The 72,089-nt window shown below is 42.3% G+C and overlaps 4 protein-coding genes and 1 long non-coding RNA gene across 5 annotated transcripts; all 5 read right to left on the bottom strand.

Annotated features, from left to right (window-relative positions):
• Positions 1 to 2,975: 2,975 nt before the first annotated feature.
• On the bottom strand, positions 2,976 to 4,091 carry LOC135502032 (uncharacterized). Its single transcript, XR_010449725.1, has 3 exons — positions 3,849 to 4,091; positions 3,430 to 3,519; positions 2,976 to 3,088 (listed from the first exon to the last, which is right to left on the bottom strand). It is a non-coding gene; the product is annotated as an uncharacterized LOC135502032 (long non-coding RNA).
• A 737-nt stretch (positions 4,092 to 4,828) lies between these two features.
• LOC135502609 (uncharacterized) lies at positions 4,829 to 6,909 on the bottom strand. The gene is made up of 3 exons (XM_064795559.1): positions 6,756 to 6,909; positions 5,563 to 5,722; positions 4,829 to 5,450 (listed from the first exon to the last, which is right to left on the bottom strand). The coding sequence occupies exons 1-3, from the start codon at positions 6,907 to 6,909 to the stop codon at positions 4,829 to 4,831; spliced, it is 936 nt and encodes a 311-aa protein (XP_064651629.1).
• A 7,642-nt stretch (positions 6,910 to 14,551) lies between these two features.
• On the bottom strand, positions 14,552 to 16,921 carry LOC135502608 (uncharacterized). The gene is made up of 2 exons (XM_064795558.1): positions 16,405 to 16,921; positions 14,552 to 16,290 (listed from the first exon to the last, which is right to left on the bottom strand). The coding sequence occupies exons 1-2, from the start codon at positions 16,919 to 16,921 to the stop codon at positions 14,552 to 14,554; spliced, it is 2,256 nt and encodes a 751-aa protein (XP_064651628.1).
• Positions 16,922 to 40,082: 23,161 nt separating this feature from the next.
• On the bottom strand, positions 40,083 to 41,079 carry LOC135502657 (uncharacterized). Its single transcript, XM_064795613.1, has 2 exons — positions 40,766 to 41,079; positions 40,083 to 40,533 (listed from the first exon to the last, which is right to left on the bottom strand). Exons 1-2 carry the CDS (start codon positions 41,003 to 41,005, stop codon positions 40,315 to 40,317), a joined length of 459 nt encoding a protein of 152 aa, XP_064651683.1. The 5' UTR covers positions 41,006 to 41,079; the 3' UTR covers positions 40,083 to 40,314.
• Positions 41,080 to 48,935: 7,856 nt separating this feature from the next.
• Positions 48,936 to 54,607, bottom strand: LOC135502607 (uncharacterized). The gene is made up of 2 exons (XM_064795557.1): positions 54,384 to 54,607; positions 48,936 to 54,076 (listed from the first exon to the last, which is right to left on the bottom strand). The coding sequence occupies exon 2, from the start codon at positions 53,376 to 53,378 to the stop codon at positions 48,936 to 48,938; it is 4,443 nt and encodes a 1,480-aa protein (XP_064651627.1). The 5' UTR covers positions 53,379 to 54,076; positions 54,384 to 54,607.
• Between the last annotated feature and the right edge of the window lie 17,482 nt (positions 54,608 to 72,089).

Genomic DNA, 72,089 nt, shown 5'->3' with positions numbered 1-72,089 from the left:
TGATGATGTCATTCAGAAGAGTTGGGTTTACCTACATGTACGATATAATGTCACTTCTAACCAAAATACTGCAGCTGCATATGGTATGTAATTCAGAATGATGGTTTACTTAATGAGACAATGTCACATCCAACCAGAATACACCTACCGCATACTGAAGTACGGTCTTTGAAGATGTCATTCAGAGTAGTTTGATTTTTCTCAGTAATCCAACAGCCCGCTACATGTATACATGTACATGCAGGACAATACAATGGTCAGTCACTTCAAAGCGTGGCCTTCAGGGGATGGCACAAGGACAAGGGCAACTTGAATACACAACCTTTCTCAGTCAAGATGAGGCAGATGCTACTTGACCATACACATCTTTGACACCTGTCTGCTCATTTCCGGCAAAAATTGATGTTTCTTTATACATGTAGGCAGCCTGATAGTATCAGCTGTGTTCACCCAAGGTGAGCAACAATGAAAACAAGTGCATGTATTTTGTTGCAAGAATCATTTTATTGCTGCTGAAATTCACATTCAGCCAGTAATACAAATCTGCTTATACATAATTGGTGGATTCACAATATATCAGATTACACAAAAGGCATTTTCCAAGGTCCCTAGTGGTCCGGCAATAATTCTAAGTCGTTTTGGGAGTTGCAGGACATCAGCCTAGCCCCCTGCGGTCAGATAAAAAAATTAACCAGCAGCAAGTACCCCCCTCATGGTTAAGTTCGTCCCGAGGGCCGGAACATCGCTGCATCGTCGAACAGTTGGCAGATTCCTGAGCGCCAGACGAGCAAAAAAAAAACTCTCACTAAACAGTTTTGCCTCAGTTGACACTTTTTGCCATATGACGTCATTTTAGGGTCGTCACAACACCTGATTTGTGGCGTAGTTTCCCAATAAACTGCATTGGAAGTTCGAACTTTCACTAGAAAAAGTCACCTTATTCACAAACATGCTTCTTGAGAACCTCTGCAAGGGCCTTAAGAGATGCCACAGAGTTCCGAAAACGTTAGCATCTCGTGGCATACTTTGTTAGCTTCGAGTGACATTTGGGGACACTATACCCTTTTAGGCAAACTTAGACCAAATCAAGTCGAAAAAGATCGGGATTTTTGAAATAAATCCGGCTTCAAAGGGTTAATTACACGTACTCAATGCCAATGTCATCACAATCCTCCTCCTCAGAGCTAGACGCATCCTCCTCCGAATTTAATTCTTCACCACCAGGTTGCACCTCCCCTTCCTCAAAATCCACCACGATCTCTATGTCAGTGTCTATACATTCAAATACATCTGTTGCTTCTAGGAGAAGGTCTGTGTAGAATTCCTTTTATTCCAGCAGCAACATCACCAATCCATGGTTTTCTTAAATAGAAGGAGAGCTGGACATTAAAATTCTGAAGTCATCAACAAAGGTAATGCACATACATCTGCAAACCAATAGTTTATGTCTGTCCAGTTAGATTAATGAAAGGCATTCGGTTTGAATTAATTCAAAGCAGGGCGTAGTACATGTATTAGTAAACTGAACCTGGGTTGGGAAAGAACGAAGTTGCAATCAGATCCAGATCTGCATCCACAGCCCAGGTTAATTCAGAGGTAGTGCCACAGCAAGACAACTACATGTATGCATCAACCTCCACAAATGTTGGGTAAAAATAATTGCATGGCCACTACATTGGTTTTTGATGGCCTCATTGTTCACGGTGTTGATTCTGTCTTCCAAGGTGTTGAATTCTTACTTGAAGAAAAGAACAGTTGATACCATCTCTTGAATGAGCACAGGCAATTCCTCGATGTACCTGGTCATGTGTTCATGCATATCAACTATTTTCTTCTTCAAAGCAAATGTTTCTCCCTTGTTCCCTGAATTGAAGAAACAAATATTAGGACTACAGGCTAAAAGTTTCTTGCTCCATCCCTCCTACATGTACATACGAAACGCTGGTAAAAATACATGCTGGATATGTCAGAAATGTGACGATAAGATTGAGGCGCAACTTAACATTTTACTTGCAACCAATGCTACATTGCAACCAAATTGTGTTAAATGTACAAGGTAGAATGTACTTTACATCACTTGAAGACCAATGTACCAGTAAGCCTAGAGCAAAATGCCGACCCAGGCTTTAAACCTCAAATTGCTTGCTAAACAACAGCTGGATCAATTTCTCTGAACAATCGAAAATGACTGCAGGACATTACCACTTGGAGTTATTTGTGTCCTGGACTTTGTGTTACATTTACTAAGTGAAGTTTGTGGGTAAATGAATATGAAGTGAATGCCAACGTGCAGGATTATGCCAAGGCAACAAATAGTCCTCTTGCGTGACTTCGTCCACAGAAACATGACAGCAGACTAACACAATGCTGAAGTTGCTTTCTCTCCTTTTCAAGGCGCTTTCGTAGAGAAGCCCGACTCTTTGAAGCATCTGAAATGAAAATGATAAACTTTTAAACTGATCGATATAGCAGTGAACTCGACATGCATCGTAACTGCACAAACTGCTAATATGAAGAAAGTCCCTTTAATACTGTCGTGTTAATTGCTATCTTTCAAATCATGTCATGTTATTTAAACCAATGAACTTTATAAGAATCTGAAAAGAATGAAAGTGTGTATATAATTAAATTGAAAAACTCCCGAAGATAGGGCAGAAGGCTGGAAAACCTGGTCAACAAACTGGGTTGACCATGGCACAAGGGAAAACCGTGGTGTTCTTGCAGCTTCTATCTTCAGCTCCAGACTCTGAATCACATTCTAGAGAACAAATTCTGTTTTGATCAAAGAGCTGTGTTCCTTCAGTTATTTTTAGTGCCTGTTACATGTACACTTTGAAAACAAATTTATCTCCTATAAATATGTCATACCTGATAACAGCTGACGACGCACATGAGACACAAACTGCACATGATGAACTGTGTTTTCCCATTTTCCTAAGTATTGACCTCAATACTGGCTCCTCTTGTCTTTGCTTCCGGTCAGCATGCGCAACAAAATGCCTTTTTTTCCATTCAGATTCAGTGCCTGGCACTTCAGTACTATTGGAAGCCCGAATCCCATTCAGAAGCTCCATAAGTTCAGCTCTCACTGTAAATTAAAAGTGCATTGATAAATACTACCGGGAAAGAAAAAAAAGTTCCTAAGTGTTCATTCGAAAATACCATTATTTGCCTTAATCAGCAGCCAGTGTTGCCCAATTAACCTTTAAAAAAGAATAAATCATTTGCAAACTATAACCTGACTTGTGATCAACACAAAATTCAAAATTTAGATGAATCAGTTCACGTCGTTTGACCTCTGCAGCCGTAAAAAGTATGGTAGGTCAAATCGGAAACTTACTCCTTATAAAATACACAACTTGATTTGTGTCTTGGAATAGAGCCAACTAGCTGATGAATAAAAAGACCTTAAAAAGACAAATCACAAACCTTGCTGGAACACTTGAAAATCGAAAGGTGCATCGATTTCTACTTCATGATTACTTGGTTGCAATTCCTCAGGAAAGTCCTTTAGTTTCTCTTGAAAAACAAGCAATTTTGAAATTACGGCCAAATGCAGATTACGCCAGAAAAGATGCAATTTCTTCCATGGAATTTCTTACATAAAAAGGGTGGAAAAGACTAATTTTTCTGGTTTGATTTTAAAGATTGGTGAGAAATTTTAAAGAGGTATAGCAGTGATAGGGTTGGATTTGTAGGCATAAACCATTTGTCCAGAACATGAAATTATCAGTTAATTGCATTAATGTAAGCCTAGTCTAGCAGCAATATTTTTCCATGTATAAAGCCTAATTGAATATTGATGGCTCAGACGAGGTGAAGGCATTTGTCAACCAAAAACAATCTACCTGTCGTTGAGGTTTTCTTCCCTTTTCTTTCTCTTCTGGGAACTGATGGACCATCTATAGCACCATTGATGTCCCTGGATGGAGCCTTCACATATGGCTTTAAGTTCTTTTTAGGATAGGTTTTCCTCTTTCTCCTGCGATAGGAGGCAGCCAACTCTTTGATTCGTGCATAATGCCCTGCATTCTCACCAGAAGGATTGTCATCATTACCATTGGATGATGCTGAAAAACAAACACATAAAGTGACAAATACTAATAATAGTCAAAACTTTGACTTAGCCTAGACAAAATACAGCCTCCATACAGGCTACACTCGATTTATGATTTTAACGAACACGAAGCTTTAGAAGGCCTTAAGACAACTTCAGACAATGCCAATAGTTAAAGGGGAGGCGCCTGATTGGCCACATCCTTGCCAATGAACCTACATGTGGTGGCTAAACAGGAAGACACGAGGTTGGCCTCGGGATGAGCAGAGCCTAATCAACGATAGCCCATTTGAATACTCTCGATGTTCTACGCTCCAATCCGCCATTGAGTCGAGTATCTGCGCCACGCTGTACATTCAACGCCCGCGAAGCCGATGTACCTCGTGATCAGACAGTGAACATGGCCGATTCGGACAGCGATGTCGAAATGCTCGCTCTATATTTGTACGTGAAACGTCGAAAATCGAGAAAGAGACGCCATGACTTTTGGGTGCACGATATAAACAAGTCTCGCCGTCAATATGGTGAATATCACCATTTGGTGCGAGAGCTGTTCTCCTATGAAGACAAGTTCTTCATTTACTTCCGTATGGTGCCCGCAACATTTCATGAAATTCATGCCCTTATTAAGGATGATATACAGAAAGAATATACCTTTTGGCGAATGGCCATTGGCACAGAAGAGAGACCAGCCATATGTCTAAGGTAAGACATTTATTTTCAATCTTCTTACATGTACAAAATAGTGTACCTTTTTAGATCAGGACTTCTTTAAAGCAATGACCATTGCTGCTGAGACTCGTCGGTGGTCATGGGCCTGCTCACTGTGCAAGATGGATATGGCTGATTGCTTCCGAAACATTGGCCAAATTGTTGGGAAGTGTTTTGACCACTCTGAAAAGCAGGTACAGGGTTAGATGCACTCCTCTGATGCCTATTGAAATGAACCTCATCAACAGGAAACACATGCCTCATTTGAGCCTCGTGGACAATTCCATGAATCTTGAACTTGATGTCGGCTACAGCTCGTGCTGGCAGCGTACGAACAATGTCGCCCATTGACTTCATAAATCTATCGATGTCATCAAGTTCCTCCTTCGGCTGTGCAAGAGGTACATTACGGTTTTGTTGGAGTTGCTTCTTTTTCTCCGAAAAAAAATCGGAAACTACTTCGTCGAATTCATCCTTTGACTTCCGCTTCTTACTTGACGATGCCGATGGATTGCGAAAGGGCGTGGGAGTGCTTGAACGGGAAACACTACTCGCTGATGCCACAGAGACAGAGACGTCCTCATTCTCACCATCAGATGATCTGGCATCCTCTTCCGCTGCGATACCATCGTCATCAACCTCATCTAGTTCTTGGGTATCTTGACCAAGGTTGCTTGTTGTTCTGTAATAAAAGATTCAATGACATCAATGTTTGGCAAACACACGAACGCTGATACATTCAAGATATTTTATTTGTCGTGGGCGGTCGTTTGATGTCGATTATTTGTACGTACTCACGATCATCCAAGGAAGGCTTGAGGAACTCTAGGAGCCCAGCAAACTTGTACTGGGTCACTGCCTTTGCTGCTTGTCTGCTCTTTGTCTTCGTGGCATTTAGATATCTCCTGTAGTTATCCCGTACTGTCTTCCATTTTTGTTTCACTTCCTTGACACCTAAAAAAAAAAAAGTTTATATTTGTCTACGTTTGTCTTTTCAGGTTCCTGGCAACCGGTGACTCGTATTCCACCGAATTGGCATAGCCACGGTTTCTAAAGTAGTCGTCGAAACATGCCAAGCCATATGGAACCGACTGCAACCTCTCTTTATGGCAACACCAACGAATCAACTATGGTCAGAAATCGCGGAAGGATTTCAAGACAACTGGCAATTTCCTAACTGCTTGGGGGCGCTAGATGGGAAACACGTGGTCATATTTGCTCCTAAGAAATCTGGAACTATGTTCTTTAATTATAAGAAGACATTTTCTGTAGTGCTTCTCGCATTGGTGGACTATAGATACTGTTTTGTGGTGGTTGACATTGGCTCGTATGGTTCCAACAGCGACGGTGGAATTCTGAAGAAAAGTGAACTGGGGAAAAAATTGGCAGACAACAGGCTTCAGATCCCAGAGGACAGGCCCCTGCCAGGATTCCCTGATACAGATAAAGGTCCCTATGTTATCGCCTTCCCGTCCGGGGAACACCTCATACGTCCGGTACCTGGCAACCACCTAGCTCATGATGAACGAATTTACAACTATCGGCTGTCGCGGGCTAGACGAATATCAGAAAACTGTTTTGGTATTCTTGTCGCACGATGGAGGCTGTACCATCGGAAGATTCCCTTGCAAACAAATAACGTGGATCATGTAGTCAAGGCCACCTGCATTCTGCACAACATGCTGCAAATGAAAGGGATCCCAGCTCCACCAGCCCCTCAAGATCCAGCATTGCAAACCAGCCAAAAAGACAACCAGAACGCCACGATTATGAGAGATCAAGACGGGATCGGGGGCAGGCCACCAGTTGAAGCACTTGCTGTACGAGAAAAATACAAGCGCTATTTCGTGTCTGCTGTAGGATCTGTGCCTTGGCAAGATACCTATTGCTTTGGTCATGCAAACTAGATCGGACAAACTCTTCTGACATATGCCTATCTGTAGTAAATATGTGAATAACTGATTTTCATCATGTTTTATATACTTACTATTAAATCCAACTCTATCTAAAATTGTTCTCCAGATGTCATCCTTTTTGAGAGCGTCTTTGAAAAATTCTGAACTCTTGTCATATAGACCAGGATTTTTCTCCACCTCCACAATCAATTTTTCAATTTTCCTGTCCACTTCGCTCCTTCCCATGTTGACGGTTTGGAAGTTTTCGGCAAGATGACCAAGCCATTGATGATCACATGACATAATTCATTGAAATAGCAATAGGTTTATCAATACTCCGCTGAATTCGCTTGGTAAATCACGCTGCGCTACAACGCTCGAATGCCCAAAGGTGCATATAGGCGTTCCGCGCTGCGTGGTCAAAGCGTCGCTTTGTTAGCGCAACGCTCATGTGGAAAGGGCTCTATGGAAATTCATTGGAAGGATTTTAAAGCGCATTACGCAGCGCAATGCGCGGCGTTATAACGCTAGCGCTGACGCTCATGTGGAAACAGCCCTTTAAGGTAGGGAATTCCTGCGCAACGAGTTTAAGCTTACTACTATGCAGATACGGTCTATCGCAGTGCTATTTTTAGGAATGTCTAACGTCAGGGATGTAGCCGGGGGGGATCAGGGGGGTTCGAACCAACCCCAGCTTGAGAAAAGGATCCGCTGAGGACAGTCAAAAATACTTTTCTACTGAGTTTTGTAACACCATGATTCTATCCAAATGGGCCATTGTACGATAGAGTGACAGGCCTTTCAATTACGTGGAGACCTCTACACCCTGTATATTTTTAGCCTATTTTGGGGGACATGTTTTTTTGCTTTTTGGCTTAATTTGGAGACATTTCATCGCGCCAATTTGCCTGAACAGCGATGTCATAAATCAAAGTTAGTGACTGATATCACCACATACACCTGAAAAATCATAATTTTAGGGGAAAACTTTAAAATGAGGCTATTTGGATGAGATTTGGTTATGTTAGGGGTCAAAAAACGCTTCAGGGGGGTCATATTTTAAAAAAAAAGAAAAAACCCACCTAATTTGGGGGCATCCTCTACGGTGTAGGAATCATGTTATTGAGAGGCCTGAGTGACCTTATAGAGTCCTTCGTAACTGGGAGTGCTGACCTGCCAGATTTCGGTCTCATGTTCACGGGCTTAGCGCCTTCGTTGCTCAAGAAATAGGCGAAGACACGCCGGTCTAAGTCAATGAATGTGAAATTTTGAATTTATGGTTAGGGCCAGGGGGGCGGCCTGCCCGCCCGGCAAGCGCGGCCACACAGGGTAGGCTAGGCCTAGGGGGTGGGCATGTTGGGGGGGGGGGGACTAGGCCTACCATTACATCAATGTGATATGTCAATGATGACAAATAATGATGAAGATGTCCACGCATCGAGCATTTACATACATTTACGGCAGCAGCATGGGGATGCATCTCATTTATCAATACAGGTGGTAGGCCTAGCTAGGCACGTGCCCTGCTGGGCCTGGGCCGGGGCTGGGCGACGGCCATGCTTTTTTCTCAGATCGATTTAGGACAATTAGGTGACCAAAAAAAAACACCTTTGGCGACCATCTGGTATGGCATGATATATGTTGCAATATTCAATAAAAATATTTTTCATGCAATATTGATTTTTGTTCATTTATCGTTTCATTTTTGATGCAATGTTACACTTTTTTATGCAATGTTAAAATTTCCATTCAATGTGTGTTCATATTTGATGCAATGTAACATTTCTTTATGCAATGTTTACTCGATAATTGTTCATTCAATATTTCATATTTGATGCAATAATTCACTTGTTTCATGCAATAATGCTCAAATTTTCATTCGATAGTTGCCCTGATAATTGATCATTCAATGTTTCGTATTCGATTCAATGTTTCACTTTTTTATGCAATAACGATTTCTAAATTTCATAAAATGATCATGTAATATTTGGCAATTATTCATTCAATGTTGGCGGAAACTTTTTCATTCAATATTTTGCGAAAATATTTATGCGAAAACTGCATTGTGGGTAATATTAGAAACGCGGACGCTGATTGGCTAATCTCGTGACGGGGAATAAGACAGACGTATCAAAACCTCCATTGTTGTGTACATGATGTCAATGGCTGTATAATGAATGAGACCAAACCATACAATTGTGATTGTCGTGACAGCCTCCCTCCAAGCTCGTATCAAACGACTTTGGAAAAAGTTTGGTACAATGTGCTAGTGGTATTGTAATCCTTATGAAAATAACTGAAAGAACACAGCTCTTAGATAAAAACACAACTCCTGGACTCTGAATCCTTGAAATGACGCAAGTCACAAATCACAACAAACCCACATGTTTGATTGTTGACAAATACCATATTTGGGTAATGACATCACCAATCTAATTATAATATTGTAAACTGGCTTCTGATTGGTTGCTAAGGTCGCTAGGCAAATACCACATTGCATTATCTAAGATGGTTGCTCTTTAGCAGACAACCAAAATGACCAAGGTAAACATCATCAAAACCTGCATTTTCTAATAGAATCCAATCAGTTAAAGACTTAATTACTAGTTTAACTGATAAATAAACACATATAGCTCATATATATTACAGTATATCGCTCCTATTCCACTACACGAGATTAGCCAATCAGCGTTTTCGTTTCTAAGATTACCCACAATGCAGTTTTCGTATGAATATTTTCACAGATTATTGAAAGAAAAAGGTTGCGCCAACATTGAATGAATAATTGCCAAATATTGCATGAAAATTTAATCGTAATTGCATGAAGAAAATTGAAAACATTGCATCAAATATGAAACTTTGAATGCATATTATCGAATGAACATTTGAACATTGCATGAAAAAAAGTGTAACATTGCATCAAAAATAAAACGATGAATGAACAATTATCAGGGCAATTATCAAATGAAAATTTGAATATTGAATGAAAAAAGTGGAACATAGCATCAAATATGAAACATTGAATGACAATTATCGAGTAAACATTGCATAAAAGAGTGTAACATTGCATCAAAAATGAAACGATGAATGAACAAAAATCAATATTGCATGAAAAATATTTTTATTGAATATTGCAACATATATCATGCCATAATCTGGCTATACTTACCACCAAATTCCATGGTCGGTGTCGGTGTAGTCGGGGTTTGTTGTCAGTCAAGGGGGCAACCGAACGGGGGGGGGGTCTCTAAGTTTCACGTGCCTGTGCTGCTGTTTTAGTAGCGGCAGAGGCAGTGGCTAAAAAAGTAGCACGAGAAACGAGGATGAGCTGATGTAGTTCCCCAGTAAAATGGGTTGCCGCAAATATTGACAACTTTAAAACCGTCGAAAACTTGCGTGAAGATTAATCAGAATAATTGAAGAGTCATGAAACTATATGATTACTACAAACCTAATGCAAATCTAAAACATTCATACGGGCTGGTTTTGCGAATAGATGGATACCTTTGTTTACAAAATGACGTCACTCTGACGTCACGCACAACTTAAAAGATACTTCGTTGCTATAGTTCATCATTATCCCACTGTAGCGCAATGTCTGTTTAGTTCCACCCCTAGCTGAAAGGTGGGGCAGCCTGATTTGGATCGTGGGATATGTACGTTATAAGCCACTAATAGCAATCGTAGATATACCACTATTGTTTGCGGAGAATGCACTGCCCAATGCCATGCGAATGCCGTTTCTTACCGACCTTAGAATGGAGAATTTGATTCCTACTGCATTCCTGGCACTAACGAGTTTGGAGAAAAACTACAACATGCTCGTTATGATACTGGGTGGGCCAAGAATGGATAAAAAATTGTCAGAAAAACTGACAAAACTGATTTCGTTCATCCACATGATATAATGACGCAGGAAATTTTAAGATTCGTTAGCAATATTTTCAAAACAACCTGTACAGCAGCGGCTTTCAAACCATTCGCCCCTTAATTTCACCAACCAACAAAGAATTACGTCGGGTCTATTGTCAATATCCGGCGTCCAGTAGCCAGTATAGTAATTTATATTACCACGCTGTTTCAGGGTAATTCAAGTGATAAAAGGATCGACTATAGATGGCAAAAACGAAGAAGAAATGAATGAAATATAAACTTTGCAGTGGCAACTCGGGCAGAGGTTCAACTCGTGGAGAGTTTGCCGTCACTGCAGCGAGCATGTTTGGATTCAGTTTGTGCGTTCGTACGGCAGTCTCCCATTCAGTTCAGTCCTCTTCCTTTCGGTAATGTTCGCTTATCCTAATCAAGCTCGGAAATACCCAGATCAATTGTCTGGCCGAACGATCAGTGCCAATATGTTGCTTACAAATGGGAAATTCAATAAAAGTATACAAGGTGTTGTCACGGTGTGTTTCATTGTAATTCTTGTACATTTATAGCCGGTGTAAAAGTAAAAAGTGTCCCCCCTAGAAAAAGTGTCCGGGCCTATTGTATTCTGACAGATTATGGCATATGGTTATATAGAGGCAATGACCGTCAATAGCTCAGCGCATAAAAGAATCCTGTCCTAGGACATTTTAAACTTCTACACCGGCATTAACGCTTGTTATAAAATTGCATTATTTGTAAAATATCCGCACTATTTCGGCTTCACAGAAATAGTTCTGATGCTCTCTCATGTTGAAATGTTGTCGTTTGAATAAGCCAATCAGATATTTGATTGAATTAGGTCAAGATGTTGAATAAATTAATGCAACGTTTATTAATACTGCCCAGTGGTCATGATCATACCTTGTGTTTCATATAGTGGTCTCGTACATTTTCGGCAGTAACTGACAATGGTCTCAACCCAAAGCAGGATTTACAAGAAGGTTACACATGATCGAGAAATAATTCAGCCAAGTTTTGCTGATAAAAACATGCGGTCGAGGTGTCAGTGCGCAATTGTTTGCGTTTTGGTGCTAAGTTGCAAAACTATTAATACCCGAGGGCATGATGGCGGCCATGTTTGCCGACTGCACAGTGAAAAGGCAACATGTTTGGAGAGGGAGGATGTAACGATTACTACAGGATGGCTTATGTATCAACTAGAGGTAAGGTTTTATCACATGCCAAAACCCGATCGTGGTTAGGCTAAAATCCGTCTCAAAGTCAAATATGATACAAATTGTGGTAGTAAATCATACCATTAGGTATTCCGTCAAGAAGTTTCTGGGTCCCTGGTTAAAGGCTCACTGTACTGTGGTAACAAGAATGAAAAGCAGTGCAGCGCTCATCTACTAACACGTTAACAACTGCTCTTTCAGGAAAAAAAGAACCCAAACGTACAGAGTTTCTGAACCAGTTGTTTTCAAACCCCCCGTATCAGTCATTTTGAATAAACATGAAGCCAGGCTGTTTATGTTTGACGACTATTCTAATTCGATACTATTTGTTCATCGAGATGGTAGAGGACATGTTCATGCCTTAAGAAATATACTTGTCTACCAACCTGAACAAAGGAATGTTTACGCACTCGTTCATAATGTGTCTGTTTCCTCTCGTTTTACGAAAATGTTCAGTGATATTCTCAACGGGAAATTATGGCTGCTCTACTACGTGCGCCAGGAAAGTGGAAACAGACCGGTTGTACTTAAGTTGTTTGATATATCAACTCGTCATTTTCACACAATAATCCTACCTCGTCATCACCCATGTTCAACTAAACATTGTATTATTTGCTTGCCAATTGGCTTAAAAAACATCTTTGTAATATCTGGCGCTGTCATAGGAAGCTATCGTCGTCCATTTCTTTCCATATTTAATATAACTTGGATACGCGGCCAGAATGCGCCTTTTGAACTGAATAATTGGCAGAGTTTCGAACGCAATGCTCAAGGACGTTATTTCGTCAGTCGACGAGGTCATATCATATTCTATAAAAGGATAAAGAATGGATTCTCTGCATTCTATCGTGTCTTCCCTAAACCGAGAATGCGGTTGGAAGTTTTGTCGGTCCCGTATAAATATTTTTTCCGCTTTTCGAACTATCGAAAGGCATCAACGCTTTTATTTTTACATAAAAACAAAAACTTATTTTCCAGTGTAACATTTATCAGAGACATATGCTCTCCTCTGGCCCCTTTGAAATTTTTTACAAAGATTAATAAGGTGACCAATGTTTCGGTCAGAAATTGGCATATTGGGATACCGCGGAAACGAAGTAAATATCGAAAAGAACGCAGAATAGTAATGCTACCTAATAGCGTTCTATTATCACCCGTACGGACAATTAAAGATATGGGTAAAGGACAGAGCAAGGAGACAATAAAATACGCTAGGCGGTTTACGCCAGTTAGTTAGCAAAACACTTCGAGAGGTTTCTTCCGGGGAGACTGGTGTGGGCGAACTGGTATGAGTTGGTCTTGATAGTGGCAACTGAAAGCAAAAGATGCCAACTGCGCCATGGGGAATTGGAGGTGGCACATGATAGATTGAGGTATTGGGGCTGTTGGTCATAATGGAAAGTCTATAAATATTCATCCAACTTTGTGATTTCAGTTTACTTTTGCTATATTGCATTCTTAGACTCTTTCACCAGTCTCCTCCATTCACTCATCACAGAGACGAGTACTTGACTGCAATGAACTCGTCATCAACTCTATTTGGGGGCGTAAGATTCCGAGGTCCGGTCATGTGTTTTTCTGTAGGATGGTTAACCTCGATCCAAGTGAATAATCTGCAATACCAGAGCGCTTGGTATGACAGTGCATCCACTGTATGCACTGAAAATGCATTGTTCACCTCGGGTAAACCAACGAGGCTTCCTCTATCCTCCGCTCTGCGGCGGATAGGGTCTTGGTTACCTGGACTAGATTATTCTTTAGGTCTAGCCTAGTTGTCTTCAGAGTCACAGACAGTCACATAAAGCACATCGTGTCATTATTTTTACACACCCAATGGAACATTTTATATGAAGTCTCATGAAATCGTCTTGTACTGCAGGAAACCATTGTATCTCGTATTTTAAGTGCTTGCTTTCGGATGTAGGGAAGATTTGGAATGCATTCATTACTTATTCAGCCTATTTGCTTATTTAGAGTCATTCAAATGACCATGGTTTCGCCCGAATCAAATGCAAACAATGTGGTCTCTATTGTTTCTACGATTCCCTAGGCCCGCTACTTCGGCAACATAACACAAATGAATATCGAAAATAACACTTTTATTTCGCAGCAACTTCCAACGATTACAAAACGTTGTCTCTCGTCACAGCCTCCATCATTACAGCCTATTCCAAAATCAATCGCCACAACATATTCTCCCCCTCATGAACAGACAGTGGTAACGAAATGTTCATCACTAACGTTAAGAGTCCAAAACACATACAAATTGTCTCATTGAAGACCGAAAAAAGAACGAAGTTGTCCCGTTATCGACCGAAGTATGAGTCCGGTTAATCCGGGCCCGGTGAGCGCTCAACGATCTGCGAAGTTAACAACAAGCAATCCTTATGCAAGATGTCCGAAATTAATGTGGATCTGCTGAATCCCGAAAGAACTTATATAAGTGATATACATTAATTCCGCGGTGATAAAAATACTAGTGCACACGTCTAACGAATAAAGTCCAAATTAACTGGTAACACGAGAAAAGAGCAAATTAAAATAGTTAAGAAACTCAGCCTGGGCAGCGCACGGCGTGCACCCAACAATTGGGAAGCATTATTCTGGCTTGGAACCCAATTGCTGCGATGATTCTAACCATCCAAATTTCCTCAAAACAACCACACTATGTCGAGTTATTATAATGTCCAAATAACCAAACGCAAGTTATCATCACAAAAGTTCAAGCGTAGGATGCTAGCGGAGCATCACCTAGCGCAATGTTCAAAGTCTGATTGTCTATTTCTTCACAACGAGTGGGCACAATCTAGTAATCGGACGGATATACTCCTGGCCATGACGTTGGCTAGACGCACTCCTGTAACTGCAGCCATCAGCTCGAGCCGGGGAATGCTAACGTTCTTCAGTGGAGCAACTTTAAACTTTGCAGCTACCATGCTGATCCCAATTTCTCCATCTGTATACTGGTACCTAAGATAGGCTACTGCCCAGTAGGCGAGTCTCGAGGCATCTGTAAATGTATGTAGGGCCATCTTCACGATATCTTCAACTGGCCTGTTGCGATAACACCGAGGGATGTGAATCTCGTTCAACCGCTGTAGCTCTCCTATCCACTGGTCAAGTCTAGTTTGGATATCATCTGGTAGGTCATCGTCCCATCCGATTCCACGTAACCAGCATTCTTGCAGAGCTATCTTGCCCCGGATGACAACAGGGGCCAAGAATTGGAACGGATCAAAGATGGTTGCATTACGACTCAGAATCTGTCTCTTCGTGGTAATCGTCTGCTCGGTACTGCTTAAGATGAAGGTAAACGTGTCCGAAGCTGCATCCCATTCAACACCAAGGGTCTTCACACTGGGAAGTACCGACTCTTCCAGATTAACTCCAGATGCTTGCTCCGACTCGTCCAACCCTTCTAGAACAGCAAGTCTATTGCTGCACCAACGGCGGATTGTAAAACCAGCTGGTTTCAAAACGGCTTGTAGATCCTGGCGCATACGCCTGGCTTCATCATCATCTTCAAGGCTGTCGATTACGTCATCAATGTATATTGCTTTGAGAACAACCTCTGCTGCCTCCGGATACTGCTCTCGCATTGCCTCGGCTTGATGTTTTGTTACAAACTGCGCCAAAAACGGAGATGCTGCATCACCAAACACCAATCTGGTTGCTTCATAAACTTCAATGGGTGCTGTTGGATCGAGATGCCGCCACAACAGCCGGTGAAACTTCCTGTCCTTCTCCGCCATACTGACTTGATTAAACATCTCCTTTATATCTCCGATTAAGGCAACAGGCTTCAAGCGAAACTTCAGCAGGATCTCCAAGATATCTCGTTGCAGCTTCGGACCTGGGAACATCTTCTGGTTCAGACTTGTTCCTTCGTAGGCTGCTGCAGCATCATAAACGATGCGCACCTTCGTAGTTTGCTTATCATCCCGGATCACGGCAAAATGCGGCAGGTACCATCCTGGTTCTTGCGCTTTTTCCGATGATATCTTGGTGATGTATCCTTTCTCGACAGTCGCCTCAAATGCTTCTTTGTATCTTTTGGCTACTTCCGGTCTCCTCACCAGACTGGCTTCAAGTGATCTAAGTCTTCTTTCAGCCACTATTCTGTTATCTTTTAAATCCGGAGGGTCTTCACGCCAAGGAATCCCAACTTCGAACCGGTCTGGTAACTTCCTTATCGAACTCTTAGTTTTCTCAATCACCATCTTGTCTTCTGGAGTATGGATGTCCTCATGAACTTCTCCAATGACGTCCTGGTCCCACAACTTTTGCAACTGCTGATCGGTTGACTCGTGTGTGGCATGAAAGCTCATCGTGAAGTTGGTGGTGGTCTGATGTACATTGATCAAAGGTAGAGGACCAACACACGTCCAACCAAGCGGTGTTCTCCTTGCGACTGGCTCGCCGGGTTTTCCAATACGCTCCTCAAGGGCGATACCTAACTCTGGGTAGTCAGATCCTATCAAAACATCAACAGTCTTCCTACCCGATGCTGTAGGAAACTCCAAATCTGCAATATGGTCAAACTTAGTCTTGTGGTGGTTCCAATTCTATATCGGTAGCTTTCTGCACATGTCACTCATCGTCCATATCTTCATCTTCCGAACCGTGCTGCCATCTATACTCTCAAGCTGAACTTCTACTTTCTGGCTGTCCAGTGACACACAGTCAGCAATTGAAGCAATCTTCAAATTCTCCTCAGTTCCACTTATTCCCAGAGCTGTTACGACATCCGCTCGAACATAAGACGTGTCAGATCCTTCATCCAATAGGGCATTTATCAGCACTCTCTTTCCTCCTGGACCAACTAACCACACTGGAACCGTCCGCAGCACAACCTGTATGGGTACATTAGGCTGAAAATCACTGGTACCAAAGGAACTGTTGGCATTATTGGCAGGGTCGGCTTTTGACTTTGGTGACGGTCGGTCTTCATGAAGATGGAAATGGTGACTTTTACCACAGCCATTGACATTGCATGTGTTCCCGCGGGGGCAGTTTTTACCCATATGATTTCCCGCCAAAGATCTGTAACATAACCTCTTTTCCTTTGCTAGGCTCCATCGCCTTGGCACGGCCGCCGACTTCCAAACAGGACAGTCCAACAATCTGTGTGTGGATTCACAGATGTAGCATTTCATGTTGGCTTTTGCAAGGTTCTTGGCTTCACCTGTAGTGTGGGATCTGGCTTTTCATTGCACATAACCCTGTGGCTTTACACCTGCGGTGCGACCATCCTTCTTTGAACAGTCTTGCTCCGACGGCTTGGTGACTCCAAATACGGGATCGTTTGCCTCTCGAGCGACAAGTTGTAGGAAATTTACAAGTTCCTGTATCCCTGGATAAACTTTATCCTTCACCACTTTATCCACTGCAAGCTTACGCCATCTGGACTTTAAAAACAGAGGTAGCCTCTCAACAATCTGTACGACCCTTGATCTCGTGTCGATTTCACCGATACAGTTCATTGCTTGTAAGGTTTCACTACAGCTTGACACCTCATCAGCCAAATCTTGCAGAGCCGTAGAATCAGTCCCCTTTATCACTGGACCTTCCGTCACGTGCTTTACACAAGCTTCAGATATCTGGTACTCATTACCGAATCGCTCCTTCAACAACTCCAGGGCTCGGATATAGCCTTTACGTGGATCCATAATGGCACACGGTTGAATCACAGCTGCAGCTTTACCCTTACAAAACTCAAACAGACAATTCAACTTGGCGCTATCATCAACGGTTGTGTCCCCAATGCAGCTATTGAAACGTCGCATAAACATCCAAAACTGTCTGGGATCTCCCGAAAATGTCATCATAGGTTTTCGGTAAAGCCATGGTATCCACCAATCGTTGTTGCCAATCACTGACATGACTGACCTGGGTGTCGGTCTTGGGCTGACGCTGAGGAGATTTTGGCTCTCTCCTTGACAACTCTGGTGAAACTTCAACCGCGGCTAGCGAACTCGACTTGGGATGGGGTGAGATGTCACTCATATTCATCATAGGTAAGTGTACTCGGGGGGTGCTTGATGCATCAGGTGACTGCAATAGTGGCCTCTTAGACTCAGACTGCATAACTGGCGATGACGTCTTCATGGCCTTCTCTTGTGGATTCGAAAAAGAAGTAGGCCTATGTTCTATAGGCTCGGTATGCCCGGTCGATAACGGCATTGCCTGTGAAACATGCTGCTCATCATCCTGAGACCGTAACTTGGCTGGTGGTTGCACTGGCATGCAGTGCCGCAATTTAGCCGTAAGCCTGGCCACCTCCAATCGGCTCTTCTCTAACTCGGATTGCATCTTGTCCATAAAATCCATATAGTCGGTGGCTGCCACATCACTGAGCAGCTGTAGCCCTGAAAACGTAGGTGGCTTTCTCTGCTTGCTGTTTCTATCCCCAAGATATGGGGACGACATCCTTTGCATAGCCCGGGCAGAATCTGCAACGCCATCTTCCGCCATCTCGTCCTCGAACTGAGAATCGAATTCTGCCATCTTATAAATTACATTCACCGAGTATACACGATATGCATGTGATCAAAATACTGATTTAACGAACGCCGCCTATCGATTTTTTGACAACAGTTTACAGATTACCATACCATCGCACAGTTTGTGGGAGAGAATCGGGCTGGTGTTCACACTCACTCTAGCAGGATACTCGAAAAGTCAGCCAACAAATCGAACACCACACGAATACACCGCAAAAACTCGGGGAAAGTTAGTCAGTGTTTTACGAAATTCCACAAATTAATGCGACAGAAGAAGTTCCAAGACAAATGTCAAATCGAACACCACAGCAAGTTTCTGTTCCAACGCAGTTTTCAACGATGAATCCTGAATATTGTCACTAAAGTCACAAGTTTACAAACAGCCAATCATGCCAATATGCAGAATCAAAATACGGAACATCGAGTCACTAGCCACACGAATTTCCATCGAAACAAAGTCAAAATGTCAAAAAAATCTCGGCAAAGTCACAAATTCTCGAACAGCCTATAATCCAGCTTTCAGCGCGAACAGCACCGTCCCATACAAAAATGTACACATCATGTACACAATACACAGTTCCGACAAATTTATGTCAAGATCCTCGTCACTTTGCGATCATCGATATTTTATCAAAAGTCAATTATCCGGTCGATAGAGACCATTTTATGTTTCTACGATTCCCTAGGCCCGCTACTTCGGCAACATAACACAAATGAATATCGAAAATAACACTTTTATTTCGCAGCAACTTCCAACAATTACAAAACGTTGTCTCTCGTCACAGCCTCCATCATTACAGCCTATTCCAAAATCATCGCCACAACATCTATCGATCTTTGAATGCGAGCTTGCTTTTTGCCTAAATCTACCTTACTGAATCAAATGATATGTGTCAGATGTCAATCTCTTGGTTAATGTTCGGAGATCCGAAGGAAGTCATTAATCGTTCGTGGCAAGGTGCTTTCTTGACATTGAAAGATATTTTCTGTTGCTTTATTGAAAATTTTTTGCTGGGTGCATATAAAACCTGGCATCAGCAACTCAGGTCAGAATTTGAGCTGCCCGTCTGTTTTGAGGTCTGAATAACCGGGGCGATGGCGTCTGTTTGGTTATTTTCCTCACCCCACGCCCTCCCGCACTTATAAAACTTACTGACATGGTATGAAGTGGGAGGGCACACAATGGGAACCACACCGCCACAATGTTAATAGTATATATTTATATGATTCAGCTGGCGCAATTGATGTGCACGGCAAAGTCGCTTAACTCAGCTAATTTCCATGGATACAACCGAGAGGTTCTAATATAGTTACGAGTTCCTTTTCCAAAAGAGGCCATTGGATAATGTCATCATTTTACAACGTTTTGAGTGAATTTGTTGACATGAAATTTGTACGGCCATGCATTTGATAATAATTGGTCGAACAGGTGGAGCCGATTGGTTTCCCTGGAAACGTTGTTACTTTGAGGACTCATATTTCTTGTCTTAAAAACCTTTCTGACGATTTATGAGGGTTTTGTATCATATGGCAAATTATTATTTTAAAATGTGTAAGCTTTTTTAAGTCATTTTTTTAAAGTTTGTACATGTATAAGAATATACAACTCGTCGCAATGTCAACATCAAACTTGGACTATATGTATGTATTTCTTGTTTCCCTCACTACAAGAGAGAAGAAATACCGAAATCTTTGAAACTACAAGCACCCATCGATAATATTGGATGCATATTTATAGAATTCTCTCTCAAAATACAGCATTTAGTTTCAATCCGCACTCGATCGATGCAAGTGAGATGTCGGAGACAACATCTTGAAAAAAACATTATGTTTCTGTTGATCAATAAAGCGATTCGTATTCTCATTGCCTGAACCAGGGATAGTGTTTTGATAGTAGAGTGCCGCATTCCATAAAGCACGGTGTACCTTCGACTCCCGCGTCAGCTCGACCTTCGGTATTTGAGCACTTGCGACAACGCCTTTTAGCAGCAGTGCCTTTCAACACATTCGCCCCTCAAGAAGGTGACACCTCAGGAAGTAGAGTAACACAATTCATAAAGCACGGTGAACTATAGTCACCGGTGACTTCTCGACCCTCAATTTATGAGGCGGTCGCCTTGTCCACTGGGCCATCGGGAACGGTCGGTGAGCTATTGCAGTAACGTCAACGGCACATAGGTGATTACAGGAAGTACATATAGTATATAGTACCAAATTTCATAAAGCAGGGTGTACTTTCGACTACGAGCAGTCGATTGGCTGAAACGGACCACTTGTTGTCAAGCGGTTTCCTGCTTCACGGAAAACCCGAATTAACAAATTCTAATCAAAGTATCCAAGGTGTTGCCACGGTGTGTTTCATTATAATTCTTCTACAGTAATAGCCGGCAATAATGCTTGTTATAAAATTGAATTACATGTATTTGTAAAATATCGGCACTATTTCGGCTTCACAGAAATAGTTCTGATGCTCTCTCATGTTGAAATGTTGTTGTTTGAATAAGCCAATCAGATCTTTGGTTGAATTAGGTCAAGTTGTTGGATGAATTAATGCAACGTTGATTAATACTGCCCAGTGGTCATGATCATGCCTTGTGTTTGATATAGTGGTCTCGTACATTTTCGGCAAGAACTGACAATGGTCCCAACCCAAAGCAGGTTTTACGAAAAGGTTTCACATGATCGAGAAATCATTCAGCCAAGTTTTGCTGATAAAAATATGCGGTCGAGGTGTCATTGCGCATTTGTTTGCTTTTTGGTGCTAAGTTGCAAAACTATTAACACCCCAGGGCATAATGACGGCCATGTTTGCCGACTGCATAGTGAGAAGGCAACATGTTTGGAGAGGGAGGATGTAACGATTACTACAGGATGGCTTATGTATCAACTAGAGGTAAGGTTTTATCACATGCCAAAACTCGATCGTGGTTAAGCTAAAATCCGTCTCAAAGTCAAATATGATACTAATTGTGGTAGTAAATCATACTATATGGCATTCCGCACAGAAGTTTCTGGGTCCCTGGTTAAAGGCTCACTGTACTGTGGTAACAAGAATGAAAAGCAGTGCAGCGCTCATCTACTTACACTTTAACAACTGCTCTTTCAGGAAAAAAGAACCCAAACGTACAGAGTTTCTGAACCAGTCGTTTTCAAACCCCCCGTATCAGTCATTTTGAATAAATATGAAGCCAGGCTGTTTATGTTTGACGACAATTCTAATTCGATACTATTTGTTCATCGAGATGATAGAGGACATGTTCCCGCCTTAAGAAATATACTTGTCTACCAACCTGAACAAAGGAATGTTTATGCACTCGTTCATAATGTGTCTGTTTCCTCTCTTTTTAGTAAAATGTTCAGTGATATTCACAACGGAAAATTATGGCTGCTCTACTACGTGCGCCGGGAAAGTGGATACAAACCGGTTGTACTTAAATTGTTTGATATATCAACTCGTCATTTTGACACAATAATCCTACCTCGTCATCACCCATGTTCAACTAAACATTGTATTTTTGGCGTGCCAATTGTCTTGAAAAACATCTTTGTAATAGCTGTCGCTGTCAAAGGAAGCTATCGTCGTCCTTTTCTCTCCATATTTAATATAACTTGGATACGCGGGCAGAATGCACTTTTTGAACTGTATATTTGGTTAAGTTTAGAACGCATTGACCAACGACGTTATTTCGTAAGTCGACAAGGTCATATCTTACTCTATAAAATGATAAAGAAAGGATTCCTTGCACTATATCGTGTCTTTCCTCAACCGAGAATGCGGTTGGAAGTGTTGTTGCTCCCGTATATAGAAACTTTTCACTTTTCGGATTATCGAAAGGCATCAACGACTTTATTTTCACATATAAACAAAAACTTACTTTCCAGTGTAACATTTATCAGAGACATATGCTCTCCTCTGGCCCCTTTGAAAATTGTAACAAAGATTAATAAGGTGAGCATTGTTTCGGTCAGTAATTTGCATATTTGGATACCGTGGAAACAAAGTAAATATCGAAAAGAACGCAGAATGGTAATGCTACCTAATAGCGATCTATTATCACCCGTACGGACAATTAAACATATGGGTAAAGGACAAAGCAAGGAGAAAATAAAATACGCTAGGCGGTTTACGCCAGTGGGTTAGCAAAACGCTTCGAGAGGTTTGGCCATCACAGAAATTAGTAAAACCGTTCGAGTAGGATTTCCGAGGAAGCAGATCACATAAAATCACCGAAGACCTAAAGGCTATATCAATTGCGTGGGCAAACAACTAGAACTGAGAATTCACAAGCTGTGAATTCATGACTCGAGGGAGACTGGTGTGGGCGAACTGGTATGAGTTAGTCTTGATAGTGTCAACTGAAATATAAAGATGCCAACTGCGCCATGGGGAATTGGAGGTGGCACATGATAGATTGACGAATTGGGACTGTTGGTCATAATGGAAAGTCTATAAATATTCATCAAACTTTGTGATTTCAGTTTTCTTCTGTTCTAGATTATTCTCAGACTCTTTCACCAGTCCCCTCCATTCACTCATTACAGAGACGAGTACTTGACGGCAATGAACTCGTCATGAACTCGATTTGGGGGCGTAAGATTCCGGTGTCCGGCCACGTGTTTTTCTGAAATGAAATAATAAAGGCACCCAAACTTCAGGCACTGCAGACATGACAGAAAATGTTTTTGAAATAGGTACAAACAAAATAATAAAGGCATTCAATTCAAGCTTCAAGCATTCATTACAGACATGATAGTTAAACTAAGTTTGATTATGTACAAAATGAAATAATAAAGACATCCAAGCTTCGAGAACTATGTGCATGTAAGTGGCTTGGGTATAAGGAACTGGAATACTAGTAGTGAGTGACAAGTTTTGACAATGATGCTTATGTGCGATACTGGGACGAGTAAATAATGAACCATGTGAATACAATCTCCAGCATTATTATAATCACACATACCTAAACGTACCAAAATATTATTCTAATTTGTTCAATACATGTAATCTTCCCCAGTCTACAAATCAATTTGTTCAATGGTCTCAGCACGCTGCTTGGACCTCGTCATCATTGAAGCTGCCAACTGGTGGTCATCCTCGGAGTACTTGTCCGCTGTCTCTCTTGTCAAACGCCCGCATTTTTGCTGGGCAGCAAGACGCGAGAAATAGCTACTGACTTGCTGGGTGGTCAGCGAATCATCCCTCTCAAATTGGTTCTTAATCTTTTTGGCCACAAGGCCAGGGTTCTCCTTTTTGCCAGTGTTGGCACCTCGCATAAACTCTTCAAAGAAGAAGTCCTTTACTTGTTGAGCAAATCGTTTGCTCTGTTGTGGAGCCTTCACCGCCCATCCAGCAGGAACAGGATTGGTTGCAGGCGACATATCAGAGTCTCCAGTCATCATGGGACGCGTCGTTGTTGTGATGTCTGATACCGGACTGGCCCACTTCCTAGCAATTGTGTCAAACTTCGTGTCGACCGAATCCCCAGAATGCCTGCCTGCAGCAATATGGAGATCAAGGTCCTCCTGGGTTTTGAAGGTTTTGCTGCAGGTCGGCTCCAAACAAGTAATGGTAACACTAACAGCCCGAGTTACTGCAGACTGCCCAAGAGTATCAGCAAGGGTTATTGGGATGCGCATACTCCACAGCAATGGCCACTTTGGTTGTGTCCTGTGCCTTCTTGTTCTTCAACAGTGTCTTGTAGGAAAAGCGCTGTGGAATACCAATCTTGTAACCACATGTTACCTCTAGCCCATCATGCTGGTAGACAAAGTTAGTGAACTTTGTTACGCCTTGCCATGACAACCTCTCCATCATAACCTCTTCGCGAATTTCTACCACTGCCACGTAACAACCTTTGATGGAGCTGGCACAGTGTGCCTACAAGTTGATGTTGAAGGGAGAGGCTGTAAACAGATCAGTGTGGAGGTGAAATTCAAGTTACAAAGACATTCAAGGCATGAAAATAAGCTTTTTGCTTCTGGAGCCAAAAACAGCTTCCAGAGTTTGAGAATTTCTCAATTTAGGGAAGCTGTCTGGTTTTTTGCAGAAGCTGTTTTCAGCAAATATTTTCAGATTTATTTTGAAGAAATTGATGAGTTCAGCCGTACTGCTCCAAAGGTAGACCTGTCAGAACAACTTGAAGTTATTATAAAAAAAAACCAAATTCAGCAATGGCGCGTACAATGGCCTTGGTATGCAGTCATTTGTTTGTTAGGTCTATACTTGTGGTGGTCGGGCCCTCTCTGCCTGCCTCGAAAGGGCAAATTCATCATGTTCATGAACTTGAAAGTACATTATGAATCTTACCTCTAGAAATGTCTGGGCCTGGGAGCCAAAGGAACCCTTCTTTTCTTCATTGTGTTGCTGTATGCAATCTCTACAAAAATATATAAAAAATATATAAAATGCTTTACGTTACAGTGTCATTCATGTCATGATATCAGGCATTACCCGATCTTTCAAACTCAATTAATTGGGGGAATAAAAGCTACTAACTGTACCATCGGGCCGAGGGCCTACTCGAGACCAAATTGACAAACGTATTGTTTAGATAAATCGTAGGTCTAAACAAGACGCCATTTTAATCGGCAATGCTTACCTGACCCAACCGGCAACAGCACGTTCCACGTTTCGTAAACTTCCCTGAAACACTACCGACACCGCGGTACGTTTTCCTCGTCGAGGATAATCGGTGAAGAGGGTGCTGGTACTTCCTGGGGGACGTCCAACACAAACCCAATCTATAGCGATGGTTAGGGCATATTGTCTTTTCTCTCAACAAAGGGCTTTGCAAGTCGAAATGTCCTGAACGAAGGGCAATCAGTTCCCATTCAGAATGCACAGTAGAAACTGCAGTGTGCAAACCTTTCAAATGCCGTCTCACATCCTTTGTGCACTGGTGCAAGGGTACCACACTGACATCACCTGGATATTTTTTCATTAGTTCACAATCATACGAGTTAGATACAGCAAAAAATGAACTTCTTAGACCATGAAGAGCCGGGCTTTCTTAACTTTCCATGGCCATAATGGCATGAATGGCTGAAATGGCCAGAGTCCTCTATTAAAACATGTGTACATTACGTGTACATTGTTGTGCATAGGTTTTGGTAAAAAAAGTACTCATTGGACCAATCAATCTGCACAAAATTTTATAAGTGTCAAGAAGAACCCGTTGCCAATAGCATAATAAAGTTTTAAAAAATTCCAATATCGATTGCCTGAGAAAAAAAGATTTCCGTACACCATATCCATCAAAACGTCACTGGCGCATTGATATGGCCCTGTCAAAGTACAAGTTCTAAACTGACCAGTGAGACCACATTTTCTTAAATATATTATCAAAAAGCATATTTCTGTGATGGCCTGACTCTGTAGATTAAGAATCAACCACAGATTGAGAATTAATTCCACTTTGGTCCATCCCAGCCATGTATTTACCACAACTTGACATTTTGATAAGCTCTATGTGACTGCCACACTTCCGGTCGTGGATGAATACAGGTCTCTGCCCAAATATGTGTTTTGGTTTGTTTTTTCTTCTCGTAAACGTCTGTGGACTAATTCCACATGGGCCGTGGCTATGCCAGCCGATGTCCGAGCCCTATTTTACCCCTTTTTGGGGTGGGGATGAGGGGAAGATTGAATCCTACACTCCTATATGACGATGATGGTTATTTGAAACCCCTTCCACATGCCGTAAACTGTCAAAAATAGGTTATAAGGCAATAGCATGAAAATGTGTCACCTGTTGTGAAACAGTGGAACTATCACAAGAGTGGGAAAATATAGGTTCTTTGAAGACATACTATGGAAAAACAAAAAAACCGCGGGCAAGGTTTTGTTTTCGGCATATAATTGCAAAATTCTTAACCTTTACTCCAAACCAAACATCATTGGCCTCACCCCCGCAGAAGATGAGATTTTCGCCATGAAGTACTGCGTTGTTTTCACTGTTAGAGGGTAAGACCCTTTTCAGGGGGGGTCTTGGCAGTAAACCCCCACCCCAAAAAAATTCAGACTACCATGAAATTATTCCTTTACAATCCCACTTTCATACTTTTATATGATATATTATATTTGTTTTGCATTCAAGCTGGAAAAAATCAAAATAAACAAGCATATTTTGCAGAGAAATAACTGCTTTTTTTATTAAAAAAGGGCCAAAAACGTTTCGGTCCCTTATTCCTGTTCTGAGTGATTAATCGAGGAATCACTTCAGCAATCATCATCATGCCTTAGGGTCAACTTATGGTCAATATACGGGCCGGTTCTGTTCAACCCCCACCTTAGTACTTTTTGCAGATTTTGCATGGTCCATCCACGGACTGACACTTAAAAACCTTTCTGACGATTTATGAAGGTTTTGTATCTTCTGGCAAATTATTATTTTAAAATGTGTAAGCTTTTTTTAAGAAGTCTTTTTTTGAAAGTTTGTAAATGTATAAGCATTTACAACTCGTCGCAATGACAATATTGAACTTGGACTACACGTATTGTGACCTCCTTCGGTTGTCTTCGGTCATCCCGGCCGGTTAGGAATTGGTTGGAGACGACGCAAGTCGTCGGGTGAGATGGCGTTACTCTCAAAAGATGTAAATTCTCTATAATAGTTTTTGTACCAGTTTTAAATACACTTATCGGTAGTTCTTTGAATCGATCTTGTGTTTATTTGTGCAATGGTTTAGTGTAGTTCATTTTGAGTTACGTTTTGTGTGATTGACTAAGACCTATCGTAACAAATTGGGGGCTCGGCCGGGAACCAAGATCGATTTTCCCAAATGTTTCACCGCCATCATATCCCGTACCCACGTGCTTTTTTCATGTACATAGTATCTATTTATATGATTCAGCCGGCACGATTGATGTGCACGGCAAAAGTCTATTAACTCAGCTAATTTCCATTGATATTACCAAGAGGTTCTAATGTAATTAGGAGTTTTTTTACCGAAAGAGGCTATTGGATTAAGTCATTATTTGACAACGTTTTGAGTGAACTTGTTGACATGAAATTTGTACGGCCATGCATTTTGCAAATCATAGTTGGTCGAACAGGTAGAGCCGGTCGGTTTCTTTGGAAACGTTGTTCATTTGAGGACTCATATTTCTTGTCTTAAAAACCTTTCTGACCGGCGATTTATGAAGGTTTTGTATCTTCCGGCAAATTATTATCTTAAAATGTGTAAGCTTTTTTAAGAAGTCTTTTTTTGAAAGTTTGTAAATGTATAAGCATTTACAACTCGTCGCATTGACAATATTGAACTTGGACTACACGTATTGTGACCTCCTTCGGTTGTCTTCGGTCATCCCCGCCGGTTAGGATTTGGTTGGAGACGACGCAAGTCGTCGGGTAAGATGGCGTTACTGTCAAAAGATGTAAATTCTCTATAATAGTTTTTGTACCAGTTTTAAATACACTTATCGGTAGTTCTTTGAATCGATCTTGTGTTCATTTGTGCAATGGACTTGTGTAGTTCATTTTGAGTTACGTTTTGTGTGATTGACTAAGACCTATCGTAACAAATGGGGGCTCGGCTGGGAACCAAGATCGATTTTCCCAAATGTTTCACCGCCATCATATCCCGTACCCACGTGCTTTTTTCATGTACATTTCCTGTACGTTTCTGTAATGTTATAAACGGCACGTGTTCATGCATGCACAACACTGCACTGCAATTTCGGGCGAAAGTTTGTCACCCTAGTTCAAGAGTGTGTTGAACTTTGTGATGTCCATTTGTGACTTATCTGTGTACCGCACCGGTACTAACTGTAACATAAGTTTGATGTGGTAAATTACTGGCCACGCAAGTGTCAAGTGTTACTTTTGTGAGATTTTACTTCTGATCGCCACTTTTTGCGAATGTGTGTCAAGTTTTGAACGTCTTCAACAGCAAACGCTAAGATTTGTTGTAGGCCCTACACAGGATTTGTGTATTTTTGTGTCTTGTCATGCAGTTCCATATTTTGGGTGATATATGTAAAATATGTTGAGTAGGCTAAACTTGTCTTTTATGTGAGTTTCAGACGCAGCAACTGTCTGTGTTATAAATCTCTCATATTCTGGATTTATTATTTTTAGTGAGAACCTGACTGTGCTGGTTCTTTTGGTGATGGTTCTGTAGCTGTGTACAGTATTTCTTACACTTTTTACCTGGCAGTGTATGTAGTATCATACATTTGACTCAGCCTTAGTATTTACTCTGAACACAGTGTACATATGTAACCATGCCTTTTGATGTAAAAGAGTTTGTAGCGGATCCACAGTGGGATCTTTTAGAAACCTGGAAGAAAGCTGATTTGGTGGCTTTGGCTACTCATTATAAGGTGGTCATTGATCCGAAGTTGAAGAGGACTCAATTTTTGAGTCGGTTGGTGGACGAGCTTGTGAAAGCAGGTGTTGTGAATGAGATTGAGTTTGAGGTGGTGAATGAGAATGAGGAGGATGAGAGTGAGGCTGTCATTCTCTCACGCCTCAAATTGGCCGAAATGAAGCAAAACTTCCTAACGCGTGAGAAGGAGTTCTGAAAGAAAAGGAAGTAGAACAAGCGGTTAGATTACGTGAGGCAGAGTTAGCGGAGCAAAGGCATCGAGCTACCGCTCGTGGTGTTGGTATGGGCCGCACTTTTCATGCTAGTAGAAATGTACGGTTGGTCCCGCCATTTGATGACAAAAATGTTGACAAGTTTTTTTGCACATTTTGAGAAGGTAGCCACAAATTTGGCATGGCCGAGGGATCATTGGGCATTGTTGGTCCAGAGTGTTTCGAAAGGGATGGCTCAAGAGACCTATTCTAGTCTGTCGTTAGACCATTCATTTGACTATCCAGCGGTAAAAGCGGCTATTTTGAAAGCGTACGAGGTGGTGCCTGAAGCATACAGGCAAACGTTTAGGTCACAAAAGAAGGGTGAGTGAGTCTAAAACTCTGGCAACTAGTGCTGGTGGGGTTTCTGCCAGTGGGGCACAGAGTAGCCACGGTTACTCAAATAGTTCTGGTATTTCTGATTCGAGTGTGTCCAAACCAAATGTCAAAATGTCGTGTTTCTATTGTAAAAAGGAAGGGCACAGAATGGCAGACTGCACAATCCTTGCAAGGAAAAATTCAGGTAACAATAAGAACTCGCCAAATGCTTTGGTTAGTACTAATTGGCAAAGAGTGTCTGATGAGATCAGTGAGCAGTACAGACCATTTGTGTCTGAGGGTTATGTGTCTGTGGGAGACAAAAAAGTACCGATGAAAGTTTTACGAGACACTGGGGATTCTCAGAGCCTCATTTTAGAGAATGTTGTTGGGTTAGGCCCATGGTCCGACACTGACCAAACTATGTTTATTGAAGGGGTTGGGCTCAACCCTCTTGCTGTACCGTTACATAACATCGTTCTCAATTGTAATGTTTTTAACGGTGATGCTTTAGTAGGTGTTCGACAGTCATCGCCTGTTCATCACCTGTTGATTTTATACTTGGTAACGACTTGGCTGGTGGTTTGGTTAAGGTTCAACCAATTTTGACTGTAAAGCCTGTATCTGAGAACAACACTAGTCTGTTGGAGGAAGAAATTCCTGGTATTTTCCCCTCATGTGTTATGACTAGAGCAAAGTCGTTGGCTGCTCAAAATACACCAAGTGATCCAGAAAATTATCTTGGCATGCTTGAGGATTGTAACATTTTTGATTAGAATGTTGATCATGATTATGTAGATGTGAAACTCAAAGCGAGTTGGGTAAGGCAAAAGAGCCTATTGTGATAGATGACAGTGATGATGACTGTGAAATCATAGAAGATGCTAGTACTGTCGGAAAAGATTGTTCCGGTAACCCGTCAACTGACGTTGAGGGCAATTGTAACAACGTTAGTGTTTTGCCTACTAGTATAGATCTCCTGATCAAAGAGCAGGACGGTGATCCAGAGATCAGGGAGTTGTGTAAGAGCGAGGAAGGAACCAGTGTTTTTCTATAAAAAATCTGGCGTCCTTATGAGGAGTTGGCGACCTCCTGATGCAGCTTGTGATGAAAGCTGGCGCTTTAGACACCAGATTGTGGTTCCAAAATCACGCAGATCAGAAGTACTGAAAATGGCCCACGGTTCGCCAATGGGTGCACACTTAGGCATCACAAAAACTTATCATCGCATATTAATGCATTTTTTTGGCCAGGTCTTCGATCTGACGTTGTACGGTATTGTAGACAATGCCACACCTTCCAAATGGTTGGCAAACCTAACCAGGTATCCCTCCCGCTCCACTCCATCCTATACCTTCTGTAGGGGAAGCTTTTGCAAAGATTTTGATAGACTGTGTAGGTCCACTTCCTAGGACTTCTAGTGGAAACCAGTACCTGTTGACAATCATGTGTACCTCAACCAGGTTCCCGGAGGCATTCCCTCTGAGGAATATAACAGCCAAGTCTGTCATAAAAAGTTTGGTAAAATTCTTCAGCTGGGTAGGGTTACCCAAGCACGCGTTACAGTCGGACCAAGGGTCCAATTTCATGTCCAAGGTTTTTGCCCAAGTCATGGATCAGTTGGGGATTAACCACCTAACTTCTAGTGCTTGCCACCCAGAATCCCAAGGTGCATTGGAACGGTTCCATGCCACATTAAAAAACATGTTAACATCATACTGTTTTGACCATAAGAAGTCGTGGGATGAAGGTGTACCTTTAGTGTTATTTGCTGCACGAGAATGCGTGCAGGAGTCTTTAGGGTTCAGTCCATTTGAACTTGTGTTTGGACATGGAGTCCGTGGTCCTCTCAGATTGTTAAAAGAATCATGGTTAAATGAAGATGATTTAGACAAGGAAGTGAATCTTTTGGACTATGTTGCAGACTTTAGACTAAAGTTGTCTGAAGCTGGCGAGATGGCAGAATCTAATCTTGGGGAAACGCAATCAAAGATGAAGTCGTGGTACGACAAGAAGAGCAGGGAAAGGACTTTCAGTCCTGGGGATCAGGTGCTAGTGCTTTTGCCATTACGCGAAAAAGCCCTGCAGGCCAAGTTTTCTGGCCCATTATTTTATTGAGCGCAAGGTCAATGACCTAAATTATGTGGTGCGTACTCCAGATCGCACAAAGAAAAACAGACTCTGCCATGTCAACATGCTTAAAAAGTATAATGGTAACGATGATGAGAATGTTGACAAATCCTGTAAACCTGTTTTGTTGTTGACGGATGTTGAGGGTGATGAAAGTGAGTCGGGTCTTGGTGAAAAAGCGGGTTGTTCGCCAAAGTTGCGAAATTCAGATGTTTTGAAAAACCTTGATGCCAAACTTGGCCACATCAAGAATCCTGCTCATCTCAAAGCGGTCAATGGGCTAATTCTTGAATACAAGCATTTATTCGGGGATGTGCCTACTCAGACCCCTCTCATCCAACGTGATATTGATGTAGGAGTTGCAAAACCTGTCAAACAACATCCATATAGGGTAAATCATAAAAAAAGTGAATCGCAAGATGAGGAAGTCCAATATTTGGTGGCAAATGACTTTAGTAGAACTTAGCAATTCAGAATGGAGCTCACCTTGTGTTTTAGTGCCAAAAAAGAATGGTCAGTATCGGCTATGCCAAGATTTTCGGCGCCTCAATGCTTTGTCAAAGGGCGACAGTTTCCCAAACAAGCGTGTTGACGACTGCATTGAAAAAGTGTGCAAGGCTAAGTTCATTACAACTTTTGACATGCTCAAGGGATACTGGGCTATCCCCTTGACAGACAGAGCTAAGGAGCTCACAGCTTTTGCAACTCCAAATGGTCTTTACCAGTATAAAGGCATGCCTTTTGGTCTAAAAGGTGCTTCAAGTACATACCAGAGATTGATCAATAAGGTGTTTACAGGGGTGGATGGTTGTGAGTCGTTCCAGGATGATGCAATTTTGTGGCATGACACATTTGCACAACACTTGGCATCAATGCGAGCATTTTTTGATAGATGCACAGAGGCTAATCTGACCATAAATTTGGTAAAGAGCGAGTTTGTCCACGCTGAGGTTCTCTATCTAGGGCATAAGTTAGGATTCGGCCAGGTGAGACCAGACGAAGCGAAGGTTAAGGTGATGGAGGAATACCCACCGCCTCATGATAGGAAATCGTTGATGCGATTTCTCGGTATGATAGGTTTCTACCGGCGATTCTGCCCAAACTTGTCCCAGGTGGTAGCTCCGCTCACCAATTTGTTGGTCAGTGAGCCTGTTCTGTTAGCACCAGATTATGCCAAACAGTTCAAGCTTGCAACTGATGCCAGTGATCATGCCATTGGGGGGGGGGGGGGGGGGGGGGGTCTTGATGCAAGAAGATCAAGAATTGACCGTCCGGTGTGTTACTTTTTCTCGGAAACTAAATAAGCACCAGGTTAACTACTCCACTGTTGAAAAGGAGACACTTGCTTTGGTTTTGTCTTTGGAGTACTTTGCTGTGTACTTGAACTCGCCTAGTTTTCCTGTGAAAGTGTTCACGGATCATAACCCGTTAGTGTTCTTGGAAAAAACGAAAAATAACAATCAGAGACTTATGCGATGGTGTCTTGCATTGGACTGTTTCGAGACTTTGTATGATGAATGCGGAATTCATGGTCAAGTGAATATTTAGCATTATGTACATTCTGAACTTGTATATTAAGAATGTCTAAGTGTACTTGTGAAGTATTACTTTATTATCAGTAGCTTGATACTTTCTCAAATACTGGTTCTGACTGCATTGTAGTTGTTATATAAACAATATTTGTACTTGCACAGATAATTGTGTGGCACAGTCGATTGACTGTTAGACTATTTCGGTTGTAAAAGATGCTTGTAAGGTGTTTTTTTAGTAGTATTGTGTCTGTGAGAATGGTGTTTTTTTGTAAGGTGTTTTTTTAGTTGTATTGTGTCTGTGAGAATGGTGATTATTTTTATGGTGATTTGGTACTAAGTATTCCTTGTGAGTTAGTTTCATCAGGGATGAAACTTTTTTAAGTGGATGTGACATCCTTCGGTTGTCTACGGTCATCCCGGCCGGTTAGGAATTGGTTGGAGACGACGCAAGTCGTCGGGTAAGATGGTGTTACTGTCAAAAGATGTAAATTCGTTGTGTTCATTTGTGCAATGGACTTGTGTAGTTCGTTTTGTGTTACGTTTTGTGTGATTGACTAAGACCTATCGTAACAGTATGTATTCATTGTTTCCCTCCCTACAAGAAAGAAAAAAATTAATTTCCTAGGCATTGTCTCCTAACAATACAGCATTTAGTTTCAATCCGCACTCGATCGATGCATGAGAGATATCGGAGACAACATCTTGAAAAAAACATTATGTTTCTGTTGATCAATAAAGCAATGCGTAGCCTCGTTTCCTGAACCAGGGAGAGTGTTTTAATAGTAGAGTGCCGCATTTCATAAAGCACTGTGTACCTTCGACTTCCACGACTGCTCTACCTTCCATTGATGAGGCGGTCGCCTGGGCCACAGAGCCATCGGGATCGGTAGGTGAACAATTGCGGTTACGTCGACGGCATATAGGTAATTACAGGAAGTACATAACTATGTACAGTGCCAAATTTCATAAAGCACGGTGTACCTTCGACTTCCACGACTGCTCGACCTTCCATTTCTGAGGCGGATGCCTGAGCCACTGGGCCATCGGGATCGGTATGTGAGCGGTTGCGTCGACGGCATGTAGGCTCCAAATATCATGCGAATGCCGTTTCTTACCGACATTTGAATGGAGAATTCGATTCCTCCGATGGAACAAATTTGTCCGAAAAACTCTAAACCTCTGCATATTGATTTCGTTCATCCGCATGATATAATGAGGCAGGAAATTTTAAGATTCGTTAGCAATAATTTCAAAGAAACTGCAGCAGCGCCTTTCAAATAATTCGCCCCTTAATTTCACCAACCAACGAAGATTTTCGTCGGGTCTATTGTCAATATCCGGCGGCCAGTAGCCGGTATAGTAATTTGAATACCACGCTGTTTCAGGGTAATTCAAGTGATAATAGGATCGACTATAGATGGCAAAAAGAAAGCAGAAATGAATCAAATATCATAATGAATCATATCGGGCAGAGGTTCAACTTGTGGAGAGTTTGCCGTCACTGCAGCGAGCATGTTTGGATTCAGTTTGTGCGTTCGTACGGCAGTCCCCCATTCAGTTTAGTCCCCTTCCTTTCGGCAATGTTCGCTTGTCCTAATCATACTCGGAAATACCCGGATCAATTGTCCGGTCGAGCGATCATCAGTGCCAATATGTTGCTTACAAATGGGAAATTCAATAAAAGTATCCAAGGTGTTGCCACGGTGTGTTTCATTATAATTCTTCTACAGTAATAGCCGGCAATAATGCTTCTTATCAAGTTGAATTACATGTATTTGTAAAATATCGGCACTAATTCGGCTTCACAGATTTAGTTTTGATGCTCTCTCATGTTGAAATGTTGTTGTTTGAAAAAGCCAATCAGATTTTTTATTGAATAGGTCAAGATAATGGATGAATTAGTGCAACGTTTATTAATACTGCCTAGTGGTCATGATCATACCCTGTGTTTGATATAGTGGTCTCGTATATTTTCGGCAATAACTGACAATGATCCCAACCCAAAGCAGGATTTACAAGAAGGTTACACATGATCGAGAAATAATTCAGGCAAGTTTTGCTGATAAAAACATGCGGTCGAGGTGTCATTGCGCATTTGTTTGCTTTTTGGTGCTAAGTTGCAAAACTATTAACACCCCAGGGCATAATGACGGCCATGTTTGCCGACTGCACAGTGAGAAGGCAGCATGTTTGGAGAGGAAGGATGTAAAGATTACTAGAGGATGGCTTATGTATCAACCAGAGGTAAGGTTTTATCACATGCCAAGACTCGATCGTAGTTAGGTTAAAATCCGTCTCAAAGTCAAACATGATTTTAATTGTGGCACTAAATCATACCATTAGGCATTCCGTCCAGAAGTTTCTTGGTCCCTGGTTAAAGTCTCACTGTACTGTGGTAACAAGAATGAAAAGCAGTGCAGCTCTCATCTACTTACACTTTAACAACTGCTCTTTCAGGAAAAAAGCACCCAAACGTACCGAATTTCTGAACCAGTCCTTTTCAACCCCCCCGTGTCAGTCATTTTGAGTAAATATGAAGCCAGGCTGTTTATGTTTGATGACAATTCTAATTCGATACTATTTGTTCATCGAGATGATAGAGGACATGTTCATGCCTTAAGAAATATACTTGTCTACCAACCTGAACAAAGGAATGTTTACGCACTCGTTCATAATGTGTCTGTTTCCTCTCGTTTTACTGAAATGTTCAGTGATATTAACAACGGGAAATTATGGCTGCTCCACCGCGTGCGCCGGAGAAGAGGATATAAACCGGTTGTCTTTAAGTTGCTTGAGATATTATCTGGTTGTCATGATACAATAATCCTACCTCGTCATCACCCATGTTCAGCTAGGGGATCCATGTTTACCCAGCCGCTTCTCTTGAAAAAAACCATTGTAATAGGTTGTGTTATCAAACGGACCTGGCGTCGTCAGACTCTCGCCGTATCTGATATAACTTGGATAGGTGGGCAGGAGGCGCCTTATAAACTGAATAGTTGGCGAACAGTAAGACAGCCTGCCCTGGGATATTATTGCGTCAGTAGACAAGGTCATATCTTACTCTATAAAAGGCCAGATAAAGGATTTCTTGCATTATATCGTGCCTTTCCTAAGCCTAGAACGCGATTGGAAGTGTTTTCGATCCCGCGTTATTTTTACTTTTGGAACTATCGAAAGGCATCGACGACTTTATTTTTACACGGAAACAAAAACTTCTTCTCCAGTGTAACATTTATCAGAGACATATGCTCTCCTCTGGCTCCTTTGAAAACTGTCACAAAGATCAATACGGTGACCTTTGTTTCGGTCAGGAATTGGCATATTGGGATACCGCGGAAACAAAGTAAATATAGAAACGAACGCATAATAGTAATGCTACCTAATAGCGTTCTATTATCGCCCGTACGAACTATTAAAGATATGGGTAAAGGACAGAGCAAGGAGACAATAAAATACGCTAGACGGTTTACCCCAGTTGGTTAGCAAATCACTTTGAGAGGTTTGGCCTTTAAAGAAATTAGTAAAACCATTCGAGTAGGATTTCCGAGTTAGCAGATCACACTAAATCATCGAAGACCTATAGGCTATATCAATTGCGTGGGCAAACAACAACATTATCTAGAACTGAGAATTCACAAGCTGTGAATTCATGACTCCAGGGAGGCTGGTGTGGGCGAACTGGTATGAGTTGGTCTTGATAATGGCAACTATAATCTAAAGATGCAAACTATGCCACGGGGAATTGGAGGTGGCACATGATAGATTGAGGAATTGGGGCTGTTAGTCATAATGGAAAGTCTATAAATATTCATCAGACTTTATGATTTCAGTTTTCTTCTGTTCTAGATTATTCTTAGACTCTTTCACCAGTCTCCTCCATTCACTCATTACAGAGACGAGTACTTGACGTCAATGAACTCGTCATGAACTCGATTTGGGGGCGTAAGATTCCGGTGTCCAGCCACGTGTTTTTCTGTGGGATGGGTAACCTCGATCCAGGTGAATAATCTGCAATACCAGAGCGTTTCGTATGGCAGTGCATCCACTGTAAGCACTGAAAATGTATGGTTCGTCTCGGGTAAATCAATGAGGCTTCCTCGACCCTCTGCTTTGCGGCGGACAGGGTCGAGGTTTCTTGGACTAGATTATTCTTTAGGTCTAGCCAAGTTGTCTGCAGAATCACATACAGTCACGTACAGTCGATCGGGTCATTATTTATATACACCCAATGGAAAATGTTCTATGAAGTCATATCTCGTAATTCAAATGCTTGCATTCGGATTTAGGGAAGATTTGGAATGCATTCATTACTTATTCAGCCTATTTGCTTATTTAGATTAATTATTCAAATGACCGTGGTTTCGCCCGAATCAAATGTAAACAAAGTGGTATTTATCGATCTTTGAATGCGAGCTTGCTTTTGCCCTAAATCTACCTGACTGAATCAAATGATATGTGTCAGGGTCAATCTCTTGGTTAATGTTCGGAGATCCGAAGGAAGTCATTAATCGTTCGTGGTCAGGTGCTTTCTTGACATTTATAGAGATTTTCCGGTGCTTGATTGAAAAATATTCGCTGGGTGCATATAAAATCGGGCATCAGCAACTCTGGTCAGAATGGGAGCTGCCAGTCTGTTTTAACGCCCGGGCCGGGGTGATGACGTCTGTTTGGCCATTTTCCTTACCGCACGCCCTCCCGCACTTATAAAACTTACTGACCTGGGACATGTTTCATAAAGCCTTATAAAGTACCTTTAGCCCTAATGCTAGGATAAAGTCACTCCTTAAAGGAAGAACGCGTTTCATAAACGTGCCTTTAAAATATCTAGGTTAATGTTACCATAAAGAGTGTTTCAGGTAGTGGTTTTATCCTGTCTTTATTTTATTTGGTTCCTTTAAACCTGAAGGTAGTCTAGAGTTCCTTTAGTCGCGAGGACTTCGTCCAGGGTAGACGCAGAATCACGTTGCGCTTGATTCAGGAACGGAATAGGCGAAATCTTCGACGAGAACGGGTATTCAGGGATCGATTCAATCCGCTGGATTCCATGAGAGATGATTTATTCATCAAGAGATATCGTTTTGCCGAAGAACATATGTTTCGGTTTTGTCGTCAGCTGTCGGAGGAGTTGGAGCATCCTACTCAGAGAAATGACGCCCTCCCAGTATCATTGCAAGTGTGTATAGCATTACGATATTTCGCAACCGGGCATGAAAATCTAGTATCGGGGATATTCACCATGTGAGCACTGCGACAATATCGAGGTGTATTGGCGCTGTGTCATCCGCGTTTGCAGCACGCATTAACCAACACGTTTACTTCGAGAGGGACCTCCAGAAGGTCAAAACCAATTTTTTTGATTACACGGGTTTTCCAAGAGTAATTGGATCGATCGATGGCACCCATTGTCGTATATACGCAAGCCTCACATCAACGAAAACGTGTACATCAATCGGAAAGGATACCACAGCATTAATGTCATGCTAGTTTGTGATTGGGATATGATCATAAATAACTGTGTGACACGTTTTCCAGGAGGGTCTCATGACGCCTTCGTTCTGCACAGTTCAGCCTTTGGCCAGGCATTTGAAAACAATCCACCGAATGGTTGGATGTTGGGAGACTCGGGGTATCCTTGCAAGAGGTGGCTTCTGACACCTCTTGCCAATGCCCAAATCAGACAGGAAAGGGCATTCCAGCGGATGCAAATAAGAGCCAGATGCATCATAGAACGATCTCATAAAGCAACGGTTCAGATGCCTCCGCAAGGAGATTCAATACACACCACAAAAGGCAAGCATTATTATTCAGCCCTGCTGCCTGCTCCACAACATTGCTTTCCGGGATAGATTGCCCTTAGTGGAGGATTCAGATGACGATGACGATGATGACGAGGACTCTGATGATGACGCAGGGGATGATGACTTTCCTCCTCGAGACATGGATGTGAACGGCAATCAAATTCGCCAGCTTGTAATTGAGTTCTGAGTAGAACTCCACTAAAACATCAAATTCAGTATCAGTCCAATTGCGAGATCGCTGTCTCTTGGCCATGTTCCCGGTGTGACAGCGGATATAGTCCCCCTGGAGTCATAGTCCGGTAGCATTGTATTTGACCAATTAAGCAGCATGATCCATTGTACCGCTAACCCTAACCAAAACATTTAGCAATGCGGGCTATTGTTACACGGACTATCAGCCCTAGGACTACTATCCCTTGCACACCGGCACAGAGTTAATGCATGGAAAGAAAGTTTCGTATGTCGAAAGGGCATTCATATAGTGTATAGGAACCAAAGACACTGAAATTGACACATTTTGCCACGGCTCGATCATGTATTACGTAGCTCAACACAATAAATCACTCTGCGTGTGACCAAATCAGTTTGTAATAGATTCACAAAAGGTCTACAATAGGGAAATGAACAACAAGTCCGTATCAACCTGTCAAGTTCAGATGCGACAAGCGCCTAGTTTTGGTAGAGCGAGTCACATGTTCCCTTTAAGAATTGGCCAGTCGTGCTTGCCCTGGTCTGAAACTGACCAAACCACGATCAGGAATGGAACTTACAATGGTTACAATGGCCTATCCTGAATGGGCTTAGAGTGGGTGAGTTATGTTAGTTAGACACTTGTATAATAGAATTTGTATGTAGGGTATTTAGAAGATATAGCCAGTGCACAAGAGCTAAGACAACCTTCAAGGGAGGACTAGAACTACTGCTTGTAGAGAAGCCTGGAATACCTTGCTGGACTGTATGGAGTGAATAAATGCACTATATATACTGTCTTCTCCCACTTAACCGAGCGCGGCTGAATCGAAAAATGACTAAGTCCAAATGAATAGGCCGATTTTACTGGTGGCAGGCGAACATTAGAAAGAACAGCCACAGCCTTTTCGTGGGCAATGCCAATGCCTTCCACGTAAGTGGATAAAAGACATGAACATTGACATGGGGTAGTCCTATACTGAATGAATGAATACAATACAACTAGCGTCCTCATTTTATGCCTATAGTGTTCGTTGACCAGAAATTTCTAATCTAGGGTCTATAATAAAGCCAGCTTCATGGGTCTGCAGAATGTCCCAATAAAGAAGTCTTGCTGTCAAAAAATAAATTAAAGAACAGATTTACTTATCAATTTACCAATCAATTTTATCATCCAAACAGGATTTACACGTCATCATCAAAAACATCATCATCCTCTTCTTCTTCCGAAAACTCAATCCCCTCAACAAACTGCTCAAGCTCATCATTTACCATCTCTACCCCCTCCCCGACTTCGTCATCGTCCTCAGGAACTAGGCCACTGGCTCTCCAACCGTTCATAATCGTCTGTTGTGTGACCCTTTCCGAGCCGAGGCTGATCATCCTGACCACATCCCGCCTGGTGATCCGCTCACAATGTCCTTGATCATCGGTGTGGCCGATTTTCCACACTTTCCAAATGGTCCTCAGGTGACACTTGAAGCTCCTGTTTACGGTTAAGTCCAAGGGCTGCAGCAGCGAAGTACATCGTCCTGGAATGAAACTGTCTGTCCCATTCTCTGCGGTGATTGCATCACGAAATGTTGATTTCGATGCGCCGGATACCTGTCTAAAAGTAACAGGAACGTGGCCCCTGCTACAAATGGCACAATCAGGGCCTGCAACCACTCGATTAGCGATTGGTGTCGGGCCCAACCCTGTGGACTACCAGTTACCTGGAAAAATAAACAACAAGTATGAACATTTACATTACTTTTCTGAACAGTCAGACACGCACAATGTTTTGGTTCCATCCATGACAAACCTATAATAATTTTAGTCATAGAAGTTCTGATTTTCCTAAAAAATACTACTATTAACTAGAATGACCGTCAATGACAACACTGATGACGTCAGGTACATGTCCTGTACTACAAGCACGGACTTGTATTCTATGCCAATACTCACTCGCACATTGTCTGGAGCATTCGCCTGAAGCTGCCGAATGACGTCACCATCTGGTGCAAAGCCTCTGAAGTTGACCTCGGCTCGTCCTTTTCGTCCGTCTGTCGTAACTACTAGAGTCACCGTGCATCCAAGTTTCGGGTTGCCTTGGGATGATCTAATGTCAACATTCTGAGACCCAGTCGCTTCCATTGTTGATCTTGGCACCATATCAAACAACACGAACGTCTCATTCATGTTCATGATGACATCAAAATCAGCGTCTCTGATGAGGTCGGCAAAATCTCCCCGGTAGTCGGCAACCAAAGCCTGGGCGTTGTCAGGTAACCCCCTTGAATATTTGGTCTTCCTTCGATAGCTGATTTGTTTCCTGAAATGGAATTTGCATATTGTTAAAATTCACCGCATACAATCCATTAAGGCCGATCCATGCAACAGCGGAATAAAACTCACCTTTCCATAAAGTTGCTAAACCAATGTGCAGATGCATGGAAAAGATATCGCAGGGGTCTCTGTTCTTGTCTTTATCGGCCTTCGTTTCGTTCGGAAGCTCTGCCCACCATTGCCGAAATTCTCTTCCAGCTTGCCCTTTGATATCCTCACCGGAAACAGGGAAACCAAGTCTTCGGCGCTCAAGGAACCAGGTGTTCAAATTGTTTTCCATTTCGGGCCAGTATGCTGAAATAAAAAAGCTAACACGTTTAACATCTTTGTAAATACTGATTGCCGATAACCACAGTCCTAGGAATAAAGGTCCCAGGAACAATAATACTGATATTGTTAAAGGAATGGTCAGGGTCAGTCGCTTTGATGTATAGTGGGACTTATTCTTCCGTCCATGACACAGAAGCGGACTTATTCCGGTCGGTATAGGCCAACAAGGAAGGAAATTCATTTAGCGAGGAATATAATGCTTGTAGAAACACTACTTTGTGCATCAGTGCCGTGTTGCCGTTGTCTCCTCCGTCTTCTATGGTCTTGAGTTGATCTATCTCGGAGGGCAAACAAGTCATCCTGTGTGCTTAACCAACGTCTAAATGTCTGCGGTGCTATGCGGTGGTGTCTAGCAAAGGATATCGCAGGTTCAGCATGACGTAATCCTATAGCATGCTCCAATTGGTATGTCTCGATAAGGTCAATCTTCTGATTGAGACTGTAGCTTTTCTGGTGCCTACGTGCACCAGGTGCAGCCTGGTTAGCATCATCTACATCATCATCATCATCATCAGTAGTGGTATCAGGGTCAGGGCTGTCAACATCATCTCCATGCTCCATTCCATACGTTAAGATCATCAGGGTGCCTGCTAGGTCTACCCACAAAATCCATCGCATTGCGTGCCTCTTACCAGAAGAACGTGGTCAAAGCGAGATGGCAGACAACAATTATGACATTTGACACGAAAGTGCCCTTTATTGGATTTCCCCCACAAGAAAACGATTCCATAATCGATTAGATAAAATAAATTCATTTGAAAGACTCTGGATTGGTCAACCATTTACATGGGCTTACGTAACTTCAATAATCATCACCCTGACTGCAGGGATTACTAGCCAGGCGTTATTGAATTGACAACATTTACAAGGTTGTCTTCCTATAACCGATTCCAGTACATGTACATATTCAAGATGGCGGTTTACCCGAATTTCGCTCTACAAAGAATGACAAATATATACTTCAGTTCTTAACTTTGATTCTTGAAATACTGGAGGATCTGCCTATAAGTAACCGAACGTTGTGCAGAGACGATCTAAGGGGGTTTTATTCATTAGGAGCCTTTATATCATTGTGAGAGAATCTGTGGTGAGATTGACATTTACTTGCACGTACATTTGTATGTGTAAGTGTGTCGCACGCGTGCAGGAGTTCATGTACATGGATAATTGTACACAAGTGACCTTTTTGATCGAACACTCGTCACGCATGATTTAACATGAGTGAGGGATCTACGAACGACGTGTGCACAAGTAAGGAGAACTCAAGCGATTATAATACGCCGAATAATGCCGCAAGTGAAAAAAGAAAGAAAGCCCAGCTCTCCCCTGACGATCTAGGGGAAAGTCCGGAACATAAAATGCTAAAGGGACAGTTAGAAGAGAATAAGTTAAACGGAAATGAAGTCGAAACTGCCGTAGATGGCGCATCGGTTGCTAACGCGGGCGTGGTTATTAATAACCATGTTCTGGCGTACATTTCTTATGCCATGCATTCAGGGACATTGGAGAACATCAGAAGAGTAGTCAATAACTCTTTTAGTGGAACGGATATCGCAGATGCAAAATCCGAACTGTGGGACAACAGTGACATCAGTATTATAGGAAAGAAGACCACAAGGCAGACATCAGCCACGCGAACTGCGGATGAAGCCAATGTGACCGACATCTTCACCGCGCTTGGCAAACTGGATCAGAAGAGTGCTACCCCTGAAATCGTTGTTTCCGCCACTAGGTTAGGTGATATTCCGAGAATAAGGCCAGAAGATCTGAATGTTATATCAATCGCCCAGAGACTGAGTGATGTCGAGTGCAAAACCGACAAACTTCAGGAGTGTATCGATACATTGATCCGAGAAAATGCAGAGCTGAAAAGATCAGTGGCTGATACTAGGAGTCCGGGTGAGGGAAAAGTCAGTGCCAGTGGATGGGATGCTTTGCGAATTGATGACTTTGAATCGGTGTGGCCGGACCCTGGGACGAAATCTGACAATGTACCGGCAGTCAGAATTTCCAAACCCGCCAGTGCAGTGCCTTCGTCATTCTCCGATGTTGCCAAGCAACTGGCAGCAGCTCCAAACCCGAGCACGCGTGGCAGGAGAGGGGGTCGGGGTGGTGTGCATCGTGGGCCATTGAGGCCTGCCGCAGTTTCGAGGTTAACAAAAGAGCATGGCAGCAACATCTCGCTGGATCGGATGAGTGATGGTAGTAGGCAATCCGATGACAGCTTTAGATACTCCTCACATCAGCAACGCAAGGAGAGAAAAACGGAGAATTGGCGCAGGAGGATCGTACAAGGGAAAGCAAAGGTTAGTGATGGAACTGTCTTCAAAGGTGCCCCTGAACCAAGTCGGGACATTTTCATATACCGAGTAGATGGAGATACTCAAACAAATGACCTGAAAACTTTCATTACTGACAGGGGTTTCAGTGTCCGAAACCTACAGCAAGTGTCGCATCCAGATGCGAGTTACAAATCATTTCGACTAACTGTTCCCGTCTCCAACTTCAAAGATTTATTTGACAACGAACTCTGGCCTAAAGGTGTTCGCGTTCGGAAATATATCCCCCCTAACAAAGCGGAGGTTCCACAACCTCAGTCCAGTTTATGAACTTATCTGTACGCCCAGAACTATTTGCGTTAACAATGACTATTCTCAGTGTTGCAACCTATAATTGTAACGGTCTCGGCGCGGGCCGGAAAGAGTATATCTGTGACATTCTTAAGATTTCTGACTTTGTTTACATTCAAGAGCACTGGCTCTACCAGGATCAACTCCCGCAATTAAAACGCGACCTCAGTCAGCTTGGTTATGATGCCAATGTGTATGGTTCTTCCGCAATGGATGGAACTACTTTACTACAAGGTCGGCCGTATGTGGGTGTGCGTTTCTCTGGTCCCCGAACATTGCAGCGTCAGTTACACCAATTGAGTGCAAGTCAAGTCGACTTTGTGCCATTCAAGTACGGTTTAATGAGAACAATATGTGCTTTCTATTTGTTAACGTATATATGCCTACTGATTGTCCAGAGAATGTCTTGGAGTACGTTGAGGTGCTCAGAGAGATTTCCAGGCTGTGCGATAGTACTGATGCCAATTACTTATCCATTGGTGGGGACTGGAATACAGATTTTGATAGGCCACGGTCTGGTCACACTGTAGCACTGCAACGGTTCATGACTGAGGAAACCTTGCGGTGCGGTATAAACCACATAAAGGCTGAGGTAGATTTCACCTTTGAGAGTAAAATCTCTGGTGTAAGGTCGAAGTTAGACCACTTCTTAGTTTCTCACAATATTTTTGATTTAATAAAAAGCTATCATGTGGTACACAGTGGGACAAATGTATCTGATCATTCCAGCCTCCACATTACAATGGAAGTGCCTGTTCAGAAAATTGACAGGGCGATGCATATCACGCACGGTAAACCATGTTGGGAAAAGGCAACTCCTGAGAACTTGGACCGTTACAAAAATGAGTTAGATTTGTGCCTTGGTAATATTCAAATTCCAACCGATGCCTTATTATGTCGCCACTTCACATGCCCACTGCATTGTAATGGAATTGAAAGGTATCACAATGACATTGTCAATGCCTGTTTACTGGCAAGTGAGGATAGCATCCCAAAGTGTAGACCAAATCATGTTAACAAACCTGAGGGGATAGCGGGCTGGAATGACCAGGTTCGTGCACCCAAGGAAAGGGCACTATTATGGCACAAAATCTGGAAGGATAACGGTCGACCGAGAATGGGTGTTATTGCAGAGATAAGGCGACGCACACGTGCTGAATACCATCTTGCGGTGAAACATGTGAAGAAGGACAGGGAACGGGTGTCAGCAGATAAACTCGCTAATGCCCTTAGGAACAAGACGAATGATTTCTGAAGTGAGGTTAAGCGAGTGCGGGGAAAAGCTAGGCCGGTATCAATGACTATGGACGGTAGATCAGGTAAAGCCGAGATCGGGGAGCTGTTTGTTGAGAAATTCCGTACCCTCTATAACTCTGTGTCATATCGTGATGAAGACCTTGCAGTGTTGCAAGGTGATATAAGAAAGGATATCTACCGTAGATGTGGCAGAGGTGAATGTGTGAAACCTCACCATTTCGATGTTCACGACATTTTGGCCGGTATCAGGCGCTTAAACAAGGGAAAGAGTGATAGCATTAGGAATGTTTCATCTGATCACTACATTAACGCCACTCGTATGCTGCACGTTCATATGTCGTTCTTACTGACCTCCATGGTATACCATGGGTCTTGCCCCAGCGACTTTTCTATGTCTACCGTTATCCCGATCCCTAAAAATGTAAGGAAATCGCAAAATCAGTCTGATAATTACCGGGGTATTGCCATCAGTAGTATTATTGGTATCGTACTTGATTATATCATTCTTGATAGATATAGTGATATTCTGACTTCAAGTGACAGTCAGTTTGGATTCAAAAAGGGTCTTTCTACAGTTTCTTGTAGTTTTGTTACGGAAGAGGTGATAAGATATTACATCAATAATGATACCCCAGTGTATTCTGTAATGCTGGACGCATCCAAGGCATTCGATTTTATCAACTTTATCAAGTTATTCAGGATATTGCAACGCAAGGGGTTGTGCCCCCTTATTTCACGCTTTCTAGCGAATTTGTATACCATTCAAAGAGTGAATATTAGATGGGATGATTATACCTCCCCCTCATTTTCTGTTTCTAATGGAGTTAAACAGGGAGGCGTGTTATCTCCGATCCTTTTCAATTTATACATTGGGGAACTACTAGATAAGCTGAAGACTTCAAAAGTAGGGTGCTATGTAGGCCATATTTTTGCTGGAGCTTTTGCGTATGCCGATGACGTCATCATTCTTGCCCCGTCGCTCTGGGCTCTGCGACAAATGCTTAAACTGTGTGATGACTATTCTAAAGAGTACAAGATCAAGTTCAATGCTGGAAAATCTAAACTGCTGGTGTTTGGCTTAAGGAATACTGAAGGCATTGTGGTCCGGTTTAATGGTATCGACATGATCCCTAGTTTACATGATATACATCTCGGAATTCCTATAGGGCCAAATATGGAGGGAGAGAGAATCGAAACAACAATATCGGATATGTACAAGCGTACAAATCTATTACTAGCACATTTTCAATATGCCTCTGCAGTGGTGAGATATGGTCTATTCAAGAGTTTCTGTATGTCCCTCTACGGCAGCCCTGTGCTGGATTTGGCTCACCCCCAAATACAGCGTGTTTACACTGCGTGGAGGAAGTGTGCGCGTAGGGTTCTCGGTATTTCACCCATAACCCACAATAACCTTATTCCCGCTATCATTGATGATTATGACATCATGATAACCCTTGAAAAGCGCCTCATTAACTTTATATCTAATTCTACTCAATCTTCAAATTCACTCCTCAACATGTGCACACAGATGGTACTGGCGGGCAGCACATCGTCTGTTGGCAAGTCCTTGACTGTAATTAGTGCAAGGCACCGTGTACCAAGAATGGATCTGATAAGGAGACGGTGTCTTACAAAGTCATGGAAAATCCCATCGTCATTTCTGTGTACTCAGATTCAAGAGTTGCTTCACATGAGGGACTCGGGTGATGGATTCTTAGCAACCGAGGAGATCAATGAGATATTAGACTATTTATGTACATCCTAGGTGACTTCCTCGGTTGATGGGATTCTACCGCTGGAGTGCCTCATGTACAACTAAATTATATGTCCTCATTTTGTATCGATATTTTGTCAAACTTGTTACAGCACTGTATATATTTCAACACCATGCACTTCTGATTGTACCTAGTACGAAAAATAAACATATATATATATATTGCGGTAACGTCGACGACACAAAGGTGATTACAGGAAGTACATATAGTATATAGTACCAAATTTCATAAAGCAGGGTGTACTTTCGACTCCGTGCAGTCGATTGGCTGAAATAGACCACTTGTTGTAAAGCGGTTTCCTGCTTCACGGAAAACCCGAATTAACAAATTCTAATGAAAGTATACAAGGTGTTGCCACGGTGTGTTTTATTGTAATTCTTGTACATTTATAGCCGGCAATAATGCTTGTTATAAAATTGCATTATTTGTAAAATATCCGCACTATTTCGGCTTCACAGAAATAGTTCTGATGCTCTCACATGTTGAAATGTTGTTCTTTGAAAAAGCCAATCAGATCTTTGATTGAAATAGGTCAAGATGTTGGATGAATTAATGAACGTTTATTAATACTGCCTAGTGGTCATGATCATGCCTTGTGTTTGATATAGTGGTATCGTATATTTTCGGCAATAACTGACAATGGTCCCAACCCAGAGCAGGTTTTACAAGAAGGTTACACATGATCGAGAAAAAATTCAGCCGAGTTTTGTTGATAACAACATGCGGTCGAGGTGTCATTGCGCATTTGTTTGCTTTTTGGTGCTAAGTTGCAAAACTATCAATACTCGAGAGCATACTGGCGGCCATAATTGCCGACTGCACAGTGAGAAGACAACATGTTTGGAGAGGAAAGATGTAACGATTACTAGAGGATGGCTTATGTATCAACTAGAGGTAAGGTTTTATCACATGCAAAGACTCGATCATGTATAGCAATAATCCGTCTCAAAGTCAAACCTGATACGAATTGTGGTAGTAATTCATACCATTAGGCATTCCGTCCAGAAATTTCTGAGTCCAAGGTTAAAGACTCACTGTGCAGTGGTAACAAGAATGAAAAGCAGTGCAGCTCCCATTTACTTACACTCTAACTGTAAAGGTTCGCACGATAAAACAGACTCGACACGTTCAGTCAGGTACAGGTGTATTTAATAACTCAATGGAGGAACTGCAAATATAATAGAAGTGGGATTACAATTCAATCAACATATCTAACACAGATCAATGACTCCACACTATATCATCCTTATTACAATACATCAAACAGCCAAGCACCAGGCTTATATCATCATAATCAAACTATATCAAACAGCCTAGAAACCAGGCTTATCATCCAAATCACAATATATCAAACAGCCTAGAAACCAGACTTATCATCCGAATCACAATATATCAAACAGCCTAGAAACCAGGCTTATCATCTGAATCACAATATATCAAACACGAATACAAGGTTAACTTTTGAACAAACTTACCCCACAACTTCGTTCTACCATAATATACATCCTACCATTCTAAACTCCACCCTACTACTGACTAGAGCTAAAACTCCAACCTTAAAACCTACTTAAAACATATTTACACAACAACGCACTCACCCAATAACTCAGTCACACAATAGCACCATTCAACTCTTAAAATACCCTATATACACCATTCAACTATTACAACACCATAATTATTCACCATGGTCGGTCATCGGTCAATTCGTTACATATCCCCCATCTCAGGGGAAAAAAGGGGATCTCAAAAAGATTCAACTTTTTCGCAGAATTCAGATTCGAGACAGTTTCTCTAAGTCCGACTAAGGTAATCAGCTCCTACGTTGTCAACCCCCCTAATGGCTCTCACATTGAACCGATAGGGCTGCAACAACAGTGCCCACCTCATGAGTCTACTGTTACTAGCCTTGTTTCTTTTCAGAAACGTCAGAGGTTGGTGATCTGTCTCCAAAATGAACTCAACTCCATATAGATACCTGTGGAACTTGTGAACACCCCACACCACCGCTAAGCACTCCAACTCAACAGTTGCATAGTTCTGTTCTCTGGGCAGTAACTTTTTACTGGCATAGGCAATGGGTAACTTCACGCCATCCACTACTTGCAGCAGCACAGCACCAAGTCCCTTGTCAGACGCGTCTGTCCGAAGAATAAACATCTCATTCAATGCTGGTAGTCTCAGAATGGGCTTTGAACAAAGCGCCCGTTTCAACTTGCGAAAGGCTGTTTCCTGAACTTCGGACCATCCAACTTTATTTGGTTGTCCCTTCTTTGTCAAGTCCGTAAGTGGTGATGCCAATTCGGAGTAATGAGGTATGAACTTCCGGTAGAATCCAGACAAGCCCAGGAAAGACCGAACCTGTTTCTTCGTGGTTGGAACTGGAGCCTGCTCAATAGCCTCCAGTTTATCTAACATGGGTGCCAATGAATCATTACCCACTACATGTCCAAGACAGTCTAGGCTGGAGTATCCAATATATATCTTTGAGGGTCTTGCCGTCAAGCCAGCATCTCGTAGTCTTGTGAGTAAGTCCACGATTGCCCTTAGGTGCTCAGACCAAGGGATCGTCCCTAACATAACGTCATCCATGAAGTTGTCCGCACTCTCCGCTCCCTTTAACACAACCCTCATCAGTCTATTGAATGTCGCGGGGGCATTTACCATTCCGAATGGCATGACTTTGAACCGAAAATGGCCGAATGGCACTGAGAATGATGACACTTCTTTCGCTTGCTCCGTAAGAGGGACCTGCCAGTAACCTTTTGAGAGGTCAAACTTGGATATATATTTACAACCAGCCAGTTTTGCAAAAATACTCTCAACATCAGCCATGGGCTCGGGGTCGAACACTGTGATCTGGTTTATCCGACGAAAGTCGATGCAAAACCTGTTGCTCCCGTCTTTCTTCTTCACGATCACGACTGGTGATGAGTAAGGTGAATCACATGGCTCGATTACTCCCATATCCAACATATTCTCGATCGCATGCTTCACAACCTCAACCATGCTAAATGGAATAGGGTAGGGGCGAACTCTCACCGGATCTGACGTGGTCAATCGGACATCATGACTCAACACTGTAGTCCTCCCTGGTGAATCAGTTAGTACATCTTGATAGCTACACAGTATCTCCTTTACCTCCTCAATCTGTTCTGGCCTCAAATCACCACAGATGTGGACATCTTCCATGGTTTCACCCACTTTGTCCACCACTTGGTCCTCTAACCTTGGTAGCTGAGTCTCTACCTCTGGGGGTTCTGCCTCAACACTCTCTAAAACCACAGCGCACTGCTCTTCTCCATCCTCCACTACAACTGCAACTTGATCTCGTGCACGTGGAATATATTGCTTCAACATGTTTATGTGGAAGGTCCTCTCTTTCCCATCCATCATCAGTCTATAGTCCATGGCATTAATCTTCTTAACAACCTTGTAAGGGCCTCGCCATTGCATCAGCAGCTTGTTGGCGTTAATGGGTAACAGTACCAACGCCTCATCACCCTCACTCATCTGGCGTACTCTAGTGCGCTTGTCAAAATACTGCTTCTGTTTCTTGGCTGCCCCCTTCAGATTGTCTTGTGCCAACTTCAATGTCTCCTCCAGACGGTTCCTCAGATCGAACACGTACTGGTATGTAGTTTTCACCTCCTGGTCCAAGTCCTCTTGTGACCATAACTGTCTAAGTATAGACAGTGGTCCCCGCACTGACCGTCCGTACAGGAGTTCAAATGGGGAAAATCCGGTACTATCTTGCGGAACTTCTCGGTAGGCAAATAGCAGAGGGTTGATATATCTATCCCAATCCTTCGGACGCTCAGCACACATTTTCTTGAGCATCTGCTTGAGCGTTCCATTGAACTTCTCCACCAAGCCATTACACTGGGGATGGTATGGTGTAGTTGTAGTTCGCTGGAAAGATAGTAGTCTGCTCACTTCCTTCATCAAATCAGCGATAAACTGCGAACCTAAGTCGGTCAGTATTTCTTCAGCCACACCCAGTCGACTGTAAATATCAACTAAAGCCTCCGCCACCCGTTCTGTCTCAATCTTAGGTAGTGCGATTGCTTCCGGGTACCTGGTTGCGTAGTCCATGAATGTAAGGATGTAGCGGTTGCCTCTGTCAGTTGGCGGAAACAGGGGTCCAATCAAATCCAGAGCCACACGCTCAAAAGGTGAACCCATCAACGGCATCTTTCCTAGTGGTACCTTTAGAACCCTGCCCTTCGGGATAAAGCGCTGGCATAGGTCACAGGAACGGCAGTAACGAGTCACTTCTGACTGTATCCCAGGCCAGTAGAACTCGTCCAATACTCGATGATAGGTCTTCCTGCGGCCTAAATGCCCTGCCATGAGAGAGTCATGGGCCAAGTACATCACCTTGACACGGAACTTCACTGGCAGCAGGAGCTGAAGATACTCCTTTCCATTGTCCACTCTTGGCGAAACAAACTTTCGATACAACAGCGATTTCTTATATCTGTAAGATGTCACCGCCCCATACTTGTTCCGCTTTTGCGTTCCATCCTTTGCATATTGGTGGAACTTGGTAAGTGAAGGATCAGTTGCCTGTTCGATCCGGAATATTTCCTTGTCTTCCAGGTCACCAACTATTTTCGGTACTCTAAGTGGCTTCAAATCCATCTTCTCACGCTTTTTCTGTGCTCGAGTCAATACCGCTGCAACTGTCCAATCGAGATCCGGGTCTCCGGGTTCCCTTGCCCCTTCGATGTTACCAATTATGATGTCATACAACGGCTTCTCCATGCACATCGCCTCAACCTTCCCCTTATAGAAGGGTGTGTCAACGGCCACTGCAGCCATCGGAACTGTCAAGGTCGATCCATCTATGAGGGTACATCGCTGAGTCGTTCCTAAGTAACGGGCCGGATCAACCAAGTCCTTCCTAATAACAACTCCACTGCACCCAGTGTCTCTCAACACCCTTAGCACCGCGGGATGTCCGTCAATTTTCCCTGAGTGGACCGGCATACTATTCAGGCCACCACCTGTGTGAGTAATTGACGATGAGCAGTTTGTGGATATGAGGGTTGGGTTCCCACCAGTGACGGAATTGAGAACTGAACCCGTCGTTGGAGTCACTCCCATACAGTAAGACACCTCATGATCAGAGGCTTCACCCCCGCTGGAATCCATCTCAGTAGGCTGTCCCTCAGCTCTCATACTTGCTGCTGCAAGTCGAGTATGACAAAACCTGGCTATGTGACCAATTTTACCACAGTAGTTACATTTCCTCGTATCCTTATAAAAGCTACCCTGTTTCTGACCAAATGATGAATCTGATCTGTTTCCAGCACTGTTAGCAGTTGGAGTGTTCCTCACAGAGACCTGCTTTACTTGTTCAGGCTGCCTGGGATCTGGCCCGACCGTTGCTCTAGGCCGGTAAAGAATATTCAGGATGTTACCTCCCCTTGCCTCTCTGTACTGATCAGCTAATATTGCCATACCCTTGACAGAGTTTGGGACTCTCTCCCGTAAGAATAGCTTTAACTCTGGTGCACAGACACGGAGAAACTGTTCTCGCATAAACAGGTCAACGATTCCCTCAAAAGTTGCACTCGCTTTCGCCAACTCCTGCCATCGGTCTAAATAGTTCCTTAGGCGAGTGGTAAACTGTCCAAAGGTTTCCCCTGCGTCTGGCTTGGCTGACCGAAACCTCTTCTGAAAACCATCCACGGTCAAATCAAAACGGACCAACAGCGCCTCCTTCAACTTCTGGAAATCCATGGCCTCAGTCGATGAGAGGCGGGAGTAGACCTCTAATGCTTTTCCCTTCAGCAGGGCCCCAAGATTTACACCCCATTGGTCTTTGTCCCACGATTGGGCCTCTGCATAACGCTCAAAACGATGAAGATAGGCATCCATGTCATCCTTTGTCTCGTCAAATGTGGGAAGTCTCGGAGTCTTTGGCGTAACTTTGGTGGTGCTGGTGGTGGTCTTAGCTGTTGACACTGCCAGTTTCTGTTGCTCCTGTAATAATTCCAACCGCCGCTGATGCTCAAGTTCTCGTTCCTTCCTATCTTCCTCACGCTCACGATCCTTCTGCTCCCTCTCTTTCTCTCTCCTCTCAGCCTCTCTCTCCTCTCGTTCTTTCTCCCTCTCGGACACCCGTTCTTCTCGCTCAGCATTTTGCTGTTCCGTCACAAATGCCTTCAAATCCTTGGCGGTTAACCCCATCTCTTTTCCCAACTGGGTAAGCTCCTTCAATCTTTCCATCCTTACTCGTTACACCCAAACTTTAGAACAAAATAAATTATATCTAGTTTAAGTGGAAAAAACAATACGACCTGAAACACAATGACCTGGAATATAATGACGTGCAGTGTAATGACCTGAACCAGAACACTCAAACCGAATTTATTCCCTACTTCAAGTTACCCTCGCACTTTCACCAACATCCGCACTCGCTTCCACTCATCATCAGACCTGTACTATAATATCACCACAATCCTGGTAAACATTCAACTCTAGGACCAATACAAACTCATAACATCTTTAAACTCTATCGTATAAAATGAACATATATACATACACCAATAATATCTTCAGCAAAACCACCTCAACTCTACCCCACTTTCAAAATTTGTAACTAAAGATGTGGGTTCCTCTTAACACACCAACATTACATAAATAGCGTACAAAATTCAAATCAAAACGCAGGGTGGTCACGTCTTTCAATCTCCAGTTAAAATAGTTTTAAATATATGCAGCAATTATGAAATATTATACACCTCTCTGCCCCAATACAAACACATACAAGATGAAATAATGATATCACACGTTATAACACACCATGTTCAATCAAGGACTACACAATTAGGCACTGGGGAGGTTGCCATGTAAAGGTTCGCACGATAAAACAGACTCGACACGTTCAGTCAGGTACAGGTGTCTTTAATAACTCAATGGAGGAACTGCAAATATAATAGAAGTGGGATTACAATTCAATCAACATATCTAACACAGATCAATGACTCCACACTATATCATCCTTATTACAATACATCAAACAGCCAAGCACCAGGCTTATATCATCATAATCAAACTATATCAAACAGCCTAGAAACCAGGCTTATCATCCAAATCACAATATATCAAACAGCCTAGAAACCAGGCTTATCATCCGAATCACAATATATCAAACAGCCTAGAAACCAGGCTTATCATCTGAATCACAATATATCAAACACGAATACAAGGTTAACTTTTGAACAAACTTACCCCACAACTTCGTTCTACCATAATATACATCCTACCATTCTAAACTCCACCCTACTACTGACTAGAGCTAAAACTCCAACCTTAAAACCTACTTAAAACATATTTACACAACAACGCACTCACCCAATAACTCAGTCACACAATAGCACCATTCAACTCTTAAAATACCCTATATACACCATTCAACTATTACAACACCATAATTATTCACCATGGTCGGTCATCGGTCAATTCGTTACATATCCCCCATCAAAGGGGAAAAAAGGGGATCTCAAAAAGATTCAACTTTTTCGCAGAATTCAGATTCGAGACAGTTTCTCTAAGTCCGACTAAGGTAATCAGCTCCTACGTTGTCAACCCCCCTAATGGCTCTCACATTGAACCGATAGATACACTAACAAATGCTGTTTCAGGAAAAAAGAACCCAAACGTACAGAGTTTCTGAACCAGTCGTTTTCAAACCCCCCGTATCAGTCGTTTTGAGTAAATATGAAGCCAGGCTGTTTATGTTTGACGACAATTCTAATTCGATACTATTTGTTCATCGACATGATATGGGACATGTTTATGCCTTAAGAAATATACTTGTCTACCAACCTGAACAAAGGAATGTTTACGCACTGGTTCATAATGTGTCTGTTTCCTCTCGTTTTAGTAAAATGTTCAGAGATATTCACAACGGGAAATTATGGCTGCTCTACTACGTGCGCCGGGAAAGTGGATATAAACTGGTTGTACTTAAGTTGTTTGAGATATCAACTCGTCATTTTGACACAATAATCCTCCCTCGTCATCACCCATGTTCAACTAAATATTGTATTTTTGGCTTGCTGATTGGCTTGAAAAAAATATTTGTAATGGGTGGCGCTGTCATGGGAAGCTATCGTCGTCCATTTCTCTCCATCTTTGATATAACTTGGATACGCGGGCAAAATGCGCTTTTTGAACTGAATAATTGGCAAAGTTTCGAACGCAATGCCAAAGGAAATTATTTCGTAAGTCGACAAGGTCATATCTTATTCCATAAAAGGATAAAGAAAGGATTCCTTGCACTATATCGTGTCTTTCCTCAGCCGAGAATGCTGTTGGAAGTGTTGTTGGTCCCGTTTGTACAAACTTTTCACTTTTCGGACTATCGAAAGGAATCAACACTTTTATTTTCAAATAGAAACAAAAACTTACTTTCCAGTGTAACATTTATCAGAGACATATGCTCTCCTCTGGCTCCTTTGAAAACTGTAAGAAAGATTAATAAGGTGACCATTGTTTCGGTCAGAAATTGGCATATTAGGATAGCGCAGAAACAAAGTAAATATCGAAAAGAACGCAGAATAGTAATGCTACCTAATAGCGTTCTATTATCACTCGTACGGACAATTAAAGATATTGGTAAAGGACAGAGGAAGGAGACAATAAAATATGCTAGGCGGTTTACGCCAGTTGGTTAGCAAAACACTTCAAGATGTTTCTTCCAGAGAGACTGGTTTGGGCGAACTGGTATGAGTTGGTCTTGATAGTGGCAACTGAAAGCTAAAGATGCCAACTGCACCATGGGGAATTGAAGGTGGCACATGATAGATTGAGGTATTGGGGCTGTCGGACATAATGGAAAGTCTATAAATATTCATCGAACGTTGTGATTTCAGTTTACTTTTGCTCCATAGCATTCTTAGACTCTTTCACCAGTCTTCTTAATTCACTCATTACAGAGACGAGTACTCGACGGTAATGAACTCGTCATCAACTCGATTTGGCGGCGTAAGATTCCGATGTCCGGCCACGTGTTTTTCTATAGGATGGGTAACCTCGATCCAAGTGAATAATCTCCAATACCAGAGCGCTCGGTATGACAGTGCATCCATCATATCAGCGCACTAAAAATGCATGGTTTACCTACGGTAAATCAACGAGGCTTCCTCGACCCTCTTTTTTGCGGCGGATAGAGTCGAGGTTACCTGGACTAGATTATTCTTTAGGTCCAGCCTAGTTGTCTGCAGAGTCACAGACAGTCACATACAGTTGATTGGGTCATTATTTATATACACCCAATGGAAAAATTCTATGAAGTCTCATAAAATCCTTTTGTATGGCCTACTGCATGAAACCATTGTATCTCGTAATTTAAATACTTAGGGAAGATTTAGGGAAGATTTGGAATGCATTCATTACTTATTCAGCCTATTTGCTTATTTAGAGTTATTCAAATGACCGTGGTTTCGCCCGAATCAAATGTAAACAAAGTCGACTTTATCGATCTTTGAATGCCAGCTTGCTTTTTGCCTAAATCTACCTTACTGAATCAAATGATGTGTGTCAGATGTCAATCTATTGGTTAATGTTCGGATATCCGAATATAGTCATTAATCGTTCGTGGTCAGGTGCTTTCTTGACATTCAAAGAGATTTTCTGGTGCTTTATTGAAAAGTTTTCGCTGGGTGCAAATAAAATCTGGCATCAGCAACTCTGGTGAGAATGGGAGTTGCCCCTCTGTTTGAGATCTGAATAACCGGGGAGATGACGTTCGTTTTGCCATTTTCCTCACCGCACGCCCTCCCGCACTTATAAAACTGACTGCCATGGTGTTATGTGGGAGGTCACACAATGGGAACCACACCGCCATAATGTTAGTAGTTTCTATTTATATGATTCAGCCGGCAAGATTGATGTGCACGGCAAAAGTCTATTAACTCAGCTAATTTCCATGGATATTACCAAGAGGTTCTAATATGATTACGAGTTTCTTTACCGAAAGAGGCCATTGGATCAAGTCTATACATGTATTTAACAACGTTTTTTTAGTGAATTTGTGGACATGAATTTGGTACGGACATGCATTTTGCAAATGATGATTAGACGAAAAGGTGGAGCCGATCGGTTTCCCTGGAAACGTTGTTCGTTTGATGATTCATATTTCTTGTCTGAAAAACCTTTCTGACGATTTATGAAGGTTTTGTATTCTAAAATACCTTGGTACCGTAAAGTCAACTTTTAAATGGAAAATGCATAAGCCTCGTTCTGAGAGTGGAGTGTTTTGGACACGCAACCAAGATGCTCTACCAAAGTTCCCTCGGGTTGCACTAAAATGTGGAACCATGCACACAGCTCACTTCAGAAGTTTGAGGCTCTCAAAACACTGCTTCAAACACAAATCAGTTAAGGAAGCATCAACCACCCTAAGTTTTTTAATGAGCACTACACATATTTGCTGAGAAAAACGCTCCAAATAGCCCATTTGCGCGGATTTTAGCGTCACTTGAGCGAGCCGATCCGGACTTCCTATACGGGCTGCCGTAACATAATGTAAACAACGGCGCTACCGGCGCTCCGGGCAGGCGATGGATGGAATTTGCCAAATTCGCACATATTCAAGTTATTTCGTGGCCTATCTTTTTAAGTTTGAGGTATTTTAGAATAGAAATTGAACCCTCGGCTTCGGACCTTGGTTGAGTTACCAAGACACTCTCGGGTGGAGCTAAAATTTCGTCCAAACCCTCGCCTGTCGGCTCGGGTTTGGACTGTATTTTAGCTCCACCCTCGAGTGTCTTGGTAACTCAACCAAGGTCCTCCGCCTCGGGTTCAATTCCTTAATCATATGGCAAATAATTATTTTGAAATGTGTATTAAGCTTTTTTTAAGTCATTTTTTAAAGTTTGTAAAATTAATGTATAAAAATTTACAACTCGTCCCAATGTCAACATTACACTTGGACTACATGTATGTATTTCTTGTATCCCTCATTACAAGAGAGAAGAAATACCGAAATCTTTGAAACTGCAAGCACCCATCGATAATATTTGGATGCATAATTTAAAGAATTCCATCTTTCATGACATTTCGGGTAACGCTCCGTACGTTTTTTGGGGGCGGGGGGGGGTCACCAGATATCTTCCAAAAAAATAATTTTCTACAAGGCATTTTCTCCCCAAAATACAGCATTTAGTTTCAATCCGCACTCGATCGATGCAAGTGAGATATCGGAAACAACATCGTGAAAAAAACATTACGTTTCTGTTGATCAATAAAGCGATTCGTAGCCTCATTGCCTGAACCAGGGAGAGTGTTTTGAGAGTAGAGTGCCGCATTCCATAAAGCACGGTGTACCTTCGACTCCAGCGACTGCTCGACCTTCGATATTTGAGCACTTGCGGCAACGCCTTTGAGCAGCAGTGCCTTTCAACACATTCGCCCCTCAAGAAGGTGACACCTCAGGCAGTAGAGTAACACAATTCATAAAGCACGGTGAACTATAGTCACCGGTGACTGCTCGACCTTTAATTTATGAGGCGGTCGCCTGATCCACTGGGCCATCGGGATCGGTCGGTGAGCTATTGCGGTTACGTCGACGGCACATAGATGATTACAGGAAGTACATATAATATATAGTACCAAATTTCATAAAGCAGGTTGTACTTTCGACTCCGATCAGTCGATTGGCTGAAAAAGCCAATCAGATCTTTGATTGAATTAGGTCAAGATGTTGGATGAATTAATGCAACGTTTATTAATACTGCCCAGTGGTCATGATCATGCCTTGTGTTTGATATAGTGGTCTCGTATATTTTCGGCAATAACTGACAATGGTCCCAACCCAGAGCAGGTTTTACAAGAAGGTTACACATGATCGAGAAATAATTCAGCCGAGTTTTGTTGATAACAACATGAGGTCGAGGTGTCATTGCGCATTTGTTTGCTTTTTGGTGCTAAGTTGCAAAACTATCAATACTCGAGAGCATACTGGCGGCCATCTTTGCCGACTGCACAGTGAGAAGACAACATGTTTGGAGAGGGAGGATGTAACGATTACTAGAGGATGGCTTATGTATCAACTAGAGGTAAGGTTTTATCACATGCAAAGACTCGATCATGTATAGCAATAATCCGTCTCAAAGTCAAACCTGATACAAATTGTGGTAGTAATTCATACCATTAGGCATTCCGTCCAGAAATTTCTGAGTCCCAGGTTAAAGAGTCACTGTGCAGTGGTAACAAGAATGAAAAGCAGTGCAGCTCCCATTTACTTACACTCTAACAAATGCTGTTTCAGGAAAAAAGAACCCAAACGTACAGAGTTTCTGAACCAGTCGTTTTCAAACCCCCCGTATCAGTCGTTTTGAGTAAATATGAAGCCAGGCTGTTTATGTTTGACGACAATTCTAATTCGATACTATTTGTTCATCGACATGATATGGGACATGTTCATGCCTTAAGAAATATACTTGTCTACCAACCTGAACAAAGGAATGTTTACGCACTGGTTCATAATGTGTCTGTTTCCTGTCATTTTAGTACAATGTTCAGATATATTCGCAACGGAAAATTATGGCTGCTCCACCACTTACGGCGGGGAAATTGACACTCACCGGTTGTCTTTAACGTGTTTTGAGATATCAACTCGTCATTTTGACACAATAATCCTACCACGTCATCACCAATGCTCAACAAATCATTGTAGTCTTGCCACGCCGCTCAGCTTGAAAAACATCATTTTAATATCTGGCGCTGTCAAGGGAAATCATCGTCTTTTTCTCTCATTATTTAATATAACTTGGATAGGCGGGCAAAAGGCCCCTTTTGAACTGAATAATTGGCAAAGTTTAAAACGCTATTCCCAAGGACGTTATTTCGTAAATCGACAAGGTCATATCTTATTCTATAAAAGGATAAAGAAAGAAGTCCTTGCACTCTATCGTGTCTTTCCTAAACCGACAATGTGGTGGGAAGTGTTGTCGGTCCCGGATATATATATTTCACACATATCGAACTATCGAAAGGCATCAACGCTTTTACTTTTACATAAAAACAAAAACTTATTTTCCAGTGTGACATTTATCAGAGACATATGCTCCCCTCTGGCTCCTTTGAAAACTGTAACGAAGATTAATAAGGTGACCACTGTTTCGGTCAGAAATTGGCATGATTGGATACCTCGGAAACAAAGTAAATATCGAAATGAACACAGAATAGTAATGCTACCTAATAGCGTTCTATTATCACCAGTACGGACAATTAAAGATATGGGTAAAGGACAGAGCAAGGAGACAATAAGATACGCTAGGCAGTTTACGCCAGTTGGTTAAACAAAATGCCTCGATAGGTTTGGCCATCAAAGAAATTAATAAAACCATTCGAGTAGGATTTCCGAGTCAGCAGATCACACAAAATCATCGAAGACCTATAAGCTATATCAATTGCGTGGGCAAACAACAACATGAACTAAAACTGAGAATTCACAAGCTGTGAATTCATGACTCCAGGGAGACTGGTGTGGGCGAACTGGTATGAGTTGGTCTTTATAGTGGCAACTGAAATCTAAAGATGCCAACTGCGCCACGGGGAATTGGAGGTGGCACATGATAGATTGAGGAATTGGGGCGGTTGGTCATGTTGAAGTGGGCTGACTTCAAACTGAGATGAGTTCTTGTCCTTTCCCAGACCGATGGAAAATCTGGGACGAACAAACAATGCAGCAGGAGTTGTGTATGGCCTCTAGTTTATTGATCACACTGAACTGAGTTGGATTGATAATGAGTTGGACCATCCAGTGTCGAGTCGGGCATCCGTACCTTCCACTTAGAGAGCTATTCCGGAACTCCCTTTTTAGTACACGTTGGCAATATTAAATCATCTAGCGACGGTCACAACATGTGGTCAATCCCTACTAATAACAAATGACACAATATCATATGGTTAGGCCTATGTTCCTACATACTTATATGGCCTTGTGAATATACGAATGTCCACGCTATACTTGGACTTTTGGCATGTTGATGAATTCACCTGACTTGACTTGACTGGACTTACAATACATTACAATACAATAAAAAACTTGTAAGGCGCTCAAATCCAGCAATTAAACTGTTCGAGTGCGCCCCCTAGCGAGCAAAGTACTTCTGAAATTGGACCGTCTTTAAAGTGTTCCTAAAAGCAAGGAGTGACTGAGTGTCCCGTAGATTACAGCTTAGAGAGTTCCACAGTTGGGGAGCCAGAAAACTGAAGGCACGCCTACCAAATGATGTAGTCTTTGAACGCGGCACAGATAGGAGGTTCTTGTCAGATGATCGGAGTGACCTCGATGGGGTGTATAACTGCAAAAGATCCTGCAGGTAATCAGGGGCAATACCATTTACCGCCTTGTAGACTAGAGTTAGCACCTTGAACTCGATACGGGCACGGACGGGGAGCCAGTGAAGATCTTCTAGAACCGGGCTGATGTGATTCCTACGTGATGTACGGGTTATCAAACGAGCTGCATTGTTCTGGACCACTTGAAGTTTGTCGGCAAGTTCCTCGGATACCCCTAGTAGGAGACTATTGCAATAGTCCAGTCGTGATACCACCATGGCCTGAGTCAGTGTCCTGGTTGCTTTATTTGTGAGGAGGTGGCGAGCAAGTGCCACATTTCTGAGGTGGTAGTTGGCAGAACTGACAACAGCTCTAACATGGGAAGCCATCGACAGTGATGAGTCAAACAGGACCCCGAGGTTCCGAACGGGACCATCCGCAACATGAACATTGATCCCAGCTATGGAGAGAGACTCGAGTCCAAGGGCGCGAAGGCGCTGTGGTGTTCCGAACAGAGCAATCTCAGTTTCCGATGGATTACCCTTGAGGAAGTTAGCGGTTAACCAATCCTGAATGGCTAGCAAACATACCTCAAGCTTTGCGCATTTGTCCAGAACAGCAGCTGCATTCCGAAACAGCTGAATGGCGGTTTACAATTGGTTATCATCAGCATAACCATGCCGATCCATGTCATGAGCATTTATAAGATGCCCCAGTGGTACGATGTAAATCAAGAACAACAACAGACCTAGCACGGATCCTTGAGGTACACCGTATTTGAGGGAATGAGGATGGACCGTTTGTCCTGAACATTCACAAACTGGATTCTTCCAGTTAGATATCAACGGAACCATGCGAGCGCACTTTCGTCGATCCCAAGAACATCTCTCATTCTCTTTAGTAGCACCTCATGGTCCACCGTGTCGAAAGCCGCCGATAGATCTAAGAGGACAAGAATCCCGACACTGCCATTGTCCAACATACGTCTAATGTCATTTTGCACACGAAGTAATGGACTTGACCTATTATTATCATTATCATTGTAATTATAATGATTATTATCAAATAAGATACAGAGCAGAGCTCGGTTATAGTCACAATGGAAAGTCTATAAATATTCATCAAACTTTGTGATTTCAGTTTTCTTCTGTTCTAGATTATTCTTAGACTCTTTCACCAGTCTCCTCCATTCATTCAAAACAGAGACGAGTACTTGACGGCAATGAACTCGTTATAAACTCGATTTGGGGGCGTAAGATTCAAATTCAATAAAAGTATCCGAGGTGTTGCCACGGTGTGTTTTATTATAATTCTTCTACAGTAATAGCCGGCAAAAATGCTTGTTATCAAATTGAATTACATGTATTTACAAAATATCGGCACTATTTCGGCTTCACAGAAATAGTTCTGATGCTTTCTCATGTTGAAATGTTGTTGTTTGAATAAGCCAATCAGATCTTTGATTGAATTAGGTCAAGATGTTGGATGAATTAACGCAACGTTGATTGATACCGCCTAGTGGTCATGATCATGCCTTGTCTTTGATATAGTGGTATCGTACATTTTCCACAATAACTGACAATGGTCCCAACCCAAAGCAGGTTTTACAAAAAGGTTACACATGATCGAGAAATAATTCAGCCAAGTTTTCCTGATAAAAACATGCGGTCGAGGTGTCATTGCGCATTTGTTTGCGTTTTTGTGCTAAGTTGCAAAACTATTAATACCCGAGAGCATACTGGCGGCCATGTTTGCCGACTGCACAGTGAGAAGGCAACATGTTTGGAGAGGGAGGATGTAACGATTACTAGAGGATGGCTTATGTATCAATTAGAGGTAAGCTTTTATCACATGCCAAAACTCCCGCACTTATAAAACTAACTGACATGGTGTGAAGTCTGAGGGCAAACAACGGGAACTACACCGCCACAATGTTAATAGTATCTATTTATATGATTCAGCCGGCACGATTGATGTGCACGGCAAAAGTCTATTAACTCAGCTAATTTCCATGGATATTACCAAGAGGTTCCGTAGTTCATAAAGCACGGTGTTCCTTCGACTCCAGCGTCAGCTCAACCTTCGGTATTTGAGCACTTGCGGCAACGCCTTTGAGCAGCAGTGCCTTTCAACACATTCGCCCCTCAAGAAGGTGACACCTCAGGCAGTAGGTGACTTCTCGACCTTCAATCTATGAGGCGGTCGCCTCGTCCACTGGGCCATCGGGATCGGTAGGTGAGCTATTGCGGTTACGTCGACGGCACATAGGTGATTACAGGAAGTACATATAATATATAGTACCAAATTACATGAAGCAGGGTATACTCTCGACTCCGTGTAGTCGATTGGCTGAAATAGACCACTTGTTGTAAAGCGGTTTCCTGCTTCACGGAAAACCCGAATTAACAAATTCTTATGAAAGAAGCCAATGTGTGGCCACGGTGTGTTTTATTGTAATTCTTGTACATTTATAGCCGGCGATAATGCTTGTTATAAAATGCATTATTTGTAAAATATCGGCACTATTTCGGCTTCACAGAAATAGTTCTGATGTTCTCTCATGTTGAAATGTTGTTGTTTGAAAAAGCCAATCAGATCTTTGATTGAATAGGTCAAGATGTTGGATGAATTAATGCAACGTTTATTAATATTGCCCAGTGGTCAGGACCATGCCTTGTGTTTGACATAGTGGTCTCGTACATTTTCGGCAATAACTGGCAATGGTCCCAACCCAAAGCAGGTTTTACAAGAAGGTTACACATGATCGAGAAATAATTCAGCCAAGTTTTCCTGATAAAAACATGCGGTCGAGGTGTCATTGCGCATTTGTTTGCTTTTTGGTGCTAAGTTGCAAAACTATTAATACCCGAGGGAATAATGGCGGCCATGTTTGCCGACTGCATAGTGAGAAGGCAACATGTTTGGAGAGGGAGGATGTAACGATTACTACAGGATGGCTTATGTATCAACTAGAGGTAAGGTTTTATCACATGCCAAAACTCGATCGTGGTTAAGCTAAAATCCGTCTCAAAGTCAAATATGATACTAATTGTGGCAGTAAATCATACCATCAGGCATTCCGTCCAGAAGTTTCTGGGTCCCTGGTTAAAGGCTCACTGTACTGTGGTAACAAGAATGAAAAGCAGTGCAGCGCTCATCTACTTACACTTTAACAACTGCTCTTTCAGGAAAAAAGAACCCAAACGTACAGAGTTTCTGAACCAGTCGTTTTCAAACCCCCCGTATCAGTCATTTGGAGTAAATATGAAGCCAGTCTGTTTATGTTTGGCGGCAATTCTAATTCGATACTATTCGTTCATCGAGATGATAGAGGACATGTTCATGCCTTAAGAAATATACTTGTCTACCAACCTGAACAAAGGAATGTTTACGCACTCGTTCATAATGTGTCTGTTTCCTCCCGTTTTAGTATGATGCTTGGAAATATTCGCAACGGAAAATTATGGCTGCTCTGCTACGTGCGGCGGAAAAGTGGATATAAACCGGTTGTACTTAAGTTGTTTGAGATATCAACTCGTCATTTTGACACAATAATCCTCCCTCGTCATCACCCATGTTCAACTAAATATTGTATTTTTGGCTTCCTGATTGGCTTGAAAAAATATTTGTAATGGGTGGCGCTGTCATAGGAAGCTATCGTCGTCCATTTCTCTCCATCTTTCATATAACTTGGATACGCGGGCAAAATGCGCTTTTTGAACTGAATAATTGGCAAAGTTTCGAACGCAATGCCAAAGGAAATTATTTCGTAAGTCGACAAGGTCATATCTTATTCTATAAAAGGATAAAGAAAGGATTCCTTGCACTATATCGTGTCTTTCCTCAGCCGAGAATGTGGTTGGAAGTGTTGTTGGTCCCGTATATACATACTTTTCACTTTTCGGACTATCGAAAGGAATCAACGATTTTATTTTCACATAGAAACAAAAACTTACTTTCCAGTGTAACATTTATCAGAGACATATGCTCTCCTCTGGCTCCTTTGAAAACTGTAACAAAGATTAATAAGTCGACCATTGTTTCGGTCAGTAATTGGCATATTGGGATACCGTGGAAACAACGTAAATATCGAAAAGAACGCAGACTAGTAATGCTACCTAATAGCGTTCTATTATCACCAGTACACACAATTAAAGATATGAGTAAAGGACAGAGTAAGAAGGCAATAAAATACGCTAGGCGGTTTACGCCAGTTGGTTAGCAAAACGCTTCGAGAGGTTTGGCCATCACAGAAATTAGTCAAACCATTCGAGTTGGATTTCCGAGGAAGCAGATCACACTAAATCATCAAAGACCTATAGTCTATATCAATTGCGAGGGCGAACAACAACATAAACTAGAACTAGAACTGAGAATTTACAAGCTGTGAAGTCATGACTACAGGGAGACTGGTGTGGGCGAACTGGTATGAGTTGGTCTTGATAGTGGCAACTGAAATCTAAAGATGGCAACTGCGCCACGGGAATTGGAGGTGGCACATGACAGATTGAGGAATTGGGGCTGTTGGTCATAATGGAAAGTCTATAAATATTCATCAAACTTTGTGATTTCAGTTTTCTTTTGTTCTAGATCATGCTTAGTCTCTTTCACCAGTCTCCTCCATTTACAGATTTCAGAGTCGAGTACTTGACGGCAATAAACTCGTCATGAACTCGATTTGGGGGCGTAAGATTCTGTTGTCCGGCCACGTATCTCTTGGTTAATGTTCGGAGATCCGAAGGAAGTCATTAATCGTTCGTGGTCAGGTGCTTTCTTGACATTTATAGAGATTTTCTTGTGTTTTATTGAAAAATATTCGCTGGGTGCATATAAAATCGGGCATCAGCAACTCTGGTCAGAATGGGAGCTGCTGGTCTGTTTTGAGATCTGAATAACCGGGGTGATGACGTCAGTTTGGCCATTTTTCTTAACGCACGCCCTCCCGCACTTATAAAACTTACTGACATGGTGTAAAGTGAGAGGGCACACAACGGGAACTACACCGCCACAATGTTAATAGTATATATTTATGTGCTTCAGCCGGCACGATTGATGTGCACGGCAAAAGTCTATTAACTCAGCTAATTTCCATGGATTATACCAAGAGGTTCTAATATATTTACGAGTTCCTTTACCGAAAGAGGCCATTGGATCAAGTCGTCATTTTACAACGTTTTTTTCGTGAATTTGTTGATATGAAATTGGTACGGTCATGCATTTTGCAAATGATAATTGGTCGAAAAGCTGGAGCCGATCGGTTTCCATGGAAACGTTGTTCATTTGAGGATTTATATTTCTTGTCTTAAAAACCTTTCTGATGATTTATGAAGGTTTTGTATCATATGGCGAAATATTATTTTAAAATGTGTATTAAGCTTTTTTTAAGTAATTTTTTAAAAGTTTGTAAATGTATAAGAATTTACAACTCGTCGCAATGACAACATTACACTAGGACTACATGTATGTATTTCTTGTTCCCTCACTTCAAGAGAGAAGAAATACTGAAATCTTTGAAACTACAAGAACCCATCGATAATATTTGGATGCAAAATTTAACGAATTCCATCTTTCATGACATTTCGGGTTAACGCTCCGTACGTTTTTTGGGGGCGGGGGGGACCGGATATCTTCAAAAACTAATTTTCTAGAGAGCATTTTCTCTCAAATATACGGCATTCAGTTTCAATCCAATCTCGATCGATGCAAGTGAAATATCGGATACAATATCGTGAAAAAAACATTGTGTTTCTGCTGATCAATAAAGCGATGTGTAGCCTCATTGCCTGAACTAGGGAGAGTGTTTTGATAGTAGAGTGCCGTATTCCATAAAGCACGGTGTACCTTCGACTCCAGCGTCAGCTCGATCTTCGGTATTTGAGCACTTGCGGCAACGCCTTTGAGCAGCAGCGCCTTTCAACACATTCGCCCGTCAAGAAAGTGACACCTCAGGAAGTTGAGTAACACTATTCATAAAGCACGGTGAACTATAGTCACCGGTGACTGCTCGACCTTCAATTTATGAGGCGGTCGCCTGGTCCACTAGGCCATCGGGATCGGTAGGTGAGCTATTGCGGTTACGTCGACGGCGCATAGGTGATTACAGGAAGTACATATAATATATAGTACCAAATTTCATAAAGCAGGGTGTACTTTCGACTCCGAGCAGTCGATTGGCTGAAACGGACCACTTGTTGTCAAGCGGTTTCCTGCTTCACGGAAAACCCGAATTAACAAATTCTAATGAAAGTATCCAAGGTGTTGCCACGGTGTGTTTCATTATAATTCTTCTACAGTAATAGCCGGCAATAATGCTTGTTATAAAATTGAATTACATGTATTTGTAAAATATCGGCACTATTTCGGCTTCACAGAAATAGTTTTGATGCTCTCTCATGTTGAAATGTTGTTGTTTGAATAAGCCAATCAGATCTTTGATTGAATTAGGTCAAGTTGTAGGATGAATTAATGCAACGTTTATTAATACTGCCCAGTGGTCATGATCATGCCTTGTGTTTGATATAGTGGTCTGGTACATTTTCGGCAATAACTGACAATGGTGCCAACCCAAAGCAGGTTTTACAAGAAGGTTACACATGATCGAGAAATAATTCAGCCAAGTTTTGATGATAAAAACATGCGGTCGAGGTGTCATTGCGCATTTGTTTCCTTCTTGGTGCTAAGTTGCAAAACTATCAATACTCGAGAGCATGATGGCGGCCATGTTTGCCGACTGCATAGTGAGAAGGCAACATGTTTGGAGAGGGAGGATGTAAATATAACTAGAGGATGGCTTATGTATCAACTAGAGGTGAGGTTTCATCACATGCCAAGACTCGATCATGTATAGCAATAATCCGTCTCAAAGTCAAACCTGATACAAATTGTGGTAGTAATTCATACTATTAGGGATTAAGAAGTATACTTGTCTACCAACCTGAACAAAGGAATGTTTACGCACTTGTTGACAATGTGTCTGTTTCCTCTCCTTTTAGGGAAATGTTCAGTAATATTTACAACGGGAAATTACGGCTGATCAAATACGTGCGCCGGGAAAATGGATACAAACCGGTTGCACTTAAGTTGTTTAAGATATCAAGTCGTCATTTTGACACAATAATCCTACCTCGTCAGCACCCATGTTCAGCTTTGTGATCCAGGTTTACCCAGCCGCAATTCCTGAAAAAAGCCATTATAATAGGGTGTATTCTCAGAAAGAACTTGCGTCATCGTAATCAGACTCTCACCGTATCTGATATAACTTGGATAGGTGGGCAGGAGGCGCCTTATAAACTGAATAGTTGGCAAACAGTAAGACAGCCTGACCAGGGATATCATTGCCTCAGCCGACAAGGTCATATCTTACTCTATAAAAGGCCAGATAAAGGATTACTTGCATTATATCGTGTCTTTCCTTAGCCTAGAACGCGACTAGTAATAGGTTGTGTTCTCAAACGGACCTGGCGTAGTCAGACTCTCACCGTATCTAATATAACTTGGATACGCGGGCAAGAGGCGCCTTATAAACTGAAAAGTTGGCACACATTTGAACTAGTTGCCCATGGATATTATTGCGTCAGTCGACAAGGTCATATCTTATTCTATAAAAGGATAAAGAATGGATTCCTTGCACTATATCGCGTCTTTCCCAAGCCTAGAACGCGGTTGGAAATGTTTTCGATCCCGCGTTTTTTTTACATTTCGAGATATCGAAAGGCATCAGCGAATTTACTTTTACATAAAAACAAAAACTTACTTTCCAGCGTAACATTTATCAGAGACATATGCTCTCCTCTGGCTTCTTTGAAAACTGTCACAAAGATCAATACGGTGACCTTTGTTTCCGTCATTATTGGCATATTGGGATACCGTCGAAACAAAGTAAATATGGAACAGAGCGCAGACTAGTAATGCTAACTAATAGCGTTCTATTATCACCCGTACGGACTATTAAAGATATGGGTAAAGGACAGAGCAAGGAGACAATAAAATATGGTAGGCGGTTTACGCCAGTTGGTTAGCAAATCGCTTCGAGAGGTTCGGCCATCAAATAAATTAATAAAACCATTGGAGAAGTATTTCCAAGTGAGCAGATGCAACGTACAAACAAACGTGGTATATGTACGATTGACATCTGGCCTTTATATCGTGGGCATTCTACGATTAATGAAGAGCCAATCAGGAGTCCGTTATAGTGAAGGAGGTTGGTTGTTGATCGTTTGTTTAATATATGGTCACTGCCCGCTCGTCCCCGCTCCCCGGGCGCCCGCCCGCCCGCCCCCCCCCCCCCTCCGATTCCACCATAGACCATAGACCCCGCATTTAGGCCCTACCCTTTTTAGTGCAGGCAATGCTTTGAATTACCGAACATCTGCCTTTGACGTCCCCGTTATGCGCTCCGACCGTGCGCCCCGACCAGTACGAACTGCCGGTGTAAAAGTAGAAAATATCCCCTGGAAAAAGTGTCCGGCCCTATTGTATTCTGCTATAATAATATATTTATGGTCCTATTATCTGGTCTATCGAGACCATGACTGACAATGCAATAGCTCAGAGATTGAAGTGCATAATAGAATCCTTTGTTTCCCGGACATTCTATCCTAGGACATTTTAAACTTCTACACCGGTCCAGTGTAATCGTCATTGTAGTCCTCTGAAGATATCAGCCCGAGTCAGCTTGCAAGCACAAGGAAGATAGTGGAAGAGTACCCTCCCCTGATCCCCACCCATAAACGTGCCCGCCCACGGACCCCAACCACCACCACGCCTTTGGCTGCACATTGATTTTTTTACTCTCTCCGCCTCACGTTTGATTGGAAATGCCCCCAAGCTCAGGATGATAGGCCTACTTTTTCCTATTTCGCTGGGTGATGAGTCAACCGAACATAATCACGACGCCAACTGCATTGCGAAAGTGACGAAATCAGCGCTTCTGGTCTCAATATTGCGAAATGCCCGGTTAGCAGAATTTCTTAAGAGTCGGACCTCAATTCATTTGTCGTAATATATCGCTTACCATCGGGACGAAATGGATTCTATCAGTAACAATAATGATACAGGTAATAGCATGGTTAATGAAGATTTAGCAGGTATAAATATTATTGTGAAGTTTTCTTTACATAATCGACATTGGCGGCGTTTGGCCAACCAAACCAGCCAGCCCCTTTCGGTACAGCCTGCATACAATGTCAATAACATAGGCCTTTGCACATGGTGCATCGAATGTAACTGAAATGAAATGCATGAACAGAAGGCAGCTGCTGTGCAGACTGACAGAGGTATAATGTTATTTATGGACCCTTGACATTTAAGATAAGCGGAATCTTGATTTGTTTGCTTGTTTCACCTATAGGAGATGGGTAGGCCTATTACTAGTATTGGTATTATTGTTAATGTTATGTTAGGTGAGCACACTCACTGACACTCACACTCACGGGCCATCATGGCCATGGCCATGCGGACGCAGTGACAGTGTGGGCTATTATAAATCACATAAACTGTGAGATGCAAACTTGTGATATCGCGATATGGGTAGGTAATCATTAAGTGCATCTCACGGTTTATTATAAGCCCACAGTGTGACGACAATCACAATTGAATAATGTCGATGCCAAAATCATGAAATGCGAGTATCGTATAGCGAGGCTATAGTTTTGTCCAAGTTGTTACGTAATCTTGGAAATTTGGACTTTTACTACAGCAAATACATTACAGTCATAGGCTTACTCTGAAAAGGTTCCCTTCAAACTTGATACATGTGCAAACAAAATTGGCATTTGGATTGTGAAAAAAAAGGATGCAACTGTGACTCTTTCCCGTTTCCTTCTCGTATTGTTCTGGACACTCTCCACGCATGCGAGGAGTTTGGTCAGGGTCTTCCTCGAAACTGTCTGTTGTACTGCCACATCGTGAGAAGATGATGGTATCTATACTATAATGCGCGTTGTGGCCGCTAAATAGGAGGCGATTTTTGTTTCAAAATTGGGCCTCGGAAATGCGTCGAATTCTTGCAACCTTTGGCTTCGTAGGTGTGGATCATAAGTAAGAGTGTCACTGAGGGTGTCATACGTCGAATATCTTCGCGGTTTTAGAATAAATAACAACTTTTCAGAGAGCACGTCGACTGGAGAGCTCCGCTCATTCTCAAAAGCATGCACAAACTTCACGCATATTCTCCCTGCCACATCAGTATTAGCTTCCAGCACGTATGTAGTGCTATACAACCTGGTCCATGGTGCAGGGTATTAGCAGGGAGATTAATGATTAGCCTGTTCTATTTTAGTTCTATTCGAGAAACACTGACCTGAGTGATGAGGCAAATTCTGCGGAGTGGCCTACCGGAACATGCAGTCAGGGTATCAATAAACAGTTATGCCAGGATGGACAAAATATGTACAGTGGCCAGCGCTTGCTCTTTGTTTTATTCTTTACTGACTGATGTTGTCAGTTTGAATTGCGTTCTGCATCTCTCCATGCGCCTGGCTTTGGTCCGACAGTGGCATTGGGTACGGGAGTGGGTAGGTGATATGCCTGACATGTGAGGGCCTTATTTGGAACAGGACCTGCGTACTCCAATCAATCTATTGGGGGTTGCATGTAGATAGCAGCAATAAGTCCCTAAATGCAGTTCATTTCGTGTTTAACCTT

The sequence above is a fragment of the Lineus longissimus genome, chromosome 18, assembly GCF_910592395.1.
Source record: "Lineus longissimus chromosome 18, tnLinLong1.2, whole genome shotgun sequence".
NCBI lineage: Eukaryota > Metazoa > Nemertea > Pilidiophora > Heteronemertea > Lineidae > Lineus > Lineus longissimus.
The sequence above is the reverse complement of the archived record's forward strand: the minus strand, read 5'-3'. Positions and strand labels throughout refer to the sequence as shown.

What these genes read in the sequence shown, in the direction of transcription:
- LOC135502657 (XM_064795613.1), bottom strand. Translation starts at nt 41,005, where the DNA reads ATGAACATGAATGAGACGTTCGTGTTGTTTGATATGGTGCCAAGATCA. An exon ending in ATGCTCCAGACAATGTGCGA is followed by an intron (nt 40,534 to 40,765) that starts GTGAGTATTGGC and finishes TTATTTTTCCAG; the next exon opens with GTAACTGGTAGTCCACAGGG.
- LOC135502608 (XM_064795558.1), bottom strand. Translation starts at nt 16,921, where the DNA reads ATGAAATGCTACATCTGTGAATCCACACACAGATTGTTGGACTGTCCT. An exon ending in AGTAGAAGTTCAGCTTGAGA is followed by an intron (nt 16,291 to 16,404) that starts GTATAGATGGCA and finishes ACCATATTGCAG; the next exon opens with ATTTGGAGTTTCCTACAGCA.
- LOC135502609 (XM_064795559.1), bottom strand. Translation starts at nt 6,909, where the DNA reads ATGGGAAGGAGCGAAGTGGACAGGAAAATTGAAAAATTGATTGTGGAG. An exon ending in AGATAGAGTTGGATTTAATA is followed by an intron (nt 5,723 to 6,755) that starts GTAAGTATATAA and finishes TTTTTTTTTTAG; the next exon opens with GTGTCAAGGAAGTGAAACAA. An exon ending in CCTTCCTTGGATGATCGTGA is followed by an intron (nt 5,451 to 5,562) that starts GTACGTACAAAT and finishes CTTTTATTACAG; the next exon opens with AACAACAAGCAACCTTGGTC.
- LOC135502607 (XM_064795557.1), bottom strand. Translation starts at nt 53,378, where the DNA reads ATGGAAAGATTGAAGGAGCTTACCCAGTTGGGAAAAGAGATGGGGTTA.